We start from the raw sequence: 72,089 nt of genomic DNA, 5'->3' as shown, positions 1-72,089 counted from the left end.
AGTTAGAGTGTCTTGGGATCTTGTTCACAAATTAGGGAAGAATGGAGCAGGGGTTCGACAGCTGATCAATGCAGTCTGATTTCATGAAATTGAAAACTACCCAAAAGATGTACCTCTCAGTGTGAGAAGCTTGGTCATTTGGAAGGGACTCGTTGTCGAGTCACTCCTTCTCCATGTTGACAGGAGCCTGATGAAGATACTCAAGGTGCCTCTTGGAAGCCTGCTTGGTGAATGTTCTGAGCATCCTTTGCTCCCTCGTCAAACACACCTGATATAACTGATCCTGATCGTTTCAGGGCGCGAGGGAACTTTCTGGTGAGCTGATTATGGATGCTTCTTGGGATTTTTTTATGCACCCTTTTTCCTAACGTCATCTCTCTTCACCCAAAAAGTATTTATTGTTGCAAGGTGATAAATGGTTGAATTCCTTGGGCTAATCAAGCGGTGGGATTGGAGCCATGTTGTACCTTTGCAGTCCCAGCAGGAGTGTGTGTGTGTGTGTGTTTTATTTTAAATGCAAACACACAGAAGCACATTTCCTTATTCTACTGGAGAAAATTCTTCTCTGCAATTAGTAAGATCCGTTTTTAATGTATTACTGTACTAACAAACTGGCTCAATATCGGATTCACTGACACACACACGCGCACACGCACACACACACACACACACACACACACACATACACACACATACATGCACACACATACGTCTGCACACAGAGACAAACAAAAGGGATATCTGTCATTGAGGAAACCTTATGAATTGATAGGAAACAACACACCATGAGCATTTCGGCACTTATCCCGGGTCTCTGACGGCAACACGTTCCTGAACCAGGTGCCTTTCCTGTTTACTGGCCTCCTTGTTTGGGTATTTTGTTTAGGTTCCCGAAGTCCGAACAACTTCCTGCGAACCACGCTACACTTTTCTAGTCACGAAGGGAAGTCGGAGACCCCCCTGGACAATGCATTGTTTGGAAGCTGAAATCATATTAGTTTTGACTATTTATAGACTGGACTGATGTATATTCAATCGTATGGACACAAACAACCCAGTTCCTATTGGTTTCCTTTTTCATTTGTGCATGATCCCATTTTCACGTATTGCTTGGGAACTTGTCCTCCTTTTTCAAACTTTAAATGAACCATTTATTGAGGAAGGAAAAACAGATGCACTAAGGACTGTACAGAACAGAAAGAACTCAGAAGACAATCCAGCTATCCATCCCTTTTCTAATCTGCTAATCCTCAACAGGGTCACAGGCGAGATGGATCTTTTCCAATCTGTCTATGGGCGTGACATCAGCCAGTCGCAATTTGGAAGAGAATATAATTACATTTATATTCATCCATTGCATCCTCAAAACCGTAAGAAATGAACCACGGTCATGTACATTGTATATTATTTGTACATTGGTTAGATTCAATAAGTTCCTGTCCACGTAACTGAATTGATTTTGTGATGGTGTTTACATTGAAAATGTGGCAGTAATTAATGGATTGAGATCACCAATTTCACTCCGGCTTGGTGGTGGTACGTCTGTTTTGCTATTCTCTGTAGTTTCATAATGTTTTGAGTGTAGAGTGGTCAGAGCATTGTATAAATTTACTGGGGTCCTAACGCTCAAATTTAAAATGAAAAATCCCAAATTATGCTCTCTTCTGCGTGTACACCTCCTTGATAAGTGAGGCTGCTGGATTGCTCAATGTAGAATGGCATTGATCGGGTGAAAAATAGTCTGTAACATATTCACTGTGCTGACAAAGGAGGAGGGGTCCAAATAAATCCATTTGTCCTGTTACAGGCTGAACAAGACGACACTCCAACGTAGAGGACCGAGTGCAAAAGTGGCGGAACTCATTGTTTTTGAATAATCAAATAGATGTCCACAATTGTAATAAATTGTAGGTTAAGGCTAAATTGGATATTATTATTATTTTCTGAAGCTATTCACTGTGAAGCACTGAGTTACCAGTGAGTAGCACTGAATATGCACTGAATATGTACTAAACCTTTGCGTCTGTGTAAGCTCTCAGTCGTACAGGAGTGGTCCATCGATGAAAAAGTTTCTTCAGCCGTCATCTGTACTTCTATAAAGAAGCCGTCATCTGTACTTCTTTACAGATGATGGCTGAAGAAACCTTTTCACTGATACTAAACCTTTGCTTTGGACTAACATGAGTTTGAGTGTTCTAAATTCCTGGCATAAATTCAATGCATTAATATTGATTTTTTGATGCCACAGTCACAGCATTGCATTGTCATCTTTGTCTCTTAACATGTTGTCAAGCACAGACGAAAGATCCCACACAAGTATACACTCGACATCTGTTTGTGCTCACACAATCACAAAACCGCTTTCATTCCAACATGAGACACTTTGATAACTGGATAGCAGTGGACTATCTCGTGCAGAACTCATCTGCTGACTTTAACTTACACTCACTCCAGACTTTATCAAGCCTTCAGTCACCATGGCCGACCAAACCTCAAGTAGCAAGATTCCTTCAGCCGTTTGGAAGTCAAAAGGCTGCAACAAGTAACCCTGCATGTTAAGTGTCCCTGGCACCATGGTGTTGGGACAAGAGTCTTACTTTACAGCCAGGAGTTACACTGTGCACATCAATGGGCTTTGGGCCAAACATGTTCACTCAAGCAAAGACTGGAAGATCTCATAACTCAAAGATTACTTTATTTAGTGGTGACATGTATGGATATCTGCTAAACGTGACTGAATTTGCTAAAGCTTCGAGAGAACCTATCTTTTCAATTTTTCAACATAACAGACTCTCGTCTCATCTGAGTAGACTGGTGCCTGTGCGCTTTGGACATTTTATTTTCAGGTTTAGTCTACCATTTTTGAGACCTCATTGTGCCTCTGTGGTGTGTGTGAAAAAAACGCGATGTTCATCTAAAGGAATAAAATGCTACGAAGTATTTTAAATTCTCAGTGAGTTATCCCATAGTCTCAAAAGTTTATTCAATGATTGAAGGCAGGAATTGAGGGATTGCAGACTCTTTATTCCACAGAGGCCTCCGCGCCAATGTTTTACAGTATAATGTGATACGGCTGCATTAATCCTGCTGATTGGAGCAATAAGCAATTTGTGTTGGAGTGTGTGAACGCATGCTGATGTACTATGTGCACACATCTGTTTTTGTGTGCATGGGGCATACACAGTGGTAAAGTTGAATTAGAGGAACCACCACGGTTAATATATTGACATGTATTTTATATTTAATTCAAAGTAGTAATTTTCTGGAGCAGTGAGCTCACTAACCCAAATTTCCATGCAAATATAAGTAGGAAAATGCATATGGATTTTTTTTGTAGGTTCTTATTATTATTTCTTATTGTATTGTTATTTTTCTTATAATTTTGGGGAGAGATGCAAATTCCTTGAGAATGTTTGTGTTCCTGCCATTTCTCCCTGTCCTTTCTCCAATGCATGAAGCAGTGATCCTTGTGCCCCAAGTTGCCATGGATACAATATGGATGGTGTGACTCTATCCAAGATTTTTCATTTGATGAATTCACATCACCTGTTAACAGCAAAATTTAATCTGTGGTGTCATTAGGTTTATCTAAATGTTTTTTGTAACTCATTTTAAATGAAACAGCTTACCCTTTTCCCATATAAAATCATTTTTTTCTGTTATTTGTATCCTTGACCTACTGGATAAAAGCTCATGAAATACAGATTTTATTGTGCATTGGAGTTGCTGAACTGTTGCTGAACCTAACCCTGAATTAATAAATGTTGTAATATAAATTACATGACATTATATATAAAATATTAGTAGTAGTAGCAGCAGTCATAGTAGTAGTATTATCCATCCATTATCGGAACTGCTTTATCCTCAGGAGAGTGGTAGGCATGCTGGACCCTTTCCCAGCAGTCTTTGGGTAGTAGGCGTGTTGTCCTCAAACTGGTAGCCAGAGACGAGCAACCATTTGCACTCATAGGCAATTAAGGACAATTTGGAGTGTTCCATTAACCTCCCATGCATGTTTTGCCAAGCTTTGCTTCTTGTCTTTTCTTCAGTGGCACTGTCTCCAGTCCAAACATCATGGCTGGTCTCACCACAGTTATACACCTTTCCTTTCATCCGAGCTGAGACTCTTCTATCACACATCACACCTGACATTTTTCTCCAGCCGTTCCAGCCTGCCTGGACACGCTTCTTCACCTCTTTTCCACACTATCCATTGCTTTGGACAGTTGACCCCAAGTACTTAAAATCCTCTACTTTCTTTATCTTCTCTCCAGAGTCCCTGAGAAAACGCACACTAGCACAGAGAGAACAGGCAAACTCCTCAGAGGACTGCCAGATCCAACCACGGACCTCTGTAATATCAGGGTGACATATTAACCTATTGTGATTATTATGATTATGATGATCAGGACTCTCCAACCTCGGTCCTCAAGGGCCTCTGTGTTGCCTGTTTTCCAGCTCTCCCAGGGACAACACACCTGATTCGAATAATCAAGATCGTTCAAATGCGGCTTCAGAGCTGGTTGATGAGTTGATCACCAGAAACAGGTGTGTTGCAGCTGGAAAACAAGACGGATAGTAGTCCACCACGCCCGGAGTTAGAATTGCCTGATTATGATTATTAATATGACCTGGTGCTCTAGAGAAAATAATAGGACTGACTTGGGATCAGCGTTAAAAAAAAAAAAAAAAAAAAATCACAAAAATGTTTACTTTCATCTCAGATTAAAAAAAAAAGTGTAGTGTGAAAAATTGTTGGCCAGTCTAATCCTTATTATTAGAATGAGAATCAGAATCATCTTTATTGGCACACAACACACAAGAAGTGTGAAGAACACACTGCACTAATAATATCATAAAAAAGACATGACAAATAAGTATGAAGGGCATACTTAGTTAATATTACTTAATAAATTGTCAGCTGGATTTGGTGCACATGGATCAGTAGCGCAAGCTTGAGAGGAGTAGCTGGAAAAGGTCGTGGGCAGCCCTCGTCTTGATTCTTGCAGTGAGCAAGTCCTCAAGAAAGGGTAGGGCGGTGCCAATGATTTTTTCCGCTGTTCAAACTATCCGTTGAAGTTGGATTTTGACCATTTTTGTGGCGGCCCGAACCAAAACGTGATGGAAGAATACAGGATGGATTTGATGACTGCCATGTTGAAATGTCGCAGCACCTCCTGTGGCAGGCCATGCTTCTTCAGCAGCCTCAGGAAGTACATCCTCTGTTGGGCCTTTCTCAGCATGGAGTTGGTGTTAACCTCCCACTTTATGACTTGGGAGACTGTGATTCCAAGGAATTATGGTTTTGGGTGTATATAAATCATTGAATAATGAGTCATTGACATCTGTGAAATGTATTAGGTGGAAAGGCAAATCGGTGCACTTAAAAGCATTTAGTGTGAATGTCAGATAATTTGTTGGTAAAACCGGCCCACCCAGTGATGGCAGTGTGTTAAGTGATTGTGCAGGGTAGGAGTCTAGCATCCATCCCCAGTAATGGCAGTCTTTGTCGCTATCTACCACGCCATCATCCCACACATGCGTGACCTGCCATCAACATCAAAGCTATCGCCGCCATTACTCATTCGTCCTCAGCAGTCACTCAAGATTCCATCATCAACTGCACAAGTCATAATCAATGTTGGCCACATTACCACTTTCAAGTCGATTACTGTCTACCTCCCCCGCAGCCTCATGTTATGCTGAACCTCATTTGTGCTGCTCTCATGTAATGAGATTAAAAAATGCTAACTGACCTCTTTTATTTATTTATTTTTATTTTTTTATCAAGCACCCCTAAATTAAATCTGAAAGTGGATGTTCTTGATCCTGGGTGATTTGCTTTGCATAAAAATTGGATATTAACAATGTACTTGTATTTGTAGACTTGTTGCTGTATCACTCTGAGTTGTTTTCACAAAAATTCCAATATGCTTGAGTTTTAAATCTGATCAATTTCTTTTATTCTTTGGCTCAACATTTCCAGAACGGTTATCAGATATGAAAATTCAATTACAGACTTTTCCAAAAAGTTGTGTTACATCTGCATCATAAAAGTTACAATTAAAGGACAACCGACTTCACTTTTTTGTTTCTTAACTGACATCAGAGAAACGTTTTATACCATCTAAAATACCCAAAACACACAGTATGATATTTTTATTCAAATGCAAAACACCAATAAAAATGACTTAAAATGTCCAAAATCTGAAAAAAAATTGATCTGCGAATTGGGCATTTTCAGAAAGTCCCGCCCCCAGTTCGTGATGTCAGGCCAAGACGTCTTGCATTGCTGGAGAATCAAAACAATGGCTTCAGATTCGGAGAATGTGCTTTCTTGTTACACATCCAGTTATAAATATGATTCAAATAGTTCTGAAGAGGAAAGCATACATGTTTGCAATCGATTAAAGAATTTATTCCGTGCCATTTTGAGGCAAGATTGGGGAGAAATGGATCACCAGAAAAGAGGCACAAAAAGGCGACCTCCTGTGGCCACAGGCTGATAAATTCCTTATATGGAGCTTGGACGCCCTCTTCTGGTGGCTTTTGGGTGCAACATGAGGTTTTCAGACCAAACAAGCATTGACGTGATGGAAGAACTGCTACAGTGTGTCTTTTTTTCGGTCAGGGGCGTTCCTTTAGTGACGTCACGTACGGACTCGTCAACAACTCAAAAACAACACTTCCTGAATATTCAGCGCGAGTCTTAAAACGTAAAATATAGCTATATGCGGTGGAATCTTATTAAAATACGCTCAGTAGAAGTCATTTGAAGCCATTTTACAAATTATTGACACAACTTGTCCGAAGACGTCGGTTGTTCTTTAAATTGCATGAAAATGACGAAAACAGTGAAAATGATCTTTAACTGGCTGAGAGCTCATCATCCTTCAACCTCTGATCCGAGGGCCACCTCCGGATTAGACCGTCACTAATGAGTTTTAGCCAAGTCAAGTCTAAAACTTACTGAAAGGAGTTCTCACAATTCCACTAGAACAAGCAGATAATACATCTGATTGACTTTGACTTTTCATGTGTTATGACTCAAATACCACATTGAAGGAAGGGGGCGTTAACACTCCTAACGACGAAACTTCAACGGTGTGTATGAACTTTTCGCAAGCTGATGTTTGCGAGTGAGCAACCCCTTACTGTTTACTCAGCCGTGCACTATCTAGGAAGGTCACAAAAGCTTTGATACCAGTGTCCATCTGCTCTAAATTAACTCTTTGTTCACACTGATGAACTTTTGACTTTTTTTGGCCGGGTGGGGTTCAGCTTTGCTCTTAATTAGAGGACTCCCATTATTAATATTGTATCTTATTCCGTTATCTGCCTTCTTTTTTGTCAGAAAATGTCAATTTTGGTTTCTCAGTGCCTTTTCTTCCCCTCTGACTGAGTTCTGAGTCATGCGCTCTTGTCGCATGTTGCCACGGCTACCGTTTATTAATATTGATCTTTAACTTTGTGCCTCATCACCCAGTTGCAGTGTGTGCATGACACAAACACTTGCACACGCAAATACTCAACCACGCTCACAAATAGGCACGCGCGCACACACGTTCACAAGCGTACACGCACATACACAAAAACACACAACACACGCAAACGTATACACGCGCACACGCAGGCTCAGAGTTCAGTTGATTGTGAGGTTTCGTGATTTCGTGCTGAAGGTGGAATTATTTTGACAACAGTGAATCCTTGTGGTGACATTGTGTGCTACACATACACACCTACGCGAGAGTTTCAGCGCAAAATAACGTTGTTCGTTGTAATTTTTGTGCATACTAAATATCATATAATAAAATAATTATGATAGTATTTTCAATGTAACTTATTTACGATTTTATGACAATAAATAAGTTGTATTACAGTGTACAACAATAAAAAATAATATATATGATTGTTATTATAATTGTTATATTAATAACAGGTTTGCAGTTAAACACTTAGGTTTTATTTAACACATGTGTGTAAATGCATGCACTCACGAGTAAGAATAGGAATCATATTTTGTTCAGTAATGTGAAAGTGGGGAAAAATTAAAATGATAATAATAAATTGTAATTTGGCAATCCAGTGTGTAATCTGAATTCACTTCAATAAATGAAATAAATTTACTGAAATAAATTTGGTGGCAATGCACAATTGTATGACAAGAGTTGCATAATAATTTAAAGAATAAATAGAACAGTCTGGTCTATCACAGGAATAATAAAAATTATTTAAGTGTCCGTCCTATTCCATTGTTATCGGTAGATTATGCTTACTGCACAAATTTTAAAGCCTGTTTAACTGGATAGCATCAAAACATTATCTCGTCTGAGATGCGAGCCCAAATAAAAGCAATGGCTTGACAGCAGCTTGATATGAGTTCATTGGTAATTTGCCACCATTAATTGTGCAAATAATCATCATGGTTACGTAATATATTTTCTCGGGAAATTGATGATGGACATGATTCATATGGATAGTTGTGGCCACATTGTGGCACTAAATCATCCGACATTTTGGGGAAAGCACCAAGACGATGGGCTAATTTAATGTACACGCATTTGCTAATTTGGTGAGAAGTCCACAAACCCATACAAAAAAAAAATGTTTTGTATTGCAACCAATATTACCTTCTTTATATAAATGCAGGAGGATTATCCTTACCAGCACAGTATATGTCATGTAAAATAATACAACTGTATGAATACAAATGACATATGTAGCATGATGGCACTGATGAAGAACATATATTTTATATAAAAAACCAGTTACGTGTAAATTATTGATACAGTAAATCCAGTACCATATCTTAGAAAAATTCAAAATGTAACAGAATTCAGTTAGCTCATTTGCAGCACCTGGTGGTCATTAGTTTTGTGTCCTTGAGTGGTTTCGGTTCCATTTGACTGACATAACATTTTGTGTTGGTCTTCGTTTTTCTGAGTCAAAAACTTTACCACTGTCGTATGGGGTTCCACTGGGTTTAATTCTGGGGCCTCTGCTGTTTTCATTGCACTTGCTCCCATTAGTTTTTATTTCAAAGAAACATGGTGATTCCTTCCACTGTTATTCAGATGACTGTATGGCCCACTGAGTAACATAAAAAACACTTTCTCTTTAATCGATGAGAAGGTTTCTTCAGCCGTCATCTGTACTTTTTTGAAGGTGTCGGACATTTCGCCTCCTATCCAAGAGGCTTCGTCAGCAAACTAAAGTGTTACTGGTCGTATCGGCCCTATTTATATATCCCTAATGTCTAGACATGGCGGCGCCGGACACAACTATGATAGGTCCCTACTCTCAGGTTGGGGGGAGCAGAGGAACACTCCCTGTGGCCCCACTGATTGTTCCTACATTCCTGACTAACGACTGGCCTGTTTTCCCCCCTCTCTCCGGTATCACCTCATCAGCATTACGAATGTTGTCTAACCTGTTTTGCCTAAGCAGGCTATTGTATGAACGATCCAAATTGAACCTCACCCCACCAGACCGGTTTAATGAAGGATTTTGTTGTTTTATGAGAATCGCTTCTTTTACTCCCATTTCAAACCATCTATGTTCTTTCGCTAAGATTTTAACCTCATTGTCGTCAAATGAGTGGTTTCTAGCTTTTAGGTGCAAATGTACTGCCGATTGAGGCCCACTCGTATCATCCCTGCGATTTTGATAAAGTATTTTTTTGAGAATTTGTTGAGTCTCCCCAATGTACTGCTCCTTACAATTTTCATTCTTACAATGTATTGAATAAACTACATTACTTTGTTTTTTATTTGGCAACCTATCTTTTGGATGCACAAATTTTTGCCTTAACGTTTAGCGGTTTGAAATAAGTAGGAATTTTGTGTTGCCAAAGGGCTCTTTGTACTTTTGTAGCAACTAAAAAGGGACTCTTCCAATAGATACAAAAAAGAAATGAAAAACTGTCTCCAAAAGTTAGAGAAAGGAAAACATATAGACAAACAGATGTATTTTAGATTATACCCGGGAGAGGCCACGTCATGTATCTATGGCCTGCCAAAAATACATAAAGAAGGGTTCCCCCTCAGACCCATTGTTTGTAGCATTGACTCCTCTACATACAATGTAGCCAAATATTTAAAAACTATCTTAGTTCTGTTGGTTGGTAACACATAATATCACGTAGAGAACACCACATTGTTTGTAGAGAGGATCAAAGACCTATTAGAACCTGAGGAAACTTTGGCATCTTACGATGTGACTTCTCTCTTTACATCTGTCCCAACACCAGCAGCAGTCTCAGTGGTGAGGACGAGACTGCTGTCGGACGATTCTCTGCATGAAAGAACCAAACTTAAACCGGATCACATCTGCCAATTATTGGAAATCTGCCTTAATACTACGTATTTTCAATTAAGGGAGAAATTTTACAAACAAATTCATGGTTGTGCTATGGGCTCACCAGTTTCACCCATAGTGGGTAATCTGTACATGGAAGAGATGGAGAAACAGGCCCTCACATCCTTCCCGGGGACAAAACCTAGACACTGGTTTAGATATGTGGACGTATTTTGTCATAATTAAAAAACAAGAAATTCAATCCTTCACAGATCACCACAACTCTGTAGACATCAACATTAAATTTACTCGTGAGGACATTCAAGAGAACCAACTAGCCTTCTTGGATTGTAAAGTAATTATAAAAGAGGACAGAGCGCTAAAAACAGAAGTCTTTAGGAAGGCTACGCACACTGACCAATACTTACTTTTTGATTCTAACCACCCTTTACAACATAAACTAGGAGTTATCAGAACCCTCCAGCATAGGGCTAAACTAATACCAACAAGCATTGAAGGTAGAGAAAAGGAGTCAAAACATATCAGGAGAGCACTCACTAACTGTGGGTACCCTCAGTGGTCATTCAACAAATGTCAGAAAGAAAGAATAGGGAATGAAAGCAAAAATTCTCAAGATACAAAAAGGAGAGGAGTAGCAGTACCGTACATTTCAGGAGTTTCTGAAAAACGACAAAGAGTCCTTTGGCAATGCAAAATTGCTACTTATTTCAAACCGATAAATGTTCTTTCTCTATTTGTGTCCTACAATTGACTGGCAACCAGCTCAGAGAATAACCCACTGACTGCACAAAGCCAGCCGGGAGAGGCATCTCATGAGGATAATCGACTCAGGTAATGGATGGATGGAAGACAAATTAGTGAATCAGTCACATACAAAAGAGGCGAATATACTGTACATTATGAATGTTAAAGATTGATCGACTTGTTTTTTAAACACGTCTTTTTAATATGAAAGAAAAGAATAATCCATCAAACCAGTACTGAACGTTCACAGCAAGTATACAAGCCAAGCAACTGAATAAATTTAAAAAGGCATGATGGTGGTGTCGCACATTCAATGACTATATGTTAGTAAAGAAAGCACCAATAAAAGGGGGGGGGAGATCACATGATTGCTGTCACAGAACACGTGTGTCGAGACAGGAGGACGAGGAGGAGTAGGAAGGGACGTGGGTGAGATAAGCAGAGAGAGAGGGAGAGGGAACGAGGGGGAAGACGCAAAGAATCGGCAGGCTAGACCTCTACCACAAACCCACATTGACTGAATGCTCAACGGTGCACCTACTCCAGTCACGCCAGACCTACCTTGGTACACTTGGTGTGTAGATGTGCTTCTGGGGCAATATGTTCTCCACTATGGCTCTGGTTCTATTGATCCTGACAGGTAAATATGAAAAAAAGTTATTGTATTTTCTCAAAGATGTGCTTTTGCTTGTTTTGGCTTACATTTAAGACACAATCGCAAGTGTTGCATACGCCTGAAAGTTGAAACCTGTTCTGTTACCTACATTTAAAATCTCTTTTATAACATTGTGTTCAGTTTTCCGTTCAGAAAGCTCATCCTGCAAAGTAGGATTTATCATATGCTCTTTGACTGCATAAAAATATGTCAACGGTGGTGCATTATTGAATTAGATGTCACATTGTGATTTATTGGCTTAGATTGGTCTGGCGGTGTTTATGCCCAAGGAGAAACCAACTTTGTGCTCAACAAAAACTACTGCGTCACTGTTCAAGGACTCTTCTGATTTCAGGAAATGTCAGCGGTATTGCTTTGTTTGAGCCCACTGAGAGAAACTGTTCCCTGTCTCCACCGGTGAGCTCTGCATGATGTAGTATGTTGAAGGAACTTTGGTCATTGCGCACACAAACTTTATGTTGAAAACCAAAATGCACAAGGCACTGGTTTTTAAGACATCTGTTTTATAATTTGAGAGTTGAGCGTTCAAATGCAGGGTTCCAGTCTTCCTACGTAGTTATATAAAAATATTGAAAGATCCTAAATTAAATACTTGCATCTGAAATTTGCACACATCTTAAAGTAATAGCCTATGTCTATGAATGTAACATGTCTGTTCTGAAGTATGTGGCCTTCTTTTGTGACACAAGGCACAATAGCTTTGGTTAATACACACAGTTAATGATTACACTCAGAGATACAGGAAAGTATCTCTGAGTGTAATCAGCAATTTTTCATGTGATTAAACTTGTCTTTCACTTTTAACTCATTCACTGCCATTCACAAATTTATTTGGGAATTGAAAATATGACATAGAGCGTTGTTTTTTCTTGCTCGAGTGCCGATAAAGCGCTGGCCAGACCTGTGGCATTTTTCCCCTTCAACAAGTGGACAGTATTTCCCTTTTTTCCATGTTAGTACTTTGTTCCAGCTTCAGCTGTTGTTAAAGTGCTATACAGTATAAACCAATATCTATTGTATTGCATTGTATTTTGGACAGTCACCCTCATTTCAAGCTCATATAACTCCATACCCCTATAATTTAGGAATTAACCTTTTTTTCTGATGAAAGAAGAGTTGAAGTTTTGTTACGCTGCATTGAATGTTTATGTTGTGCACACCAGTACCTCCCCAGCACAGCTGCGAACAGCAGTCTGCGTTTGCAGGAGTTGCGTGAACGAATGCACTTCTCCAATATCTCCGCCTACATTATTCCAGGCACTGACGCCCACCTGGTACGACAGCCGTCAACCATCATAAAATGCATTTCATGTTTGTGTTTGAGTGATGATTAATGGTATCGCTTTGTGCCAGAGTGAATATATCGCACCACGTGATGCAAGGATGGCCTTCATGACGGGCTTTACAGGGTCTGCAGGTAATGTCGTTTTCCTTCAATTTTCTTCCAATTTCCTTTGACTATACATCCCCCATCTGAGATGCTTTTATCCTCCTTTTGATGAACTCCCCATCATTAATTCCAAAATTATGATTTACCCAGGATTAATTGTCCCGCAGCTATGGCAAATTCACACCATTTTTCCATATGAAATGGTGAGATAAAAGGTAGCAGAGTGTAGACTGATAATTGGATTCCTCCAACCTTCCCATGTCCCCTTTTGCATATATTAGCCAAGATTAGCTGGACTGCCGAGCAATCATTGGGATCTGTAATTCAATGCTCCCGCCTGTGCGCAGGCACAGCCGTGGTCACGCCAGGCAAAGCGGCTCTGTGGACAGACAGTCGCTACTGGGTCCAAGCGGAGAGACAGATGGACTGCAACTGGGAGCTGCAAAAAGATGGTGGGTTTGAACACAATGTCACTGGAGTACCCCCCGATCTGTAACTGAGACCAAGATGTACTTTAGACGCCAGTGATAACTGATGGCATGTCTGCATGAAAGTCATCCTGAGCCAGATTTAACAAAATGGGATATAACCGTGTCTGAAACTCATGACAAAAAGTTACCGGACACCAGGGTAGACAACACTGAAAAGTTGCCTGCCCGGCCATAAAGTTGCCTGCCCCATTTTTTCACAACTTGAATCACAACACGACTAATCGCAAAAAAAAAAACATTGTTGCAAACTAATAAGGATTGTTTTTATTAAGGATGTACCTACCACTAATGCTCCCTCGCTTTATTTATCGTAAATATCCCTTGCTGATGATTTTGTTCCAGTTGGTCGTTTGTCCATACACTTCATCATTTTCCACAATGCAATGTTTGCGTTGCGTCGTCTGCTACTAGCCACGTGAATTCTTCTTTCCACGATGCATTTAATGTGCGTTCAATTTCTAAGCGCCTTTCAAAACTCTCAAGTACACATTACAGTCACGAGATAATGTACGTTTACGTTTTGTAGCGTCTTAAATTTTGTTAGCTTCTTTTGAATATTTCTTCTGGGACTGAGGGTCTGTGCATCTACTTTGGAGAATGATATGCAAATGCACGCCCTTATAATGCTCGGGAAAGACAGAAGCACAAAGCAGGTTTCAGATTGGCTGCCGTGCCGAGTATGCAAATTGCCAAAAGAACCAAAATTCAGAAATTTCCAAACCGAATTAAGATTTCTAAATCGGAATAATTTATTCTGATTTCGAAATCTTTTTTCAACCGTTTGCTTTATTAAATAAAGCAAATGTTTGATAAAAAAAAAAATAAACATTTCTTGAAGAAGTTGTCGGCCACCCGGGCGGAGACGTTTTGTAAGTTGGACCCCCGGTGGAATAGTTGCACGCCCCGGGCGTCTGGGCTGACGCTGACACTGGATATAACAAAAAACTAGTTTACTGGCCTTTTGTTCAAAATACCTTAGTAGTCTTGATGTTTTGCTTTACCCTACCCTTCTTAAATACTTTGTTCTTAATGTAGCAAAACAGCCCTACCCCCAGAATGTCACAGAGACAAAGATTTCTGACAACATGCAGTATATTTTGCTCTAGAATGCTTTGAGAGGCTGAAGGTTCAATTTTACTCCGTACATAATGATGATAACCATAGTCAGGTGGAGCACAGCAGCCCCAGAACATGTGTAACCCACATCAAACTTTCTTCTATCAAGAAGTAAATTTTGCTCTTGAATTCCGATGCAGTCTCAAGGGTTTATGATACCCTGCACAAGTTCAAGCTACCATGAACCCAGCGTTGCAAAGCAACCTCAAAATTACTTTATTATTTTTCCTCCTCTTTCTCCCTCCTCTGTAATGATGATGAAGACTTCCAAAAAAGCTTTGGTTTGCTCTTATTTGTCCAAAGGCGATTCTCTCAAAATGAGGACCATGAGGACATTTTGGCACAATTTAGACGCATCCATCTCAATTCATTTCAACAGTGTCTTCTTTCTTTAATTTAAGAATACTAACAATTACAATGCAAAGAACATGGTACCATTCAGTTATCATCTAGTGCTGCTTTGCTTCATCCAGGAAATGGTGTTTTATCCCTATCATGAAATCTTCAGAATCTAGAGGTGTCCTGAAGCAGAATTTCTGCAATGTCAGACAGCTAGATCTTAGTCATGGCTTGAGGTTGCTTTTCTACTGGCATAGCATCTCATGATTATTAAGGCATTTGGGTAAAAAATATACTCCTTTGTGTTTGTCCCAGACATAGGTCATGGGTCCTGCACGTGAACATTGATTGTATTTCTTGTGTTTATTATCACAGTTCCTGAAAACAAACTCGTCTTTTCTGACTGCCCTAATCCCCATTTAATGCCGAAAAACAGTGTGTTTGTCACTTAGATTATCATGGGACATTTGGCAGATCAGATGGAAGGGATAGCTTTGTGCATGGATATTAATGTAGCACACCAATTTCCATGGAAACCTAGATGTGTTACAGTCATATCTAGTACAACCCAAATATATGGTATACAGTCTAGAGCAGACCTAATCGTGCTAACTCATCTTTGTCATTTCACAGTGTCCATAAACAGCATAGCAGATTGGCTCATTTCAGAGGTGCCTCATGGTGGCAAGATTGGCTTTGATCCATTCCTCTTCTCTCTCAGTAAGTATTTATCACCGCCCGTCAGTCCTCATTAACATCATTGAAAGCTACAGATGCCACATTGACAGAATGATAGCTCCCCCGTGATTGATTGGCCTCGGGGTGCTTATTCGTCTGCCATTCCATCTATTAGAAACGCAGGAAGACTACAAAATGAGTCTGGAGTCGAGCAATTGGAGCCTCCATTCAATGCCTAGCAACCTGGTGGACCAAGTGTGGAAGGAGAGACCTGCCATCTCGCCTGATAGCCTCATCCGCCTGCCGGACAGAATCATACGTGCGTTTTGCTTCCTGTACCGCGGTGCTGATAAATACGAGCAATGATGCGGTGTAGCCATTAACAGCCTGATGATGTTTTTATGGTTGACAGATTTAATGCTGACTGTGGGGGGGAACGGACATGGAAGGAAGTTATTGTGGCATCCACTGATCTTATTGCATCATTAGCCTTTAGGGTCACACAGTAGGCAAATGGAACAAATGGAGAGCACCGTACATCAAATGTTTGTATGCATTTGCACAGGATGAGGGTACTCAATCAAAGCTATTACATGTCATTTGCTGGGATTTATTAACTGTGTAAAAGTACACATATCAAAGAAGCCTCATGTGGTTTAGGCAAACTTCACTGCCTTTGTAAAGCAGTTCTGTTGGCCACTCTGCGTTGATTGCCTCGACAGGTCATTTTGCCATTTTGTTTTGGTACCATTGCTCTACATGGCCATTGAAAGTGCACCAGCAGATGTATGGGTGGAATGATTACAATTCATTTTGCCTCGTGGTGATGAGCTACATTGAAATAGCTGTTGTGGTTTACTGTAGTTGAGATAGTTGTACGTTGCAATAACCACAGATAATGTATTTTTTTTATTACAGTAAGTGTGTAATCACTCCTGTCGTGAAAAAATAATGACTCCAAAATCACAATTTTGACAAAAACTAATCTGCATTGTCACAAAGCCTTCATAATTGGGCAGCAATACATTGAGGGACAATTAAACTGTCTCATTTACAACCGTCTTGTAGCATGCTGAGAATACATTCAGGAGGGTGGGGAAATACAAAACGTGATTCTTAGAATGTTAGCATGCAGTTACTTTGTGTGCTTATGCCTATTTTGTTCATTGAAGATTCCATTGTCAATTAATGTGTATGTTTGTTAATGTACTTTGTGGCATCTAGGCTAGCATTGTTGCATGAATTCCACTTTAGAAGCTGGCGATGCTCATCGACATTTTAATAGGCGACTCATGTAAGATCACATCGTTCACAGAAAGATCCTGGCAGATGAAAGTGGAGCAAATCCGAAATCAAATGAAGGAGAATCCTTATAAGCCCACAGCTCTCCTGCTTTCCGCACTCGACGAGACAGCCTGTAAGTCCTTTTTAAATGTATAGAATCTACATCACATTTCATACTTACGACAATCATTTACGTACATAATGTGTATTTCTCATTTTCGAGGGCTATTTAATATGCGTGGGAATGACATCCCATACAACCCGTTTTTCTACTCATACACACTGCTGACCATGGATGAGATCTGGTACTTTTTTTTTGATCCCCAGTAGATGCCGTCACAGACTTAATTCAGGATTACCTCCAATAACAAAAGAAATACTCTCAACAGCACATGCAAACTTTGTGCCAAAATTTCAGTTGTAAATGTGAGGGAGATTTTGTGATCTGTACAACAGCAATTCACTTTTTCAATTTCAGGGACATGTAACTGTTTCCCTAATGTGTGTGAGAGGTAACCTGGAATAATGCCTCTGATGGCCTCTCATAATTTACAATGTGTGGAAGTACATAATTGCTTTGATCAGCATTTTTTACTCATCACGTCTGTCAGGCTCTTTTTGCACACAGAAAGGGTGACGGAAGAGATGAGAGTGTACCTGAACACATCATGCGGTGGGCCACTTTGCGTGCGGCTGAAAAGCTATGACGCCATCTTGGATCACCTCAAGGAATATGTGGGCAGCCAGAATGGGGTCAAAGTGTGGATCGGCACTGAGTACACCAACTATGCGCTCTTTGAGGTCATAAAACCAGAGGTATGCCACTTATATAACTGCATTTGCAGTGAATACAGTTTATATATATATATATATATATATATATATATATATATATATATATATATATATATATATATATATATATATATATATATATATATATATAGCTCAACCATTGTCGAACAGCGATGTACAGTGAACCCTCGTTTATCAGAATCAGAATCAGAATCAGAATACCTTTATTCGTCCCGCAATGGGGAAATTTGCAGTCCACAGCAGCAATTGAAGAGGGATGGGGTTGGGGTGGGAGTGAAAGGATAGAAAACAAGATATTCTAAGCATAACAAAATAAAAATGTCAACTGTATACTGTGCAAATGTAGATGTGCAAAAACCGTTCTATAAACAAGACTGTACATAGTGCAGAATCAAGAAATGCATTTAGATATATTGCAACAACCCATATTTACAGGTGTCCAGTTTTTTTTTTGTTTTTTTTTCACATGTGATCATTGGGAATTGTGAAGCCTGACAGCAGTCGGTAGGAACGCTGTCAGGCTTCACAATCGCGGGAGATACGTTCCAAAAATAGCCCGCGATAGGTGAAATCCGCGAATTACAATGTAGTCAGCTTCTTTTTTATTTTGCAGAATAAAACAAAAAAATAAACATTATCGGTAGTTGTTGGCACTCTTCCCTTTTTTGTCTTTCTTTTTTTTGAGAATAGAGAAGTTTGAAAAAAAATCAGTGATGCACTGAAGCCGCGATATGTGAACCGCGAAGTAGCAAGGGATCACTGTATTCTCTCAAGACTGATGAATGTTGTTCGTTTTGCAACAAATTCATTCTTGATTTTAGGGATGCTTCCCACTTTCACTACTGACTTTAACTGATATTTCGTGTTACCATGAGCTGAGCCACTTTTTTCTTGACTTCCTTGTCTGATTTCAATTGTCTAAATGCATTTGTACTGACTTGCATCCTGTAGGACAAACTAATGAGCAGCTCCTATTCTCCTGTGCTGACCACCAAGGCTGTGAAAGATGATACTGAGCAGCGCATCTTGAGGGATGCTCACGTATGTCAAACTTTGAGGTTAAGCAGATCCAACCAAAACGCACATGCACATGCGCGCACACGCGCACACGCACACACACACACACACACAAATGATTGACTGTTTTATTATAATTATTATTATTATTATTATTACTATTATTATTGTTGTTGTTGTTATTATTGTTATTTTTATTATTATTATTACTATGCCCTGTTGGCATTTATTGCAAATAATGAATTATTGCACTGATATATTATTATATTCATGAAACTGTATTCTCGTAAATTTACAGTCACTATATAAATAGTCAAAGTAGGAGGAGTAATAGTAGTAGTAGTAGTAATAGTAGTACTGTATATTATTCACTCAATTTTGCATTTTATTTCCAATTTTTTACATCAAATAAATTGTATACATTCATAGTTAAGAATCGTTAATTATTATTAGTCATCATCAAGATTAATATTACAATTATCGTCATTATCGGCATAATAATTGGATTGGATTGGATTGGGATTGGATTGGATTTGCCTTTATTAGTCTCGCAGTGGTGATATAAATTGTTGGTGGTGGGAATGGTAGTGTTATGCGAATTAGCAATTTTTTAAATGCTATATTCATTTAAAAAAAGGAAACTATTATCTAACTATTTGTAGTAGCGATAGAACTAGTAGTAGTCGTAGTCATAGTAGGACAACTGGTACAGAAGTACTGAAAAAATTACATTAAATGCAAAATAACATTTCACTAAATATTTAAATCAACAAAGTTATTACTTTTCAGGGAAAAATCTGAATTTCGAGCAAATTGGTCAAATGGCCAATGTTATATTCATTGAAATAAGTCAATGTGGTCCTCGATCTCATTTGTTGTTTTCCACCTATTATTCTTAATTTCATTTTTTATCATCATATTATGATACCTCAAAAACTTATTGCGGCTTGATTCCAGGTGAGGGATGCTGTGGCTGTCATGCAGCTTCTCATGTGGTTGGAAAAGATGGTGCCAGAGGGAAAACAGACGGAGCTAAGCGCATCTGCGTATGTCAATTTCTGTCGAAGGTCAGAGTCCAGTCCTCTAAGTACAAATTACAATAGAATCTGAAGGCAGCAATATATGAAAAGAAAAAAAAATATTTTTAGCAAGCAGAAGGACAACAAAGGCCTGAGTTTTGAGACCATATCTGCAAGTGGACCTAATGCTGCACTGGCACATTACAGGTAAATGTCCTACGGTAATTGATATATGAATTTAGCTTCTTTTTTATTGTTACGTGCTCACTGCCTGATAACATCTGTGTAAATTCATTATAATTCTGGAAAATGTGGAGTTTTTCTTTCTTTCCACTTACTGAACCTCTTCAACATTTGGGAATACCCACACAAGCTTACAAAAAAGGAAATTTGGATTTGAATTTGGACCAATCCACACACAGGAAGAAACAAACGAATTATGGGCCAGGAATGGATTATAGTCACTAAACGCTAAAATTGGGTTAATTTTTTTTCGTTATTGGTTTGTTATCTCCTGATGATTTTCCTGCCGTAGCCCAACAGCAGAAAGCAACAGGAAGCTAAAAGTGGATGACATGTACCTGGTTGACTCTGGTGGCCAGTACTTGTGAGTAAGAACACACACGTGCACATTCCCATGAAGAGACACATCATTTGTGTTTGCTTTGTTGTCATGACTTCTCTACACCGTCAGAGATGGGACCACCGACATCACACGGACAGTCCATTGGGGGACCCCCACTCCTATGCAAAAAGTAAAAGTTTGAATCTGATATATAGTCATCGTAATACAGTGTTAGCTTGAGATACGTCTGGAATTGAAAAGTCAAAACGATCATAATGTATCTTACTCAAAATGAAAGAAAATTCAATGAATCAGTTTCACCCCCCAAAACCAAAGGGGATATGGATGTTTTTCAAAGTAAAAAAAACACTTTATAATAATGTACTTAATGACAAAATAAATACACTGGCGAGCCATGCATTTCACCCCTAGGCCTTCAATAGTGCTACATCTGAATCAATCCAACTCTAAATAACTATTTTATGACTATAAAACCTTTACTGCAGGTACAGCTGCTACTGCGACTCATTAAAAATGTGGTGTGATTAATTACAAGCCCACTAGAGAGTATCGTTAGCCAGAAAATAAGGCCTACGAGAAGGCCTTGGTGTAAAGCAACAGTTTTATCAACACTTATGTTATGCTACAGGGCCCGCAGAACTGATTGTGAAGGCGTACAGGTAGATTTTTTACCCTGGTAATGATAATGGCTGAAATGTGATTGGTTAAATGCTTAAATACAAAAACACACAAATGGAAGCAGCACAACAGGGGAAAATCAATGAAAGGAAGCTGAAAGATAATGTGGAATTATTTAATAATTCATGGACAAAATATCATGAACATCAGTCCGTGATTCAGATATTTTTAGGCCAGCAGAGAAGGCCTTGCAGGGCCTGACGGTCCACCACTGCATAAATGTAAAACATGATTGCATAGAATGCGAATAATGAAACTGTTTCTGCATCACTGTTTGTAGCGATATTGGCCACAGGGAGGCAGTACTGTAAACTATAATCATACAGACATTTAAAAGGGTATGGTATTTGTTCAACTACAAGTCTGAGTAAATCAGTTAAAATATTGCTAATTAATAATATTATTATTATTATTGTCATTCTTCATAAAGGGTGAAGAGTATGTGCCTATGTTATATTATCTGTCTACATGTGTTGTGTCACCATTTGCACGATCAATTGCTTCTATGAATGCTAAATATTAGCATGCCAATTGTTTGTATTAAGCTAAGCTAACTTTCCTAGCAAAACTATGTAGTTGATTTGGATACAAATGGTGCATTTCTCTTTGATGTTTATTTGGACAGCAAACTTCAGCTCGGAGTGGCAATAAGCAATTTGAAGAATGATTGCTTTTTTTGAAGTGAGTAGAATTGTGCTCACTGCCACCATGAAGCGCAAATGACAGCATGTGACTTGCAAAACTTCAAGTCAATCATTCACTCATATCACAAGGCACGATGTATGGGAAATCACTTTCCATTCTGACACTTTCGCAGTCTGAAATCAACTGACATTGATATACCCGTGTTGTTGAATAGGAGGCCTACACCAGAGTTCTTATGGGGAACATAGAAATATCTCGAACCGTATTTCCTTCAGGAACGAGAGGTGGGAAATTTCACTCATTAGCATCTAAAGTCTGAATGTAACCACTAGATCAGGGGTCGGGAACCTTTTTGACTAAGAGACCCATAAAAGTAAAATATTTTGAAATGTTTTTCAGTGAGAGCCACACACACACACACACACGCCCCCTCGCCACTTTTCAACAAAATGTCAGAATGTATTATTTAAAATAACTTTGTGACAGTACTCACCGTTAACATGAATGGTTTTCCGTTCCTCATGATTGGTAAAAATCCAGCCAAACGATAGGAATGAAAGTCAACTTGCCGGGTCTACAGGCGAAGTTACTGCTAGCTAGCCTGCACACGGCTCATTAGCTTCCACACTTGCTATCTGCAATATACTTCTCGCAGAAGTATATTGATGCTAACGTTAACATGGGGCGTGTTAAAATATCACTAACATTCGACTGTTTCATCGACGTTATTGTGTAATTGTAAAGTAGAATCGCGAAATGCATTCAAGCTGGAGTCTACTCGTCATTTTTTTACTAGTTGGGCTCATTTAAAGGAGCGTTTACCTGTTTCAACATGACGGCCAGTATCATCCAATCAAAATTGCGCTTTCCGCCAACCCAGGTCAGTGTCATCCAATCAAAATTGCGCTTTTCGCCAACTGCAGCCCCAAGAGGAAATGAACGGCGAAAAAGCGAGAATATGTATTTAATTTTATCGGCGAGCCATACGCAATCATCAAGAGCCATATATGGCTCGCGAGCCAAAGGTTCCCGACCCCTGCACTAGATGGTAATATTGGACTATTCCTGTTATTGCAGCAGGCTGTCTTTAGTGTGTAAGCTTGTGGTCCTTCCCCAGGTGTAAACATGGATATGCTGGCCCGAAGAGCTTTGTGGGAAGTGGGCCTCAACTACGGCCATGGCACAGGACATGGCGTCGGAAATTATTTCGGGGTTCATGAGTGTACGTAATCTTCTTGTCTCGTACCTACTATGGCAGAATATCTTTATTTTTGAGTGGTTTTCGATTTTTTTAACACCAAATACACACACAAAAAACAGCTCTACAAATAGAATCACCACAACCTGCATTTATATATATATATATATATATATATATATATATATATATATATATATATATATATATATATATATATATATATATATATATATATATATATATCATGAAGCCCGTTAGTCTCGTGGTTAGTGCGCTCACCTCACAGTGCAGAAGTCAACGCTCGAATCTGGCTCTGGTGCATGTGTGTGGAATTTGCATGTTTTCCTCGCTCCGGCGTGAGTTTTCTCCGGGTCCGGTTTCCTCCCACATTACAAAAACATGCATGCCAGGCTAAATTGTCCCTCGGTGTGAATGTGAGAGTGGATGGTTGATTATCTCTGTGGCAACCAGTTCAAGGTGTCCCACCTGAAGACATCTGGGATAGGCTTCAGCACCCACCGTGACCTTTGTGGAGAGAAAACATGATTTAAAAAATACTCCAAAATATTAACATGCTATTTTTCTATTTTCACATTTTGTAGTTTTGTTATTTTATTCCACTCATTGATTTAATTTTCTACATTTTTAAAAAGCACAATGCATTGAATAAAATAATTTATTCTACTATTTGTTTTTTAGGGCCCGTCGGTTTTCAGAGTAAGAACATTCCATTTAGAGAAGGAATGTTCACATCTATAGGTGAGACTTTTTTTCATGACAATTACGTTTATATGAGGCCATTTGTGAGAATTCACCGGATTTTTTTTTCATAGAACCCGGATATTACAAGGATAACGACTTTGGCATTCGCATTGAAGACGTTGCAGTGGTTGTGCCCGCCCCTACAAAGGTATATTAACAGATCATTCAAGCATTTATTTTTCATAAGCTGTGTCTGGTAATTGAGCCCATTCATCTCTTACAGTATGGCCATAACTACTTGACGTTTGAGACTGTGTCTTTGGTTCCATATGACAGGAAGTTGATTGACGTCTCTCTTCTGAGCCCAGTCCAGGTAATTGTATGAGAATAATGAAAACAATGTATTTAAATCCGAGAATATATGCGAGTTCTCATCGTCTTGATATATGGGAAGTTTTTTTGGTTTGTTTTTATTCTAGATCTGATCAGGTTCCTGTTGCAAAGGTGTAAACAAAATGAAATGTGGTTTCAGATCTGACATGTTTTCATTTCCCTGCTGTAAGAGTGCTGGTTCCTCTCAAACTACACCCTCAGTTCTTGTCCCTCCAAGTAAAGATGAAAGTATTATTCACAAAAGCAAAAGTGACAATTTCTAGTGTCATTTTGGAAGAAAATTACGTTGCGTAAATTACAAACATGGGCACACCAAACTACAGTATGCGTAGCAGCATAACATCTAAAATCATGTGTCAGCTTCCAAGATCCTTGCTTTTATGTACAGTATATTCTGTATAGTGGTAACAATAAGAAAAAAAAGACTTGATAATGGGATTAGGCTAACCTGAATAATTTTAATGCAGCCATTGTGGTGTTTTTAGCACAAGTAGTCCACTCTATTCTGTGTACTACATGTATTGAAAAGGTTCTGAACAAATATTCACACAGAGCAAAAGTAGTACTCGTTCACATCTCCATAAAACACCAGATGATATTTCAGCAGTAGTGAATCACTGCTTTCGAAAATGCTCTTTCTACTCTCACTGCAGCTGCGCTGGTTGAACCTATATTATGAGACCATCCGGAAGGTGATGGCTCTTGAGCTGGACCGTCAGGGCCTCCAGGAGGAGAAGAGCTGGATGCTGAGACACACTGAACCCCTCGCGGAGTTCAAATCTTCTTCTACCATCCGCTCCCCTTCGCCCACCCTTGCCACTTTGGCTCTGGCTCTGTTGTGTCTATTCTACCCATAGTATGTACAGTATCAGGGGGACACAGAAACCGAGGAATTTGGATACTGACCTTTTTGTTCCAAACATAAAAATAATCTTGCAATCATAATCATGATTTTGATGCTTTTTCAACTATTTATGTAATTCCACTGCGTAATGTATTTGTGTTTTTTATCATGTTCTAAGTATACCGTTGCTGAGGTAACTCAAATGCACCCCTTTTTGTCAAACGTCGAACATTATTACTGTACTCTACTTTGTTCTGTTCACCTGAAACTGCAGATCCTTCAAATAAAGTAGAAAATGTGCCACTTGCAATTGGATGTATTCTTACTGATTCTATTGACCACAAGTATAGTTGTGCCTAACAATTGACCCGCCGTGGGACTTGTCCTATATTCGAGGGTACCGGTAATTAGCTGTGACTTCTGAGATGGAATACAACAGCTGGAGTTTGTTTTTTACACAAGTACAATCAGAATACCACTTTTAGACTCTTGGGGCTATATACATAATATTTTCAAGAATATTTTTGATACTTGACTTACCGTATGATAAAAGAATATATTTCTGACAGTTTTTATGAAAACAAAGCATTGATATGATAAAAGGCAAACATCACACTTAAGTGTCGTAACTCCTTATGTAGTGCAGGTGTACTGACTCCACTCGGGTTGCTAGTGTTGATGTTGTGTTTAGCGATTAAAAAGGTTTAGCTTTGGCTGTTAAATGACGTGTCAGCAAAATGTGACAACCGAGTGTAGAGCGAGCTGAGGTAGCGTGAGCGGAAGCTGAAATTGGGCATTGTATATTTATAGTTTTGCAAGAGTACAAAAATAAATAAAAAACAGACCTGGTTTACACTACACTTCCCTTTTCCCTTTTACTATCTGCTGTATGTCTGCCACAAAATATAGAAACAATATCTGAAATTTGGACGTTTCAGTCTCCCCCAATTACTATAATTTCCTTCCACATTCAAAAAGCCTGCGTGGTAGGTTGCTTGAACGCTCTAAAGTGGCCCAAGATGTGATTGTAAGGATGAATGGTTGTTGGTCTGTGTGCACTGTGATTGGCTGGCAACCGGTTCAGGGTGTACCCGTCCCCCGCGTACTGCCCGATCGGCTCCAACACGCCGACATCCCTGGAGAGGATAAGTGGATGAGAAAAAGGATGGATGGATGGTTGATGACTTGAAAATTGTACGGACATCCTTTCCATTTACAAATTGGGAAAATCAGAGACAAAATAATAATTTGGAATGAAGTCTAATTGTCCTTGTTTGTTTTTGGAGTTACGCAGTGGTTTATGTGAAAAGTGGAATGAATAGTCACAACTGAGGAAAATATCAGAATCAGAATCAGAATCAGAATCAGAATCAGAATCATCTTTATTGCCATGTATGTAGAACACACAAGGAATTTGTTTCCGGTAGAACACGCTGCACTAGTATCGTTGTCAAAAAAAAAAACTGCTAAGTGGCACTATACAGTTCCATTTTGCTGATGAATCACAGTGCGGACACATGAGCAACAGCTTTAAAGAGCGTGAGCGTGATTCACATTGTGGTGAATAAGGAAAAGGTGCATCATGAGATGCACCTTACTGAATAATACTCAATCCCTTCATGTTGTTGATGTGCAAACAATGACTTGTGATGCCTTAATTGTGATACCAAATACCCTACTTTTGGTTTTTTCGAGACATGAGCCATCAATTGGCCCAACTCAGGATTAGGGTGCTGCGTGGTGGCAAATTGCTCAATACCCATCGCAGAAAATCGCATTTTGGAAGATACAACATATGTAACTGTATGTATTGATGCAACACAACGAACATGCTTATACGCTTTGTCCTCAGACACACACACCAGAAATCTATTTCATTCTTGAAATTATTTTTCAATTGATTAAATTATATTGTGACAGTGTATTTTTAGAACACATTACAAAAGTTTTAATTGACTGCTTTCTGATGCTAGAACAGATGAATGACATGACCGTCCTTTTTAATGGGAGATATTATGATGAGGGTTTTGTGTTATGAGCACGGTCAAGGAACAAACGGAACTTGTATCTCAAAGTGCGTGGCACCAAATGCAAAAGCATTTAGCAATGGTGGTAAACTGTTTAGTCGTGTATTAAAGCGCTGACTGCAGGAGTGAAGTGTGCAGTCCTGGGTTTGTTTCCATGCGGTTATGCGACTTCCCCTTAGTGTGTGCTCTGCTTTCAGCAGAGTCTCTGCCTCATCTATTTTCACATTTGTCCTGTTACTCTAAAGACAGGAACAGAAACCTTCACCCACCTTCTTGTTTACTTCCAAGTCGCCTGCCCGCCGACGACAAATAAATGTTGAGGCGAAAGTCTTCCAATGCTTTGGAGAAGGAGCAGGTGCAGAAGAAAAAGGTGAGGGAAGTTTTTGATTGTTCGAGTGTATTTAAATGTGGGGACGGTGGGGCACGAGCAGAGGCATTTTGTTACCTAAATACATGACTATACTAGTAATAAACTGTACGAACAAATTTGATATTGAAACAGAGGATTTTTTTTCTTCCAAGGAAATTTGTGCAATACAGTAGAACAAACCTTGTGGTTCAGCTGATCTAACTCACACACACACACACACACACACACACACACACACACACATACACACGTACACACACACACACACACACACACATACACGCACACGCACGCACGCACACACACACAAAGACACAGACACATAGTCTAACTGCTTGAAGTTGTTAACGTGTGAGAAAAAAAAGATTTAGTTCCTCTATTCTGGTAAACTGCATGTGAATCATGGCTGCAGAAGTAGTTTTAATTAAAGATAACAAATAAAATAAACAACAACATTTCAGTTTTACCCCTCGTCACTGGGGACCTTAATAATAATTTTGTCTTTCTTATTTTTTTATTCACAATTCTGCGGTGTGATTTTCCACATTATGGCATTTTCCCCAAGTTATTATTTTGTTACTACATTATGATCATGTGTAACATAATTTAATGCTGCCACCCAATTTATTGTGCTGAGCCATCCGCCGTGCTTGCCTTTGTTGCTGTGTAATTAATGCCTTCACATGTATGCAAGCAAAGACAAATTGATTGAACCTCTTCCACAACTGTTATGTTAAATTAGTCAGTAAAACATTGTACTGTAATTATTAGTCTTTGTACGTAGAGCTGTGAATATTTTTATGTTATATACCAACAGTACATGCATTTGAGTTCAAATCAATTGCTTCAAGTCATGCCTAGTCGTTGCTAACATGTCGATGCAAACTTGTAACATGTCAATTGAATTTTGAATCATTTTTTCATATTTAGCGGACAAATCTGTGTGGTTGCTTTAAATACACGACATGTAATTGTCTCAAATCGAGCTCACTGCCACCATAAAGTGCACTTATCTCGAAATGCCATGGTACTTACTATAATGCCCTCTAAAATGGGAAAGGCGAGTCAATTTTGCCAACGCACCTCGCACCTTTGAGCCAGCAGTACAGTAAGCCCCATATACATATACAGAGACATACAGTGCACGAGGTTTTCCCGACACTTTCTGCTTCCACATTTTGTGCTCAAATACATTTCCCATTGCTGTGAAAGTGTTTTCAAGTTAAATGTGCGTCAAGTGTATTCAACTATTTCATGGTGCCTCTGTTTGACCTCTTGAGCAGGAAAAGGTAGAGAAGGATAAAGTCACATTCAAGTCATGTCTTCACACGTTTTGGGAGATGAAGAAATATGCATGTGCGTTTGTGTGCATGCGTGCATCTGTGTGAAATGAAATGAATCGCAGCAAATCTTTTCTGATGGTGTTCCGATTGGTGATGTAGGTTTAAAGAAATATATTTTTGCAGCTCACTCTGCAGAGGTCAAGCAGCTTTAAGGACTTCATGAAACCCAAAGTGACCTCACCCGTCACACCGGACAAGGAGTTCGGCCTTGATCAGACTGTGAGTCATCCAGTCACCCATTCGGAAGAGATGGTGTGGGTTTTTTTTTTGTGGCATTGTTCTTTGTTTAGTTTTGGTTCTTGTTGTTTTAAGTTTTTATGAAGTGAGGATTTTACGAAAGTTAGATTAAATCATACTGTTCTTGTGGATTCATAAAAGCAGGACAGGTGGTGGGAAAAATGTTCATAGGCCATATTTGAATTAAGGAAGAAAAGAAGGTAAAATTTGTCAGGTGTCATGTTATAAATATATTTTTTTCAAATGGTGTTATAATTCACAGTTATAATAAAAATATTGATAGTCTTCAAAAATATTCAAGATCTTTGTTATCACATTTATTGTACCAGCCTACTTTGTTATTATTATATGATTTTAATGATTTTGTGGATTTTACAGATGCACTGACAGTGACCCCTCCATGAGTCGTCACCTTACCGTGGTGGAGGGGTTTGTGTGTCCCAATGATCCTAGGAGCTAGGTTGTCTGGGGCTTCATGCCCCTGGTAGGGTCACCCATGGCAAACAGGTCCTGGGTGAGGGACCAGACAAAGTACGACTCAGAAGACCCCGTATGATGAGAAAGACAAATGGATCTAGTTTTCCCTTGCCCGGACGCGGGTCACCGGGGCCTCTCTCTGGAGCCAGGCCTGGAGATGGGGCTCGTTGGCGAGCGCCTGGTGGCCGGGCCTACACCCATGGGGCCCGGTCGGGCTCAGCCCGAAGAGGAAACGTGGGTCCCCCTTCTCAAGGGCTCACCACCCATGGGAGGGGCCAGAGGGGTCGGGTGCAATGTGAGCTAGGCAGCAGCCAAAGGCGGGGACCCTGGCGGTCCGACCCTCGACTGCAGAAGCTAGCTCTGGGGACGTGGAATGTCACCTCTCTTACAGGGAAGGAGCCTGAGCTGGTGCACGAGGTTGAAAAGTTCCGACTAGACATAGTTGGGCTTGCCTCCACACACAGCCTGGGTTCCGGTACCAGCCCTCTCGAGAGGGGTTGGACTCTCTTCCACTCTGGAGTTGCCCACGGTGAGAGGCGTAGAGCAGGTGTCGGCATACTTATTGCCCCCCGACTCGCCGCCTGTACATTGGGATTCACCCCAGTAGACGAAAGGGTTGCTTCCCTCCGCCTTCAGGTGGGGGGACGGGTTCTGACTGTTGTCTGTGCATATGCACCAAACAGCAGTTCAGTGTACCCATCCTTTTTGGAGACCTTAGGGGGTGTGCTGGAGAGCGCTCCCCCTGGGGACTCCCTTGTTCTGCTGGGCGATTTCAATGCTCATGTGGGCAATGACAGTGGGACCTGGAAGGGCGTGATTGGGAGGAATGGCCCCCCCGATCAGAACAGGAGTGGTGTCTTGTTATTAGACTTCTGTGCTCAACACGGATTGTCTATAACAAACACTTTATTCAAACATAAGGGTATCCATATGTGCACGTGGCACCAGGACACCCTTGGTCGCGGTTCGATGATTGACTTTATAGTTGTATCATCGGATTTGCGGCCTCATGTTTTGGACACTCGAGTGAAGAGAGGGGTGGAGCTGTCAACTGATCACCACCTGGTGGTGAGTAGGCTCCGTTGGTGGGGGAAGATGCCAGTCCGACCTGGAAGACCCAAACGTGTTGTGAGGGTTTGTTGGGAACGTCTGGCAGAATCCCCTGTCAGAAGGAGTTTCAACTCCCACCTCCGGCAGAACTATACACATGTCCCGGGGGAGGTGGGGGACATTGAGTCCGAATGGACCATGTTCCGTACCTCCCTTGCTAAGGCGGCAAATCAGAGTTGCGGCCGTAAGGTGGTTGGTGCCTGTCGTGGAGGCAATCCCCGTACTCGCTGGTGGACACCAGTAGTAAGGGATGCCGTAAAGCTGAAGAAGGAGTCCTACAGGGCTTATATAGCCTGTGGGACTCCTGAGACAGCTGACACGTATCGACTAGCCAAGCGGAATGCAGCCTCTGTGGTCGCCGAGGCAAAAACACGGGCATGGGAAGAGTTCGGTGAGGCCATGGAAGCCGACTTCCGGAACGCTTCGAGGAAATTCTGGTCCACCATCCGGCGTCTCGGGAGGGGAAAGCAGTGCACCACTAACACTGTGTACAGTGGGGGTGGGGCGCTGCTGACTTCGACTCGAGACGTCGTGAACCGGTGGGCAGAGTACTTCGAAGACCTCCTCAACTCCACCAACACGCCTTCCTTGGAGGAAGCAGTGTCTGGGGACTCCGAGGTGGGCCCTCCGATCCTTGTGACTCAAGTCACCGAGGTGGTTAAAAAGCTCCTCGGTGGCAAGGCCCCGGGGGTGGATGAGATCCGACCGGAGTTCCTAAAGGCTCTGGATGTTGTGGGGCTGTCCTGGCTGACACGCCTCTGCAACATTGCGTGGTCATCGGGGAGAGTGCCTCTGGATTGGCAGACCGGGGTGGTGGTCCCCCTTTTTAAAAAGGGGGACCGGAGGGTGTGTTCCAACTACAGAGGGATCACACTCCTCAGCCTCCCTGGAAAGGTCTATTCAGGGGTCCTAGAGGGGCGGGTCCGTCGGAAAGTCGAGCCTCAGATTGAGGAGGAACAGTGTGGTTTTCGTCCCAGCCGCGGAACAGTGGACCAGCTCTACACCCTTAGCAGGGTCCTCGAGGGCGCATGGGAATTCGCCCAACCACTCTACATGTGTTTTGTGGACTTGGAGAAAGCGTTTGACCGTGTCCCTCGTGGAGTTCTGTGGAGGGTACTTCGGGAGTATGGGGTACAGGAGCGGCTGATACGGGCCGTTCGGTCCCTATATGACCGATGTCAGAGTCTGGTTCGCATTGCCGGCAGTAAGTCGGAATCGTTTCCAGTGAGGGTTGGGCTCCGCCAAGGCTGCCCTTTGTCACCGATTCTGTTCATAACCTTTATGGACATAATTTCTAGGCGCAGCCGAAGCGTTGAACGTTTCCGTTTTGGTAGCCTCAGTATAGCATCTCTGCTTTTTGCAGATGATGTTGTACTGTTGGGGCCTTCAAGTGGAGCTCTCCAACTCTCGCTGGAGCGTTTCGCAGCCGAATGTGAAGCGGCTGGGATGAGAATCAGCACCTCCAAATCTGAGACAATGGTTCTCAGTCGGAAAAGGGTGGAGTGCCCTCTCCGGGTCGGGGAGGAGTTTTTGCCTCAAGTGGAGGAGTTTAAGTATCTGGGTGTCTTGTTCACGAGTGAGGGTGAAAGGGATCGAGAGGTCGACAGGCGGATCGGTGCGGCGTCTGCCGTGATGCGGACTTTGTACCGATCTGTCGTGGTGAAGAAGGAGTTGAGCCAAAAAGCAAAGCTCTCAATCTACCGGTCGATCTACGTCCCAACCCTCATCTATGGTCACGAGCTATGGGTTGTGTCCGAAAGAACGAGATCCCGGATGCAAGCGGCCGAAATGAGCTTTCTCCGTCGGGTGTCCGGGCTCTCCCTTAGAGATAAGGTGAGAAGCTCGGTCATCCGGGAGGGGCTCAAAGTCGAGCCGCTTCTCCTCCACATCGAGAGGAGCCAGATGAGGTGGCTCGGGCATCTGATTAGGATGCTCCCGGGACGTCTCCCTCGCGAGGTGTTCCGGGCATGCCCCACTGGCAGGAGACCCCGGGGACGACCCAGAACACGCTGGAGAGACTATGTCTCCCAGCTGGCATGGGAACGCCTCGGGATCCGCCAGGACGAGCTGGAAGAAGTGGCTGGGGAGAGGGAAGTCTGGGCTTCCCTACTGAAGCTGCTGCCCCCGCGACCCGACCCCGGATAAGCGGCAGAAGATGGATGGATGGAAATTCAAAATGTTTTAGTAGGCTTTGTCTGACATTTTTGTTTTGTGCTAGCTCTGACAAGCAATGTTTTCGAAATCTTCCCTCCAGCTAGTCTATGACTGGATGGACTGACAGTGACGTAGACACACTCTTCACTGCTTCAGTGAAAAGTATAACTGTTGGTATTTCTCCAAACACATAATACTACCCTTAATGTGGGTCAAAAACAAGTGTTGCAGAAGTGCAGAACTTCCTGATTCCGCACACCGCAGTTTACTGGAAGCAGATATGAATGCATTTTGTGCGGTCAAGTGCTTCTGAGCATATAGTGCAGACAGGATGTCCTTTGCATGACGACAGGCAGAAAGCCGCAACAGTCGAGCTGACAACCAGTCTACAGACATTTCACTTCATTTTTCTTGAAAAGCAGAGATATTCACGATGTTCACTCTGGGTTGTGCGTTCGTGCAAATAAACAATTTGAACCAGTCACAATTACAATGGGCCAATGTGATCAACGTATTCTGTATATTCAGCACGTTTCAAGACCAAAATGTGACCAGGTGATGAAAAACACAAAAACTTAAGAGCAAATTACCAGAAGAAGCAATTACTGTGATTTAGAGTTATAGCACCCACTGTAGTTGTCAGTTGCTAATTTGGGCATATGAAAAAATAGATAAGGTTGTAATCAACATGAATAATTCTGAATCAGGAAGAAACACAAACAAATGTAGAAAGGGGACGAAGCTGTGAAACGATTGTGTGCCCTTCTCAGGTGGAAGACGCAGGGAAAAGCGGCGGCAAATTGAGCAAGAAGTGGCGTTACGTCATCTCCCGTACGATAAACTGCAGGAACTCCAAGATGGTGCAGAAGGTTCTGTCTGAGGTGGGGGTAAATATGATACGAAACATTGCACACTTAAAGCAGTTAACTGTAAATAATAGTCATACAAAAATGATTACAAAAACTTGACGCATATTGGTTTTAGCCTCTTCAAGGGGAGAGAAGTGAGGAAGTCGTGTCCCCCAAGTGGGGAGGCCAGAGGATGTCAACATCCTCCATGGGCTCAGAAGATATTCCTGTCACCTGTCCTTTGTCTGGCAGTAAGACGTCCTCAAACAATGACTCTCTTTGCCGTCAAGTATTTTGGTCCATATGTGTCCTTCCTCTTCAGATAGCGACAGACAGAGTCTGGACAGCGGTTATTGTCAGAGGGACAGCATGAAATTGGAAGAGAATGCCGTCTCCTTTGACGGACCCTTCTGTGGCCGCGCCGTGGTGCACACCGACTTCATTCCCAGTCCCTACGATGTGGAGTCCCTGAAACTTCAGGCGAGTCTACCAGTCTACCAAGAATAGTGAACATTGGTAGTTTGGAGGCATACCTGGATGAAGAAAGGCAGAGCAACAGTCAATCATGCAACAGGGATTAAAGTCTGTAACTGTCATGGAAAGTAGACTCGGACAGTTTCCATGGAAACAAAACACCACTTTTACTATCGCAGAAGTCGCGCCCATATTTCACAGAAAGGATCATGCATGGGAGCAATAAGGTGGAAACGTTAGATTACATCTCAAAATTGTGCTTCCTTCCTCCTCCAGAGAGGAGACATCATCCACATTATGGAGAAGCCTGCCGTGGGCACCTGGACAGGAAAACTCCACAACAAGGTGGGCTCCTTTAAATTCATATACGTCAATCTCCTCCCCAACGAGAGCCCCCCTGCCAGGCGAAGACGTTGTGACAGCAAGACCAACAGAAACAAGTCAAAACCATCCACCCTGGAGGAGGTCCTAGACTGCATTGGGATGATGGTATGATCTCTTACTAGTCTTTCTTTTATCCCTTTATGGTAAATCCGACAGGCCTATTAATTGATCACAATCAAGAGCTACAAGTCGGTTGTTCAAAACGACAGTACATCTCTATGTGAATGGCCAGTTAGTGAAAGTGGAAGACTTTCAATTGCACAAATGACCTCCCCCCATTTTCCAGGAGTTGTCTTCCTTGCTGTCCATGCATGGATTTCAGAACCTGGAAGACTTCAGGTGTTTGAGGGAGTCTGACCTCAATGAGCTGAACATCACAGACCCGGATCAACGTGCCAAGATCCTGAGCGTTGCTGATCTGCTCAGAGATTGTAGGTTTAGTAATCCTTCTTCATGTCTTTCTATTCAACTGGTTTAAAACCACAATTAAAAGGAAACCTATGCATATTTTTCATCACCAGTTACTTTAGGGCCCTTATTATGAAATCAGTGAAAATTCAAAAGTGATAGCGTTGCAGCACATTTGATATTCATTTTTCCTTCCCACTATAGTTCAAATGACGGCATTTTGAGGGTCACGTCAATGCAGAAAGCAACAGCATTTCGACAAAGCCAGAGGCTACACTCAATATTGACAACTTCCTCCTTGTTTTCAGTAACTTCTCTGACCCTCTCGCAACTATTTTTTTCCAAAAAGCTACAGGCAGCAAATCGAGTGCCTTTTCATTATGTTATTGATGACTCCGAGACACCCTCCAAAGCACGAGATGAATACCGACTGCAAATGAATGGTGAAAGCGCTAATTTGATGATTGTGAAGACTCACTTTAACTTGTTCACTGCCAGACGATGTGCAAAAATGCGTCCACTCCAGTGCCAAGGTTTTTGTCATTTTCACTCAAATTTGAGTGAGAATATTGAGTTTTGGGACTACATAAACATTCAATGCATCGTAAGAAACCTTAGACTCTCTTCTTTTGTAAAAAAAAAAAACGTTAATTCCCAAGTTATATGAATCTGGAGTAAAATGAGGTGCAAGTGGGGGGCAACTGCACAAAAGGCACATGCTGCTCCCTCGTGGAAGGGAAAAACATTGACAGAGGTCTGACCAGCGCTTTATCGGAAGAAAAACCAAAACCCGAACAAATTCGGGTAGTGCGCTCCACGTCATGCTTTTCAATTGCTGAATAAATTTGGGAATGGCAGTGAATGACTTAATTACTGTACTTGGTCATTTTTATATCTTCTCTGGTGTGTGAAAATTTACGTAAAAAATTAATATTCCTTTTACAAGGATTGTAAAACATATTAAAAGTCAATTTCCTATCATATATTTAAGAAAGTCTGCACTGTCCGTCAGAAATTTATCTCGTATTCATTCTGAAATTCCCGACAGATTCCTGTCGGGAATCTTTTATGCCACCATCCTACTTCTTGGTCTCAGCCACGTAACGACAAACTTTGTACTTATGCAGCCTTATACTCACTCTCGGGTTCAATCTTTTGCAAGATATCTTGACATTCGAGCTCATCTCGCTTCCACACAATTTCTTTTTAATTTCCTCCGTCCTAACTCTGCGGTAGGTGTGAAATGAAATGAATTGCAGAAACGCTTTGCGACCACCTAAGAAAACAACAACAAAAACCACACACACACGCGCACACACACACACACACACACATACAGATACAGATTTAAATATCCTGTCCTAAACATATCAATGATTTGGCAGCTGAGGATGAATCCAGTCCACAGGAGGAGGATGGGGAAGAGGAGGAGGTGGAAACAAGACCGAAGGAGCCGAGGGATTCAGGCTGTTTTGAGAGCTCAGAGAAGCTGGATGTGAAGCCTGAAGAGGCCCGGCCGGAAAGGGAGCTTCAGGATGGCTGGTCAGATACCAGCAAAGAGATGGAAAAAAAGGTGATAGATGATGTCCAACGATGCCTGCAAGAACTGAGTGTGTAAGAAGCATGTTGAAAACTGCAAATTGAGTCATGTGAATAATCTCACTGGGGTTTTGAAGTTTGTTTGTTTTTGTTTTTTTGCTATATATATATATATATATATATATATCTCCGCCCTGAAAAACTATAATGGTTTATCTGTAATTTCCAACCCAAATTTTCCAGGTAACGTTCGGTCTTCAACGCGAACACTTTCCACCTGGTTTGGTGGTCTTTTATTTTTCACTTGGATGATTCTTATTTTTTCGCTTTATTTTGAAAATGTTATCATTTTTGTACATGTACAGGACTGTGTTCTGTGGCTGTTTCTTTTTCTTTTGCTTTAAGAATAAAGCTGAGTTGAGTTTCCAAATGCCCACTTCGAAAAGACATTGTTAATACAATATGGTTTATTTAACCAACATATTGATCATGTAAAAAGAAGTGGAGTAACTGGAATAAAATACAGGGAATCACAGTGTTAAGACCAAACAAAGTGGACATAAATAAAGAGTACTGTATCTGTATACGTGATGTCATATATATTGTATATCAGAGCATTCTGGTCTGATCATGGCAAATTTATCAACAAAACAAAAACCAAACAAAAATCCTCCAATTGAAAATAAATAATCAGCCTGGATATTATGATATATATAACTTGCATACATTCACCCATTTCCAAACGACTTCTTTTGTCCTCAAAGAGAGAGAGAAAAAAAACATATTAAACGGCTTTAATGTCCATCATCCTTTCTTCATGCATCATCACATCACAAAGAAAAAAAGCTGCCAGGAATGACTAAATCTCTCAATTTTCTAAATCATTGTCTTTTTTGGCTATAATAAAAAATGAAATCATCGACATGACTACTATATGAGAATTTGTCACTTTTAACCACATCTGTTGGCAGCGTCCAATACTTAGCACTTCTACACACATATAGTGAACTAACACTTGTTCTCTCTCACGCATATGACACAAGAGCACACAATCACAAACTTGCAAACATTTTCAACACCAAAAATGAGCTTGACTTTCCTCACATTTTTTGTCCTCCTGTCACTCACACACCCTTGCCTACTTCCGTTTTTATTTCCTGCATTTAAAGCAGCCACTAGGCCAACCTCCACCTGAATGATGCAAATTAAAAGATGTGAAACTGAGTTGCCTTTCTTTCTTAGGAAGGGAGCCGGAGAAAGAAAGTGGACATCCGTGGGGTGATTGATTGGTTGGAGTGTGATTTTGCAGCGTACCTCTTGCCTCTTTCTACATCCAGATATGTACAGTACAATTCAACAATGGCTTTGCTTGTCGATTATATATGTTTTTATATATAACCTATATTATTGAATACCCAATTATAAAGAATGTGCATCATGATTCAATGTTGCAATGAACTTCACTGTGCCACCGGGTCTGGTGTACTTGCGTAACTCGTAGTTCCAGTGTATCACTAACTTTTTCTGAGTATGTATGCCTTCTAAAGTTTTAATGTCGGCATTTGGGATTTAACTCGGGTCTTTCTCGGCCGACGTCTGTTGCGTCCATTATAAGGCACAATTGCTACCAGGGTCGAACAGCCTCTAAAGCACAGGTGTCAAAGTCAAGGCCCGCTGGCCAAATCCGGCCCGCCACATAATTTTTTTTCGGCCCGCGAAAGCAAATCAAACTTGTTAAATTCCATGATGATTGCTAAAATCTGAGCCAAAATGTCATATTTTTGGATGTCAACCACAATAAAAGTCATTATTCTTGACTTCAGATTTGAAAACGAGTTATTCATTAATTTGCTGTGTGCTCTATATGTAATATTTGAAGGGATTTAAACATTCTAATGGGTTCCCCAAATTCATAACGGCCCTCGAGAGGAAACCATAACTACAATGTGGCCCGCGGCAAAAAATGACTTTGACACCCCTGCTCTAAAGCCACGCAGGCCTACTGTACATACACATGCAGACACATATGCGCGCGCACACACATACGTGCACACACAGAAATGGCGGAATGCCTGCAGGTGAAGTTATTTCGTGTGTGTGAAGCAAGTGTTATATTATTCACACCTTGAACAATTAAGGATATAAAAATAGGAAGGAAGGAAGGAAGGAAGGAAGGAAGGAAGGAAGGAAGGAAGGAAGGAAGGAAGGAAGGAAGGAAGGAAGGAAGGAAGGACGGGCGTTTCCATTGCTATAGTAACAGTACTGAATGCAGCAGTTCACAGAATATAAGGTAGATGTTTGACTTGTCTGTATGGAACCAATAAAGTATGTCAGCTACACCACTTTCCCAGTCTTGCCGAATTGCATAGAGCATGTAATGTGTGCACAACGGAAAAGGGGGCCTGTAATGAATGACAATTTACACACGAAGAGGAGCAAGAATGTCTTTGCCGCTTGGTTGGTGTACATTTAAAGTTAATACAAGGTTTGGAAGAAGAAGAGTCAGCCGATCCGAACTCCTTTGTCATGCACACAATGTCTTTACTCCCTCAGAGACACTTGTTTGGGAGACGGGAAGATACTGACGTTCCATTAAATCACTGCTCTCCCTAAAAGGGGGAGAGAAGTCACTCACGTGGGAGAAGGAGAGAAAGTGAGTCACCAGCGCACAGTCGGGGTGCAATGAGAGTTGCTGACCGGACAGGACTCGGAAGAAAGCGGTTAGTGGCTCTTGTCCTTGGCAACGGAGGCCTCGGCGTCTGTCTCGGGGGAAGCCAAAGGCGGAATGAAGGAAGGAGGGAGATCTGCAGGCGCGCAGCTCTGCTCTGGCGAGATGCCGATGTGGGGCTTGGCATCATCGGGTGTGTGCTCATTTGGGATGAGCGGCGCCGTGGTTTTCTGAAAGCAGAATACGTCCAGTCATCGTTGATACAACATCATCATACCTTAAATGACCCACGTGTCGGTGTCGATGCACACAACTTTGAAAAGCTAAGCTAAATTCAGCTCCTCCTCCACAGACAAATTCTTTCAATCGAAATGTAACACTTCAACATACCGTCATGCAAAAAAAACTATTAGACCATCTTCATTTATTTGGTTTCTTTCTTGGTCAATTTATACTCTATACAATGATGACCCATAGACCGAAGAAGAGGAGGTTTATGGATGTGCTCAAAGAGGACATGAAGGTAGCTGGTGTGAGAGAAGAGGATGCACAAAACCGGGATAGATGGAGGACATTGATTCGCTGTCGCGACCCCTGAAGGGAAAATCCGAAAGGAAAAGAAGAAGACAATGATGACAACAAAAATAGGTCACAAGGGTTTAATTTAATGTTATCGTTAGAGCCGGCCGTTATCCCATCGTGATTTTGTGATAACAGGCTTTATAATGAACACGGAACTGAAGAAAGGGGGTCCAATGCTTTTTGTCATGCTGGTACTTTCTTGATTTTCATTAGCATTCTACTTTACCGCAGGTCAAATTTCAACTTATTTCACTGCATGACTTTTTGACTTGTGAGCAAACAGACGTTCTAAGTATAGTGCAATGGTTCAGTCAACATTGCAGGAGCAATATGCAAATGAGAAAGGACAAAATGGCTGCTGCACATGCTGCAAAATGTGTATTAGCGGGTCACGTCTTTCTCTCATCTGTACATTTTATCATTATGGCTTTAGATTGTGTTTCACATTGCATTCTCTATTCGGGCACTGAGGGAGCTGTGTAAGTAGGGGGAGGGCTAACGTGTGTGCATATGTTATGCTCACAGTGGTTGGTGGCGCTGGCTTGCTGCTGTTGGAAAAGGATAAAGAGGAGGAGGAGGGTGCAGCAGATGATGCAGAAACAGGCGATTCTTCGTGCATCAGGCCCCTCCTGTCCAAGACACTAAGGAGCAACACACAACAATGAGTCAGTCGACGGAAGCTGGGTGTGTAACCGAGTGGAACTGAAACTGATGCTTCTTCTCAGAATTGCATGTTTGTGTAGGATATAAAAATGTATTCAAAATGTCTTGATCCAAAATACAGTGAGATAGATACAAGTGATATTTGTTTTGATCTGAGATTGAAGCATGGTATGGTGACGATCAAACTCAATTGGACTGACTTAACAATAGTACCATTTGGAAATACAGAGCAATCCAAGACACTTACAGTTTACTGTCAAACTCAACATAAAACTACAGGAACGAAACATAGTGTCTTTAAAACGACTATAACTACTTTACCCTACAGATCGTTAGCTTAATGCAAAGAAACAATGCAAAAGTTTGCTGACCTGCACCACTAATTGCAGTTTTAGAAGCATATGAAGCAAAATGAAGACATGTTGACCAATGTCACCATTAGTAGTTAGCAGACAAACTCCTCTGAGTCTCCGCGGTGCGCACATGTGCCGCCACAAGTCTACCAAATAAGGCGCATAAAACCTGCTTAGCCACAGGCATTATTTTAGTAAGAAAGCCTTCAATTCGTCCTAACTTGAACATGAACAATGTGAGGCAGTAAGCATCGTCTTGGGCCATACCTCGGGTATGTAGGCCCACACAGCACCTCACAGCAGTTTTTAAAGATGTTCTTATGACTGTAGGGGTTCTGCACTCGGTTCTTCCCCGACCAGGATCCTTTAATCTATCGGAAGATATACAAACATCAAAGAAATACAGTATTAGGCCCGCATTATTTTGTAGCTCCTTCTTCATACCATCATTAGGTAGTGCAGAGCTCTGCGTGAAAATAATATTTAACACCTATTCCCCGTTCACATGCGAGACTTTGTAACACCTCAGGCATCAGATGACAGGAAGCGAAAATGGGCTACTTCGGCCTAATTTGGGCAGTGTGTACTCAGTTTTGTTGCCGATGGTTTAGATATTAACGGCTGTGTGTTGAGTTACTTTGAGGCAACCATTTACACTATGATAAAAGCTGCAAACCGACTATTTCACATTGTATGGCCAAGTGTCATGTGCTCACTTGCGTTTCAAGTAAAGATACTAAAAGCATTTGAAAAAAGTGACAAGGTGTAATTACGTTTGGAAAATACTGTATGCCTGAGAGCATAGTGGTGTCTTGAGATGCTAATGACCCAACTCATGGGACTGGCAAGATAACGAGCCGTCATTCAGCTAATTTTGGAATGAAAATGGTAATTGCCATGCAAATGATTAGCACAGTTGGAATTTTGTAACCCTCTTTAAAGGGCAACCGACGTCACTTTTTTATTTTTTAACTGACACCAGAAAAACGTTTTATAGCATCTAAAATACCCAAAATATGCAGTATGATATTTTTAGTCAAAGGCAAAACACCAATAAAAATGACTTAAAGTGTCCAAAATCTGCAAAAAATTGAGCTGCGAATTGGGCATTTTCAGAAAGTCCCGCCCCCCCCTTTCGTGACGTCACGCCAAGACGTCTTGCATTGCTTGTGAATCAAAACAATGGCTTCAGATTCGGAGAATATGCTTTCTTGTTACACATCCAGTTATGAATATGATTCAATTAGTTCTGAAGAGCAAAGCATACATGTTTGCAATCTATTAAAGAATTTATTTGGGCCATTTTGAGGCAACATTGAGGGACAATCTCTCACAAAAAAAAAAAGGCACAAAATGGCGACATCCTGTGGCCACCTCCGTTTCCACAGGCTGATAAATTCTTAAATGGCGCTTGGACGCCCTCGGGCGGCTTTTGGGTGCAACACGAGGTCCCCAGACCAAACAACTACAGTAAAATACGTGATGGAAGGACAATGCGAGAATGCGTCCTTTTCACGGTCAGTGGGTGGTCCTTTCGTGACGTCACATACGGACTCGTCACCAACTCAAAAACAAGACTTCCTGAATATTCAGCATGAGTCTTAAAACGTAAAATATAGCTATATGCGGTGGAATCTTATTAAAATACGCTCAGTAGAAGTCATTTGAAGTGATTTTACAAATTATGGACACAACTTGTCTGGGGACGTCGGTTGTCCTTTAAGAGACGGATAGTTGAACACAAACGATGGAGCAACATATGCAGACAGACATTAACATAATATTCATGTAGATTCATTCATATCATTGCAGTTCATTGAAATAACTTGGAAATGTGACAATGTAGAAACAGACAAAAAACATCTACCAAAACATTCATTTACAATACAATCTATAACTCAATGCTAGTGACACTCAGAAATTCATTTGGAAACGCTTTCAATAATTCAAAAGTAGAGCTCTATTTTTAGATATTATTCCCAGAGGTGAGGCTTTGACCTACATAAAAGGATCTTGTCTAGGATTTAATGACTCCTGCTATAATGCTGCAACACTTGCAAAATAAAACATACAAGCCAATGTAATAATTAATTGAGAGGTTTGAGACAGTGTTGTCCAGCAAAAAGGGAGACAGACCTCCAGTGAGAGTGACAATAAACTGCTTGAAGCCTTACGTCTGTGTAAGCTCTCAGTCGTACAGGAGTGGTAAGTACAGATGACGGCTGAAGAAACCTTCTCATCGATGCTTGAAGCCTTGTTTTGGAGATTTTGTCACTATATGCCAAACTGCTGCTTCTGGTGAAGTCACCATACAGCAATCAGAGAGTATCTAGTTTCATTTATCGCCTTTCAAAACTCTCAAGGATGAGTTTTTCTGCGGGCATGCCTCTACAACATTTGTGTCAACACCAAGTAGAGTGCCAGGGGCGATTGACTGTCTTTTTAAAAAGGATGTGTTCCAACTAACTACAACGGGATCACATTCCTCAACCTGTCTGGTAAGGTCTGTTCAGGGGTGCTCAAGAGTAGGGTCCTTTGAAAAGTCCAGAGGAGCAATGTGGTTTTTGTCTCAGCCTTGGAATAGTGGAGCAAGGCAACACCGGCAACAGGGTTCTTGGGGATGCATGGGAGTTTACTCAATAAGTCTTCATGTGTTTTGTGGACTTTTGTGGAGAAGCCATTTGACCATGTCACTAAGGAAGCTCTGTGGGGTACCAAACCCACTAATAATACAGGCTGTTCAGTCCCTGTACAACTGGTGTCAGATTTTAATACGCACTGCAATGGGGGTTGGACCATGCCAAGGGTACCTTTTTTCACAGATTCTGTTCATAATCTTTATGGTCAGACTTTCTGCAGGCGGCAGATGAAGTATTAAATGAACCCATTTTGGCAGTGTCAGTATTGCCCCTCTGCTTTTGCGCATTGTGGCATTGATGGCTTCTTCAAGTTGCGAGCGACAACTCTAACTCGATCGGTTTGCAGCTGAATGTGAAGACCTTTGGGTGGAAAATCAGCACCTCCACACCTGAGACCATCGTCCTCAATCAGAATGGAGTGCCCTCCTTGGGCTCGGGAGGATATATCTTGCCCAAAGTGGAATGAATACAACCTTCCACTTTTCTGGATTGCAGCATTTGTCAAGGTTGAGGTTATTAAGAACAGTTTGAAATTGCAGCCTTTGCACAAAAACCTTTAGGCGTCTGCTAAGAAAAGAAATGGCAGGAAAAGCTTTCTAGAATCACTTTTACACGTTTATTTGCAGTGGAGGTGGTGAGCTGATTTTCATTTAGTATGAGTTTGAATGGTATAAATTCTGAATAAAAACGAGTGTGCATATTTTCCGCCTCAAAAATTGAGGCCAAAATAATGTTATATAAAATGTGTCATTCATTGTGGGGGAAAATTGAGTGATTTTTTTTAGATCAGAAAAACCCAACACCTCATCATGACTGTGTAGGTGGACTGACTTGTTCCATTCACTGTGAATTTAGCTCACGTGAAATTAATCACTTAGAAACACATAACTGCAAACAATGGTAAAATAATGCACGACGCATTAACTCTACTTTATTGGAAGCTCAGCACCCCAAAGATTTATGAGTTGCAACACCCATAAAAAAAACTTTTTTTGCACATTTAACTGCAGTCTATCAAAAATTGATAACAAGACACACTTTTTAGCTGTATTGATTATTTGTCCCACCCATACTCCATCAATCAATAAATCTCCACATTTTCTCCTCGTAGGCTTTTTCTACATGTGGTAATCAAGGAGGCTGTCTGTTATAGTCATCACATCAGTTCAGCTCTACTTTAGCAAGAGCACTGATGTTTATATCGGCAGTTTGTGTCTGGCCACTCTTTCAGGCTGTTTTTAGCTTTCAAAGTGCTTTGCAGCCAATTTGTCACTTGACTCGGCTGGTCTATTGGCAATCGCTCTTGTGAAGACGTTCATGGTCTCCATGAGTGGAGTGGTCAGGGTGGGGCAAATTAAATTTAAAGGGGCTTACAAAAAGAGCTACTAAAGTGAACATGGTTGCTTTATTCATGGTGATAAATGTAGTGGGAAACACAAGATGCAAATCCAAACAAAACATCTTTCAGTAATATTAATCATACTCATCATCATCCAAGTGAAGTGAGATTTTCATTATTATTGATTGATGTCTAACAAGCTACACTTTGCTGACCCTTTGTCCTTCTCCTGAGAAAGAAAGAGACAGTCCTGTTGTCATGGTAACAAGTGCAGTGGCCTTTATTATGGCTGTGTTTATGCTGCAGCAGTGTTTATCCTTCCAGGCATGTGAAGCCACACACACACACACACACACACACACACACACACACACACACACACACACACACACACACACACACACACACACACACACACACACACACACACACACACACACACGATCTAGTCAAAATAGAAATAAAAAAACAACAACAAAATACAGTTGTTTCTTATTTTGACATAGCTATTTTACGTTTAGATTAACTAGTAATGCATGGTGATAAATGACCAAAAAGGTCACCAGTCAGTACTCAAATGCACAACATAAGTCATTCAGGTTGCAGTATGGTCAACACACAGTCTAAAAAGTATTATTATTATTAGTAGTAGTTGAGGTATTACTATTATTTTAATAATAATAATAATAATAATAATAATAATAATAATAATAATAATAATTTAAAAGCGCTTTTCATCATACTCAAAATTGATTAAGAATTGTGGAGAATTAAAAGTTATTGATACTGTTACTCACATTCCAAATTTGAATGAGTTGCACAAGACTATTTTTTTCCAAATATGGAAATGAGAATATGTGGAGTTTAAAGGTATGTTGCATTTATGCAATCCGTATGGGTTTCGAATAGGGGTGCATTGCGTTATTTTTTTTAAAATAAAGCTGCACACACCAGCACACAGCCCTACGCCGTACAAATGAGCTCAGCACTTGATGTTCCAATGTCAATGTGTGAACAAACATATGAGTAACGACAGAACATAATCACGCGAAGTAAAATGGACCAAGAAGCACACCACGTGTAATTTGCACATGCTTCGCATGAAATATAAATAAAGGTCCAAAGTACCATGTGTAGTCAAAGGTGGTTTGACTGTGGTGGAAATAACAGTTTGATGGGGCAATATCTTTTTCAGACTTACATCCTCATTGGTGGTCTGGTTGAGCGAGATCAGGTAGGTGTGGAAGCCGGTCAGGCCGACCACTGACCATAGCGTGAAGAAACACACCAGCACCTCCAGCACGGTGAGAACTTTGAGTCAAGGATAAGTGAACAAATGTCGTGTCCCTGACTGCTCAAACAGCATGTGCAGCCAGGGACAACAAAATGCCTGATAGTTGCGTAAGATGATTAAAAGCAGCAACGGTCAACAAAACCAAGATAATTGGGGCAAAGCTTGCTCCCGTGGACAAATGGCTCTTAGTCCTGACATATCCAGATGGTGTGGCACTAAATGAAAAGATAGCTCTTTTCCAGGATGTATCAAATGACCCTACGCCGTACAAATGAGCTCAGCAGTTGCCGTTCCAATGTCAGTGTGTGAACAACCATTTGAGAAACTACAGTACGTAATCACGATAATTAAAATGGACCGAGAAGCACACAGCGTCTATATGCAAACAACAGTAAATAAATGAAGACAATAAAGTGGTGTACATTATGAACAGATACTGCAGTTAGATAATTGTGAAAAATAATAATTTAAACAGTCACTTCAATGGCCATTGCAGTGCTTGTGAAACTGGGAGCTACAATGAATAGCTTGAAGCCTCTTTTGCTAAATTTTTCACTCCGGCCCCTACAAAAGAAAAATATTGTCTATTGCAATAAACTGGATGATATCATGCAACACATGAAGTAATATACGTATTTTCATCTATGGGATTTTGTTTTTATATTTTAGAATATATATATATATATATATATATATATATATATATATATATATATATATATATATATATATATATATATATATATATATATATATATATATATATATATATATATATATATATATATATATATATATATATATAGACAATTATGTGTATATATTGATAAATGCATTTTAGTGTAGAAATTGAGACCAAAATGGGGCTATGTATTTTTCACACATAATAGTCTATCTTTATTTTGTACAACATATTGCAATATATATAATCATATATATAATTTTACAATTCTTCAGATACATGAATCTGAAGAATTTTCAGTTTTTACCAAAAAGCTGCCGAGGGTTAAGTGAGTTGAGGGAGCTTACGGCGACCTTACAGCATTTGTATATCGGTCAAAGCACCAGTTAAAGCAAAAACAAACAAACAAAAAAAGTAACTCCGAATTTGAGGAACTCATGTCTCAAGGCACCAGGGTATTTTGGATGTAATTTATCATTTTGTTTTGGCAACAAATGAACACTGTGTGTGCACATTTTTACACCCAAAATTAAAATATGCTACCATTGTCAGGTTTTCAGCCCAGCACTATATCCACTTCACAAAAAAAGGATATGTTCCGGGTGTTTCCTTCAAAGCACTCAAAAACCCATCCTCCACTGAACCTGTGAACAGAGCAACACACCTAAGTGAAACTTTAGACATTAACTCATTCACTGCCATTCCCGATTTTATCCGGGAATTGGACCAGGACATGGAGCGCCATTCCCTAAATTGCTTGGGTTTAGATTTTTCTCGCCAGGGGAGGTGCCGATAAAGACGCTGGTCATTTGCCATTTGTACAGCCACCCCCACTTGCACCTCATATTACTCCAAACCTACTCTTAACTCATAGAATACTTTTATAATTAAGTCTTTTTTTGATGAAAGAAGAGAGTCTAAAGTTTCATTCGCTAAATTGATTCTTTATGTTGTCCGAAAACTCAATATTTTGTGCGTCCTGGAATTTGAGTGAAAATGCCAAAAACCCTGGGACTGGAGTGGACACATTTTTGCACATCGTCTGGCAGTGAATGAGTTCAACAGTGCTGATTTTATACGGTAGAATGAAACTATAAAAAGAGGAAAAAAACATTCTCATATATCATTAATGTGGGCTAAAAAAATAAATAAATAAAAAGAAGTAGCAATTGTGGAAAATCTGTCACAGGCACATCATGCTATGCTTCAGGCCCAGCCTCAGTTGCTCTTTTTTAGGTCATAACGCATGTGTTTGTCAGTAAAGCTGGCCGTTCTCGTCTTGTCACATTCCTTCCTACTTCGATACGCCTACTGCTCCTCTCCTCTCCCCTGCCCTTCCTCCTATGCGACGTCAGGATACTCACGCATGACCACGTGGACGATGTCAAAAGTGAAGATGTAAATGGTGAGGAGCGAGAGCGAGAGTGTGAACAAGTAGAAGTAGCGGTAGTTCCTCTTGCCCACGCAGTTGCCCACCCACGGACAGTGGTGATCAAAACGGTCTGAAGGGACATAGATCAAAACAACGATAAAAATGTGGAATGTGTATCAACCAGTTTTTGAGCAATCAAAGGATATAGTGGTTAAAAATACATCCAATCAGGTGCTCCTTCAAAAGATAGGCTTTGCAGTGCTTTCCTGGAACAGGCCGGCGATATCAACTGTTCCTTTCATTTCCCTTCTCCTCTACTCTTCCATGATTATGCGATTGTGTTGCTACTGCTGGTCTCCAAGTTATGATTTCTTTACACCACGTGTCAAGCTCAAGGCCAGTACAATTCATGTGGCCCGCGAAAGCAAGTCACAGATGTCAACTTGCTGAGATCTGTAGCAAAATGTCAAATTGTCATGTGTAATAAATAACGGTAAAGTTTTTCAATAATTTTGTTTCCCGGTTCACCCTCACTCAAATCATAATTGAAGAAACTATTTTAAATCGACTTGACTGATCAGAATCAGAATCATCTTTATTGCCAAGTATATAGAACACACAAGGAATTTGTTTCAGGTGCACTCGTATCATCATCAAAAAATTGCAGAGGCACTATACAGTTCTATATATAAAATCTAGTAATCTATTTGTTGTGTACAAGTAAGGATGTTGTGGTTTCACTGTCATAACGACCCTCCAAGGAAAGATGACTTGCCCGCAGCTAAAATGAGTTAGAGTTGTTAAAAGAGTGTAACATAAATATGACGTTTTGCATTGTATTTTAGCATTAAGTTAGAATACTTTCATCAACACAGTCATTTAGTTTATCTTAAAATGATCTTTGTTGAATGCTTCGTGTGACAATTACTGGAACTGGGAAAGGCATCGTTCGTTTGATTTCGCTGGCACCATACAATGGATGGATGTCCACCAAAAATGTTTTTTTATGCCTCGGTTTACAATTGAAATTCGCTTCTCGACCAAACTGAGCGCATAAATGTGTTTGTTTAAATCAAACAACACACGTGTTTAGCCGAAATCTCTGCAAATCGGACCTTAGCCTAATGTGGGTCGACATACTTGTATTGTTCAATCACAAATAAAAAAAGCAAACATTGATTACATTGATTATTATAGGCAACATTTCGGTTTCCGAACAAACGGGTTTTCGAACGAAGTTTCTCGAACGGATTATGGTTGAAAACAGAGGTTTGACTGTAAAATCATTAAAGCAATTTCTCAAACGGCAACAATCGTAAGTCAAACCATAAACCTTGGATTGTTCAATGCCCAAACATTCCTGTCAAAATAATGTCTGTAAAACAATTTGATGGCACAACACAGAGGCAAATGGTGCACCAGTGCTCTGGAGCAAGATTAGTGGAGCAAAGAGACGGTACCAGGCGCTGCGGTTTGTTGGCGATAAGCGTCATTTACAAACGCTCAGGTTTCAGCGGGTGTTGACAATCATGGTGGCTTTATAGAACAGGATGAGTAGCCATTGATGTCTCTGCCAAGAAGGCTTTTATTGCAGCAAAGCTGTAAGTCTGACTAAAATGAAACTCCATGACTGGGTACTGAAAAGTGGATGATAAAGACGACAATTAACCTCATTTTTACTCATACTGACTGGAAAGGCCAATTTGTGTTGTTAGCAATGTTGGTGTGTATTTAATTATGGAAATTAAAAAAAACTGGACACTTGTAAATATCGGTTGATGCAATATATAAATATGCTTTTCTTGATACTTGCACTATGTACAGTTTTTTTATGAAACGGTTTTGCACATTTACATTTGTACAGTATACAGTTGACATTTTTATTTTGTTATGCTTAGAATATCTTGTTTTCTGTCCTTTCACCCTCCCACACCCATCCCATCCCCTTTCAAATTGCTGCTGTGGACTGCAAATTTCCCCATTGTGGGACGAATAAAGGTTTTCTGATTCTGATTCTGAAATACTTTTGCATTAATGTAAAAACTGGAGCTTTCAGCTGATGTTGTACTAATTGTCAAGATTGGATTGGATTGGATTGGATTTGCCTTTATTAGTCTCGCAGTGGAGAAATTTACATTTCACAGCAGCAAAGTTATGAAAGAAATGAAAGTAGAAAACCAAAACATAGGAGCTGCTGGAAAGGCAGCCACTCTCGCATTCATTCTTAAGCACTTCCTGTTTTTGTTACATAAAGCAGTTCCAGATGAGGAGAGAACCAAAGCGTCTCTTCACCAGTGGATCAGGGACATCATGGTGGAATGTGCACGTCGACTACAAGCTAAATGTTGAAAGCAAACACGCACCTGTAGCATCCATTGACGAAAAGATCGATGCCTTTTAATGAAAGTTTTGAACTTCCGTCATGCCACAGAAGCAGCATTTTATGCTTTTTCTTAGGTTTTTAAATAGCTGCGGCATCAGTCGTTCAGAACCTTTAAACTCATGGGTTTGATATTAATATACTGGGTAGAAACAGCTCTGTGAAAATCATAAAAAGGTGCAAATGATTTCATCCCAAAATGCCAGATTTGCGTCTTCCTTTAAACCAGGGGCTAAATTTACGGTAGAATTACTTCTTACCAAATTATGCGTGATTGGCTGAAAAAAAGTTGGAGATGATGATGAATTTTGTGCTCATGTACTGCAAATGTACTGCACGTTTTGTATAGACTTCTGTAAATCTCTGAAATTGATTGGTCTGTGCTCATCAAACTAAGAATTCATACCCCCACCCAAAAATGTAACTCATGTAAAAGAATAGAAAAAACAACAACAACAGAATGCACACTAAAACGGGCATGATATAAAAATTATGATTGGTTAGCCTTGGATACAATAACCGTCATTGTCGACTGTGTATTTGTATGTTTACAAGAGGCACTCATGATTTAAGAAAGAAACAGAAGCCCAATTTCGAGCGTTTGTATGAATGATAGTGTCAGTTTGTGCTTTTTGCAGATCTATTTATAAAGCTGTCATTTGAAAGCAGCACCGTGAAAGCAAAACGAATGCAGAGATCACTGCCGGCTATTTTTTCGCCACACTAAAGTAAAAATCAATGAGTTCCACGTCAATCTTTTTAACAGCAAAAATAAACCACTTCAATGAAGCGGATCAGCTGACGCTTACCAACGCAGTTGTCGCAGATGCTGCAGTGAGACGCTCGCGGCGGCCGGAAGATCTTGCATGTGTAGCAGTACTTGAGCTTGACGATCTGATTGTTGATCTCGATGTTGCGAATTCGAGGAGGTGGACGCTGGCCGCTGGGGACATTGCCGTTGGCAGCCTCTGCCGAAATATGTCTTCAGTTAATACTGATACGTGGTACGTTTGCATTACATCGACGGTGGTACATGTACTTACGAGACAGATTTGTTCAGAATCAGAAAACCTTTATTCGTTCCCTAACTCAATTTACTTTTATATCAAATCCATTGTCTAATGATTTGAAATTATTTAATTTTAACAAAGCAAACAAACCAAAAAGTTATCCTGAGAGGTCACTGTGAAAAAAGCCCTCCCAATGGAACTGACAAAACTAATTGTGATTTTTATGTGAAGCAGGGTTGTCGGCATTTGCTCGACATAACTAACAAAGTAACTTCCAATGGTAGTCACATTTAAAATGAAGTGATCAAATCAGGTCATCAGCAAAGTAACTAAGTTACTTTTTTCAATGTAACTGCGGCAAAAATTGAGTGACACACTTTTTTTTTTACATTACATTATGCATGTGCACCCAATATCGTGGCCATTCTGTTTCCTTTTTTTTTTTTGTTCTATGTTTTATATTTTCATCAAATGCATCCTTCACCCCCAGAGCAGATAAATGGAGGCAATTATAAACCTTAAGATTTATTGCAGTGGTGTAGCATCGTATTAGAGTCAAGAACATATAAAATGGTTGAGTCACAAGAAATGTGCCACTCCCTTGAGGCAGAAAAGCTCAGTCTGCAAGCGCCTGTGGCATTGCGTATTCCAAGAGGATGCTACTTCCACCCATACCCATCCTCCAGATTAGCCTTCACCCTGGGGGCCATGTGCTATCGCTAACAAATCACCACGGCTGGAGATTTACCAGCAGTTCAGATAGTGTGGCTACCAGCACTCTTATGAATTGAAAGACAAATTTTAATGTGTTGACGGGTGTGTTGTGTGACAGAAATTGGTACACTGATTAAGGTTTTGCATGAAGGACATTTAACCATTTTAATGAACAGCCAATATATCTTAGTAAAGAGGTTAAAAAGAAAATAATGATCGATACAGGTCGACATTAATTATCCATACCATGAAGGAAGCGTAAAGGGAGGACACATAAAATGGTTGAGTTTAATCATCCGTTTTAACACTGAAAACATGCAGCCTGTTTTATAATTGGAAAAAACATCAAAATAGTGGTGTTTTTTTCTAGTTACATTTTTTAATACCAGATTTAATTCCTTCAGAGGAAATTAGGAAAAGAAACAAAGAGCTTTCGTGAAATAAATTGCCAATATGATCACTTCATGATCTACTCTACCTTTTAAAATGGCTGAAAATGCAGGAGCTTATAATGATAATTAAACTGAATTTTTCTTCTTGCTTTTCCATGTGGCGAGCTAAATGAGTCACTGCGCTGATGAAGAAGGAGCGGCGGTTGCCAGCTGCCCCCCCTCAGAGGAGCGATTGGCTCAGCTTTGCCTTTAACAGCCACCGCCTATCACAAATCTCCACCCACGGCCGCTTTTGTGAAGCGAGATTGCTGCTGTAGGAAGCTGTGAATCTTTAACACAGAAAAGACCGAGTAACCTCGCGTGCAAGGGTTTGGGGAAATTACAGAAATATTGCACTGTGGTTTTCTTCTATGGTCATAAAAGACAGTCAGGGGACTGAGCAACAGAATTGCTTAGTGAGATGAGGATTAGGGCATTTGTTGCTATTACGAGGCCTGTAGCAAAAAAACATTTTTGAAGATGGCATATTTTCCGAGAGCGGCCCGGTAGTCGAGTGGTTAGCACACCGGCTTCACAGTGCAGAGGTCGCCGGTTCGCGTCCCGGTCCGGCCTCCCTGTGTTGAGTTTGCATGTTCTCCCTGAGCCCACGTGGGTTTTCTCCGGGTCCTCCGGTTTCCTCCCACACTCCAAAAAACATGAATGCAGGCAGATTGACCACTCCAAAATTGTCCCTCGGTGTGAGTGTGAGAGTGATTGTTGTATGTCTTTGTGTGCCCTGCGATTGGCTGGCAACCAATTCAGGGTGTCCCCCGCCTCGTGCCCGAAGACAGCTGAGATAGGCTTCAGCACCCCCCGCGACCCTAATGAGGAATAAGTGGTACGGCAAATGAATGGACGGATGGATATTTCACTAGAATCCATCACAATGATTTTTGTCCTTTTTTTATCCCAACAAAAACGATATGAGAGCATAATAATTCAAATCCAAATATTTTTTCAGTATCGGTAACTTTATTTTCAAGAATATTTTAATTGTAATTGAAATGTAATCAATCAAGAAAATACCTTAGATCTAAAACAAATTAAGAGTTCAGTTCACAAAAAGGGCACATAACGCATCCAGGGACATTTCTGTTGCGGCTATGTGCAAAAAATGTCATTTTGCAAAATGTCGTTTTTTTGTTCTTTTGACTTCAAGACGGCGCCGCGAGAGTGGCTGCCTTTCCAGCAGCTCATCTATTTCGTTTTTCTACTTTCATTCCTTTCATCACTTTGTAAATTGTAAATTTGTAAACTTTGTAAATTGTAAATTTCTCCACTGTGAGACTAATAAAGGCATATCCAATCCAATCCAATCAAAAATGTCAAAATGTCCACTTACACCAATGTAGAATGCCGGAATGACTATCAGAGAACGTATACTCCCGATCAAGTCTGCAGCATTCTTTAGCTCCATCTCTTGTGCTACAAAGCTGCCAATGACAGTCATGCCAACTGTGACTGTGGGCCAATTTTCGCTGTCACATTTTGCATTGTTTGCAAAGGCATTTTTACATGCAAGCCATTAGGATATGGACTTTGAGAATTGTGTTCAGACTTTCGACACACGGCTGTTGGTCGGCGGAAGCGAGCAAACTGCTTTAATCTAATATTCCATTGATGATGTTCAACTTTGTTCTTGAACAAAAATAGCAGACAGTAATATCTAAGTATGCTAACCGTCTCTGCTTCAACATTGTTCATGTTGTTTTTTGGGGGTTGTGTGAGTTTCACCTCTCACGCAGGTGATTAAATTGACTGACAGGAGGTGAAGTGAAGCTGCGCGACCGAACAGGCTTTTGCTGGTTTGTGGAAAAAATGCAATTGATTAATGAGGCCTCAATTCAATTGTATAAGTCTTATTCCAATCTTAAAATGAAGTCCAAGATGGAGCTCGACGAGGCAGCCGCGAGCAAGAGCTCTCACGAGCCGTGCTTTTTTGTTGTTTTTGTGTTTTCTTTTGTCACTTTGTGTTGTTGTGCGTCGTGTGGAAGGGATGTGGATTGTTTTCCAGCTTTTTTGGCCATCACATTCATCAAGGAGGAGACTGTGCTAAGTGGTTGTGTCTTTTCGGCAGCATGAATATGCCAGCACTGTTTTTGATTGGGAGGAATGTCGGTGCCATTTGACTGTCATCGCTGGACAGATCTGGGGGCGATTGTGCTTTTTTGTGCCTGTCATGGGCAGCATTTTCACAGCCCCGCTTTTTTCATCGAAAAGGTCGGTGCTGTTGGATAGTCTGCATGGCTTGAGGAGCCCCGATGAAAAGAAAGGAGTGTCAGCGCAGAGCGCCGATGCATATGTGTAACTGACATTGTTTGGAATTGAAGCGGATTTACGTGGGACAGGAGATGTGAGACAATCGCTTTCGTCAATGGATGCTACAACTTCGGGTTTGCTTTCAACATTTGGATTGTAGCAGATGTGCAGATCCCACCATGATGTTTGTGATTCCCTGGCGAAAAGGATGCTTTGATTCTGTCCTCTTTAACCTAGAACTGCTTCATACAACAAAGAGGGTGCATAAAGTGCTTAAGATTGTGCCTTTGTATTGTTATATTGTTTATTGTTTGTTTTGTTCTTTTAACTTCAAGATAGCACCACGAGAGTGGCTGTAAATAAATGTAATTTTCTCCACTGCGACATTAATAAAGGCTAATCTAATCCAATCCCATTCTTATTGTTATTATAATTTGCAAATAGGCTAACATGTAGTGTTTAAAACCCAAATGACCTCACCAATCTCCATCTCAATAAATGTGGCCTCCTCTGGGAGAGCGCGAGGAAGGACACCGGGGTCACTGAAGCTGGTCCTCAGTAGCATGGCTAAGACAAAGAGGAAAAGAACAGCGGCGAAGACTGGGATGGCAGCGGACAGGTGGACAGCCAGGTAAGGACACCTACAAGAAAAAAAAAGAGCAGGAGCGGTGTATAAGACCTTTTTCCTGACATCCATAAATATGGACTATAAAAAGGCAGCACGTCAACACACCATGCATATGGTCAACTGCTGTTCTGGTCATGAGGTCATAAAACGGAACATGTTAATGTCAGAGTTGGGAATAAATAACATCATGTCACACTGCCCTCACAGTCTGGAGGACTGGAAGAAAAAAATCCTCTCTGAATCAATACAAACTTCCCCAGGACCCTGGGCACCTATTGAGCATTCTAACAAAAATGTCAAATAAGGTAAATGGCTCTTATTGCACAGACAAAAGAACAATGAAACAGTCTTACAGAGGACCTATTGTGGAAAATGTAATTTTTAATATATTCCGTAGAAATTGTTATATCTCGGAAGGACCTGCTATTATAGCAAAGCGAAAAGGTAAGCAGAGCTGCATTGCTATTTGATGGTTGAACTGATTATCGTTCAATTGTGACAAGCAAAGCTCATTTGGGGATTTTAATAACACAGAAATTTTATTAAAACAAGTAAGAACTGTTTAAAAAAGTGTCCCCTAACAAGAAAGCCAAAGAAAAATTAAAACACACACAGAGTTGATTGCAATTGCGGTGGGAAGTCCACATTCTGGGAGCAAATTGTTTTGATGGTGTATGTGGAGTTTAATTAGTTACAGTAAAGTCTCGTTATATCGATATTCTCGGGAGTCGGAAAAAATATCGATATAACCAGACTATCGATATATCCGATCCTGCGGCATGTAAATTTTCTCCTTGCGTTCATAGAAATGGTATCGTAATAAGCAGTACTATCGATATAACCGATATCGATATAACGAGACTTTATTGTATTCTACTTTTAGCAGTAATGATCACATATTGTATTAGTACTTTGCTACTTTCATTACCAGCATTTACTTCAAATGTTCTAACATCAATAGGTACAGTGCAAAGAACTGTGATTACATCCCAAGTACCTAGAACAGGCATGGGCAAACTACGGCCCGCGGGCCACATACGGCTTTTCATACGGCCACGTTAGGCTTTTTAATCCGGCCCGCCGAACCTGCCCAAATTATAGTAAAAACAGCATCTGAAACTCATGACAAAAAGTTAGCGGACAACAGGGCAGATAACTGAAAAGTTGCCTGCCCCATCTTTCACAACCTGAAGCACAATGAGACAACTAATCACATTAAAAAACATTGTCAACATCGTACCTACTACAAATGCTACCTTGCTTAATTTATGGTAAATGTGCTGATTTTGCTGCAGTAGTTGATTGTCATTGTGGTGCACAAGGCAACGTTTGCATTGCTTCCTATGAGCCACTCAGCCCCTTTCATGAGTCTCACGTACACTTTACAGTCACGGTTTAATGTAAAATTACGTTTTGTAGCGTCACATATGTTGTTAGCTTCTATTGAATCTTTCTTCTGGGCTGAGGTTCTGTGCATCTATTTTGGAAAATGATATGCAATTGCACAACTTTATAACGCTTGCGAAAGTCCGGAAGAAAGCAGTATGTTTCTGATTGGCTGCCGTGCCGAGTATGCAAATTTCACTGCAGGTTGCCTATGTCTGTGTGCTCGGCGACGGTACACGTGTATTGTTTGCGCGTGAAGGCGAGGGCATCAGTGAAGAGTTTGTTGAGCGCGCGGTCAGGACAAACCATCTATGATTTGGCGGAATTTAACACAAGTAGGTATTATTGAGCTTGAATATTTCGTTGTGGAATAATATGTTTTGAATGTTGAAAGTGATTCCATTTTTCAATAAATGTTGATTTCTTTAACTTTGCCCCTTCAATGAAAACCTATTAAAAACAATCTTGATGAATCACAGTGCATATGTTATTTTAATCTATTTCTATTTCCTCCTCCAAGTATCTGCGAAATAGTATGTAAACGCCATATTCCTTGAGACAAATTTATTAACTGATCAGGGATATTTTTCACATTTGAAAGACAGTTAATAAATTGGGTTCTTACTGTGCTATGAGGTTTGTACACACTAAATTTAAAGGACAACCGGCACCATTTTTTTGTGTTTCCCACTGACATTATAAAAACGTTTTATAGCATCTATAATACCCAAAACAGGCAGGCTGATATTTTTAGTTAAATGAAAAACACCAATAAAAATGACTTCAAAATGAATCCGGAAATGGCCAGTTTCAGAAGGTCCCACCCCTTTGTTCGTGACGTCACGCCATGACGTCTTGCCTTGCTCGAGAATCAAAACAATGGCTTCAGATTCGGAGAAGATGTTTTCTTGTTAGTCATCCAGTTATGAATATGATTCAAATAGTTCTGAAGAGGAAAGCATAAATGTTTGCAATTGATTCAAGGAGTCCTCCCATATCAATTCGAGCCGCCAATGACAGCAATGTAGCACCCAGAAAATGCAGAAGATTGCGCCCAAGCTCCGTTGGGAATGGGCTGATTTGTCAGCTGGGAATTTGTGTCAGCGAATATCAAATAGTTGTTTTGGTGCAACACACAACCATGGCGTTATTTATGTGTTTTCCTTCTAATTTCGCTATCAACACGAAGTTTTCAGACCAAACAAAGTACCCAAAATGCATTGTGTGTCGCTTTCTCGGTCAGGGGCGGTCCAAACGTGACGTCACATGGGGATCGTCATCAACTCGAAAACAAGACTTAGTGAATATTCAGCGCAAGTCTTAGAACGTAAACTATAGCTATATGCTGTGGAATCTTTGTAAAATACGCTCAGTCAAAGTCATTTGAAGTGATTTTATAAATTATGGACATAACTTGTCGGGAGGCGTCGGTTGTCCTTTAATGCTTTAGGTTTAGTATTTCCGGCCCAAACACTCCCTCCCAATGCTCCTGGCCCGGCCCTTCTGTCAAATTTTAGAACCCAATGCGGCCCGCGAGTCAAAAAGTTTGCCCACCCCTGACCTAGAATCATTCAGCCATTATGTCACATTATTACTTCATTTCAAGCTATTGCACCTCATCCTGCAGAAGTTGCACTGTGGAGGCTAATTAAAGAGCTTAATATTGCATGCTAGTGACAACTTTGGGAAAATAATATGCAAGGACTTTAACGGTCACACAAATGAATACTATTGAGCATGGAAAAATTCCAGAAAATTCTCCTTGCGACATAAGAAGATGCTCCGCAATCCACAATATCATTTTGAGGTGTCTTGAAATGGAAAACTAGACCACATACATTTTTCATCTTACTTTATCTTGAGTTATTCTGTCCATCCAATTCCCAGAGCCTATCACCAGTCAGTCACAGAGCTGAGAATTGTTTTATATACCCATATTCATACTGCGTAAAGACAGGATAGGACCGTTATGTTCCAGTCTGAAATATAGGAGAATACATGAGATTGAAATAAACGTTGTCTTCTTTTACTCCGGCTAATATGTTTAAGATTTGTTTTGTGTTTTGTTTCTCAATGTATGATCAGATTAGAAACAAAAGCTTTGTTTTCATTCATTCCTATTTCCAACTATCTACCATTCTGATATTAAGTCTTCGAAACCTCAACATGTAGTCATAGACTAGCTGGAGGGAGGATTTCGAAAACATTGCTTGTCAGAGCTAGCACAAAACAAAAATGTCAGACAAAGCCTACTAAAACATTTTGAATTTCCATCCATCCATCTTCTGCCGCTTATCCGGGGTCGGGTCGCGGGGGCAGCAGCTTCAGTAGGGAAGCCCAGACTTCCCTCTCCCCAGCCACTTCTTCTAGCTTGTCCTGGCGGATCCCGAGGCGTTCCCATGCCAGCTGGGAGACATAGTCTCTCCAGCGTGTTCTGGGTCGTCCCCGGGGTCTCCTGCCAGTGGGGCATGCCCGGAACACCTCACGAGGGAGACGTCCCGGGGGCATCCTAATCAGATGCCCGAGCCACCTCATCTGGCTCCTCTCGATGTGGAGGAGACATTTTGAATTTATTAGGGTTAATCAAGGGCACTTTAAAAGGAACAGAAACAATCCCTCTTGAATTTTGTGCCAAATCCTACGTCATCTATGGTGAGACTAAAAAAAGTTCTCAATTGAGTAGTGCTGTTTAAAGTTCACGTTACAGGTGTAGAAAAAAAAGATGTGAAATTATTTATTTTATTTTCGTTCTTTTAAACCTCATAAACCTGACATTTCAACAAGGTTGTGTACATTTTCTTAAATCATATCGCAGATTTTCACCAATTCCATGTGGGCCTGGAATGTATCCCTGCAATAAACACTGGTTGACTGTAAATAAATAAAAGGGTGCGAAACAAGCTGAAGGTCAGTAAACCACAACCAAAAAGCAAAGTCCACCAGTTTGTGCTGGCATACAGTACACACACCTGCAGAACTGGTCTGATGTGTCTCTATTTTCCCACAATAGGAAACAAGAAGTGGAGCTCAAGTCATTTCCTCTGGAGCGTAATGCCCATTGTTGACTGGTGGCCATTTGAGTCATATATTGTCATCGATTCCCATCAAGACCGCAATTCCCGCGTGGTTGCGAGTGCTTACTGGGCAGCCGAGGAGCAGGCTGATGATGCTATGGTGACACTGTGAGGTCATCTCTCACTGGATGAGCAGAGAAAAAAAATGAACTTAATCGCCCGATCAATACCTGAGGGGGAATGATTTCATCTGCATGGCCTATTGATCTGATCACCAGTGAATCTTCTTCCTGACTCACCTTACTTGGGCTTTGTGGCTCTTGCGCAAAGTTGGATGTATTTGACCAATTTATGCAAGTGCAATTCAAACAATTGTCTCCACTCTCAACTGCCATTGGGCGTGTCCGCTGAATACACCAAAACCACATAATGCTCAACAGTCAACTAAATAGCATTTCTACATCCGAGGAAAATGGATGCCATTTTGCTCAACGTACTTGTCATGCCCCCTGATGACTTTTGAATGGAATATAACAACGAGGCTCCCTAAAGACTGCATGAGGGCCCAATTTGTCACACTCAAACAGGAAAACCTTATCCAAACCAAAGGACTGATGTTTCTTGCAACCAATTACTATCTAAAAGTATAACATGTATGTGTCACACTGCTTTGACTTGCTACTTATGTTGTGCACACACAGACGGAGCTAGTGTTGCTTATTTGAAACTTTGGTGGAGGAGCTATTCTCCATATCTCTATGGCTACCATATAGTGTTGGAGTCACGTTTTGAACTTTGCACACGGTCCACATGACGTTATAATATATTGTTAGGTAGTGGACAACATTTTTTGTATCAGCTGTGTGTATTGCAGCCAATAAAGCTATCATGGGCACATTAATGCTCCTTCCTTTCATGTGTTTGTCTGATTGTGGTAAGGATGTATCCAATCACACGATTCTCCTTACAAATAAGACAAAAAAGAAAGAAAAAAAACACTCAAAATAAGCGAAGACATCAGTAAATAAGACCACTCTCTGAAGCAAGGTTTAAAACAAATTGCGATACAGCAGTGACTCATAAACCTTTATTACTACTTCACCATTACAAGCTGTGCCTACCGTGCCTAATCATGCAACGTGATACATAATGTAACTGGCTATGCCCAGACATACACAGCGGGGCCGCCAGTTTGACAGAACATCATCACATAAACAGTTTTATACTGTCCGCTTCTTTTCCAGGGCAGAGGCTGGAATAAAACAGGAAGGGGGGGGGGGGGGTATTTTGTCCTGCTCTTTTGCGAATGCACCTTGGTAGATATGTCATGAGAGTGGAGCTTTGCGTACTCACAGCAGCTCAAATCTCACAAAACCTCTGTTATTCCATTTGAACATCCCCTTCAAAACTACAAATAGCTATTATGAAGCACAATTGAATGTCCGTGGTTTGTTAGCTTGAACCCTTGAAATGCCGCTCTGCTGAATAAAAACATGCAACATCCCTGTAACTTTATACAACAAATTTATCTCCAACAAATATATACAAATATATTGGAACAATGAAACTCCATGAATGTCACTTTAACATACTTCCTTCACACCAATTACTACATTTCTATTTCTCGGGTCTTTGGTGGCATGATGTGACATCTGAAGGGGTTTTCAGTCGAGGAGAGGTTCCACAGAAAACCAACTGCAAATAGGCAGTGTTTCACTGTGTTGCATGTAGAAAAGTAGAGAATAAGAAGATACATTAAAATATAATGTATTGCCTTGATTGTTAATTGAATTGTTGAAGCTAGAATGGCCACAGCTGAAGTCATAGTTGTTCTATTGGCCAGCAGTCGCAACCATTTTTTTTTCTATCACCTTCTAAAACTATTAGACTTGCAATCATTATCTGGTGGGATACTGATGGACATTCCCAATTTCAAAACATGCTCCTCTCCAATGCTGATTTTATGTATTTATTTTTAATCTAGGTAGCCCGGTGCCAAGTGGTCCCTGGCTTGTTACAGCTGTTTTAAAGGACAACCGACATCACTTTTTTGTTTCCTAACTGACATCAGAAAAACGTTTCATAGCATCTAAAATACCCAAAACACGCAGACTGATATTTTTAGTCAAATGCAAAACACCAATAAAAATGACTTAAAGTTCAATAGTTGTATTAAGTTCATCCTGTCTACTTGATATCTAATTTAAAACAGATTTTTTTCTTTTTTGGAAGGTGGAAGTATACGCCGATACATGTCAGGTATTTGAACACCTACAATACACTCTCTGTAAAAAAAGAATCTGTTTTAAATTAAAATATGACTTAAAGTGTCCAAAAACTACTTCAAATTGAACCCGGAAGTGGCCCGTTTCAGAAGGTCCCGCCCCCTTGTTCGTGGTGTTACCCCAAGACGTCTTGCCTTTCTGGAGAATCAAAACAATGGCTTCAGATTCGGAAAAGATGCTTTCTTGTTACTCATCTAGTTATGAATATGATTCAAATAGTTCTGAAGAGGAAAGCATACATGTTTGCAATCAATTAAATTTATTTCGGTCATTTTGATGCATCTGGAGAGAAATGTAGTGACAAACTCTTTAGTATTCACAGTACCCAAAAAAGGCAAAAGAGGGAGACAAAGCTCCATGTAAATTGTTTCTTGGGACGTTTTGTAAGCGAATATCAAATACACTGTAGAATTCTTAGCGCAACACACAACGATTCACCATCGCGTTATTTATGTGTTTTCCTTCTAATTTCGCCATCAATACGGATCAACACGCACTTTTCAGACCAAACAAAGTTCCGCAAAATGCATTGAGGTGATGCAAGGTATGTCCTTTCTCGGTGAGGGGCGTTCCTTCAGTGACGTAGGGTGAGGACTCGTCGCCAACTCAAAAACAAGAATATTCAGCGCGAGTCTTAAAACGTAAAATATAGCTATGTGCAGTGGAATCTTTGTAAAATACGCTCAGTAGAAGTCATTTGAAGCGATTTTACAAATTATGGACACAACTTGTCCGGAGACGTCGGTTGTCTTTTAAGGTTACTGCAATCCAAGTGACCTCAAAAAATAATTAATTAGCATCCATTTCCCCCAAATAATCAGAATTGATGACTGTATGCATCCATCTTGTAAAACTGCAGCACCCAAAAACCCAGCATTAAGTTGGGGAAACATACGGCAGGCATTTGTTGTATTTAATCGCAAAAGATATGGGCTGAATAAAGGTTGCTTTGTTCATGGCTCTTTGGAAATATTCAAAGACTGCGAATACTCGCATAAAAGTGGGAAGGCTTCTGAAACGATAAGACTGTTTTTATCTTTATCAGAGTAGTAACCAGGTTTTTTGTGAGCTCAGGTGTGAAAATAGCGCAAGCAATGAGGTATGAACCAATCGTGAACTTCAACCTGGCAGTTCATCCTTGTCGTAACTATCTTGGTTTGGAGGTGCCCTTAAAAACTCTTTGAAAATCTAATCCAAAGGATGTAAAAGCGTGCAGTTTTATACTAGAGAGGATACAATCTGTTCTGTGGGTTTAAATCCATCCTGCTGGTTACGCAACGTTTAAATACCATATGGGAGTGAAAATACATGTGATGTAGTGTCACTGGTATTTTTCTATGATTAAATAAAGGATTAGAGTGATTGCATCAAAAGGACATTGATCAGTTAACACAAGGGTCGGGAACCTTTTTGACTAAGGGAGCCATAAAACTAAAATATACACGCACGCGCACACACACACGGGGGTGCGCACACACACATACAAACGCGTGCGCACGCACATACAAACGCAAACACGCACGCATGCGCGATCACTTTTCAACAAAATATCAGAATGTATTATTTAAAATAACTTTGTGATAGTACTCACAGTTAACATGAATACTTTTCCGTTCCTCATGATTGGTAAAAATCCAGGCTAGCCTGCACACGGCTCATAAACTTCCACACTTGCTATCTGCAATATACTTCTCCCAGAAGTATGTTGATACTAACGTTAACATGGGGCTTATTAAAATGTCACTGACATTCGACTATTTCATCGATGGTATTGTTTCATTGCAAATTATCAGAACATTTTCTCTCCTCAAACGCTAATGCTCCGGTGCATTCAAGCTGAAGTGCACTCGTTGGGCTCATTTAAAGGGGCGTTTACCTGTTTCAACTGACGGCCAGTATCATCCAATCAAAATGGCGCTTTCAGCCAACCTAGGTCAGTGTCATCCAATCAAAATTGCGCTTTCCGCCAACTGCAGCCCCAACGGGAAATGAACGGCGAAAAAACGAAAAAATGTATTTAGTTTTATCGGGGAGCCATATGCAATCGTCATAAGAGCCATATATGGCTCGTGAGCAATAGGTTCCCGACCCCTGAGTTAACAGGACAAACATTGGGGAAAAAAAGGTTTATGTTCATTTGTGTACAAAAAGCTGCTCCATTTATCTGGCATCCCTTGAAGAAAAAAAGTCGATACAAATGTACTGGAAAAAAATTACAAATGAAACCTCGAAAAAGAAACCTATGACAACGCCTGCAAATGTGTCAGATAAATGGAGCATGGACTCAAAAGGAGACATTAATCAAATTATTGCGACATTAGCTAAACCCAGCCACCATTTATGAGACAGGGTGGGGCTGGATGCTGAGGGAGGCTCCTATGTCTGTTACAGGATCCGCAGTCGCTCTGCAGGCTAGCTCTAAATGCCACCTTCTCTCTCTCCTCCTCTTCTTATTCCTCATACAACACACCCTGAGCTGACAGCCGGACACCATGAGAGTTTCCGCTCGGTGACATGAGTATCCTCCAAAATGCTTTGATATCCTGGGGCGAACAGACATATGACACTGTCCTCATGGTATGTTGCTTGATCTTTCTGCCAAGAGCTATAATGTGGTCATCAATATGCTTTATACACACACACACACACACACACACACACACACACACACACACACACACACACACACACACACACACACACACACACACAAGTGCGCGCGTGCGGGCATTAATGTCATGAGGATCAAGTAAGCATTCATTTGACAAAAAAATAACTAACACAATAATCATCATCATCAGTATTGTCAGATTTTTCCTGCAACAGCTAAATAATGCAAACACATATAGAAATAGTGCTTCATGTGCGAATACTGAACTACATTTTATAATGTGATTAAGGACTTGGCTCAACATAAGTAATTACAAGACTCAAATTGCTTGAAATTTAATGGGGACTCAAATTGAATTGACTAATTTTGGATAGGCTTGAAAGTTCCTGATTTGTGAGGTATGCCGAACACAGAAAGGTGTTGGTGCTTTGCTTGGACACATTATACAGTATTATGATAAGTAATGTGGGGTTCAATGGAAGTCACTTAAGGGCTTACGGTTTATTCATCTGGCTATTGTTGTTTTGGGTATGTGCACAAGAGACTACCATTTTCTTAATAAAAAAACTTGTGAAAATGTTTATGCTGAAGTTGCCAAAGTGGAAATAAAAGTAGGTGTTTTCAGCATAGTAAAATTGTGTCATTTGAATGACAAATTAGTACAAATGACATTTTATTTACGTCAAAGATCTTAAATTTGAAATAGTCACAGTTTCTTGGAACACAACATCAGAAATATTCAAAAGAGAAGAATCGACATAATGCCAGAGGGCACAAAACTAACAGTTTAAGACCACAAGAGCTGCAAAGAAATCAATCCATCCCAGAAAGCAAACAAACAACCTAGACATACATTCTCGTCTTGTGTATCTGTGGCAAATAGCTCAATTCATCTTTTATACCTAGTCTTCTGTTTCCACAATTTAACACCGATTAACAATTCTTCACACATCACCTCAACTGAGTAGACATCAACATTAAATTTACTCGCGAGGACATTAAAGAACCAATTAGCCTTTTTGGATTGTTAAGTAATTATAAAAGAGGACAGGCACTAAAACAGAAGTCTTTAGGAAGGCCACTCACACTGACCAATACTTACTTTTCGATTCTAACCACCCTCTACAACACGAACTCAGAGTTATCAGGACCCTCCAGCTTAGGGCTAAACTAATACCAACAAGCGTCAAAGGTAGAGAAAAGGAGTCAAAACATATCAGGAGAGCAGTCACAAACTCTGGTTACCCTCAGTGGTCTTTTAACAAATGTTATCATGAAAGAATAGGGAATGAAACCAACAATTCTGAAGATACTAAAAGGAGAGGAGTAGCAGTACCTTCCATTGCAGGAGTTTCTGAAAAACTACAGGGTCCTTTGGCAACACAACATTCCTACTTATTTCAAACCGATAAACACTTTCAGGCAAAAATTAGTGCACCCAAAAGATAGGCTGCCCAATGAAAAACAAAGTAATGTAGTTTATTCAATACATTGTAAAAATGATAATTGTAAAGAGCAATACATTGGGGAGACCAAACAAATTCTCCAAAAAAGACTATCAACATCGCAGGGATAATATTAGTGGGCCTCAATCGGCAGTACATATGCACCTAAAAGCTAGCAACCACTCATTTCTACGCCGTAGCCTTCGTAAAGACTTCTGTTTTTAGTGTTCTGTCCTCTTTTATAATTACATACGTACTTTACAATCCAAAAAGGGTAGTTGGTTCTCTTTAATGTCCTCGCGTGTAAATTTAATGTTGATGTCTACCGAGTTGAGGTGATCTGTGAAGGATTGAATTTCTTGTTTTTTAATTATGACAAAAGTATCGTCCACATATCTAAACCAGTGTCTCGGTTTTGTCCCCGGGAAGGATGTGAGGGCCTGTTTCTCCGTCTCTTCCATGTACAGATTAGCCACTTTGGGTGAAACTGGTGAGCCCATAGCACAACCATGAATTTGTAAAATGTATCCCTAAATTGAAAATACGTAGTATTAAGGCAGATTTCCAATAATTGGCAGATGTGGTCTGGTTTAAGTTTGGTTCTTTCATGCAGAGAAACGTCCAGCAGTCTTTCATGCAGAGAAACGTCCAGCAGTCTCGTCCTCACCACTGAGACTGCTGCTGGGGTTGGGACAGATGTAAAGAGATAAGTCACATCGTAAGATGCCAATGTTTCCTCAGGTTCCAATATAAGTCTTTGATCCTCTCTACAAACCCTGTGGTGTTCTCTACGTGATATTCTGTGTTACCAACCAACGGAGCTAAGATAGTTTTTAAATATTTGGCTACATTGTATGTAGAGGAGTCAATGCTACAAACAATGGGTCTGAGGGGGAACCCTTCTTTATGTATTTTTGGCAGGCCATAGATACATGGCGTGGCCTCTCCCGGGTATAATCTAAAATACATCTGTTTGTCTATGTTTTCCTTTCTCTAACTTTTGGAGACAGTCTATCATTTCTTTTTTGTATCTATTGGAAGGGTCCCTTTTTAGTTGCTCATACGTGTAAGAATCACTGATTAACCTATTCATTTTGTTTGCTGACGAAGTTTTTTGGATAAGAAGCGAAACGTCCGACACCTTCAAAGAAGTACAGATGACAGCTGAAGAAACCTTTTCATCAATTTTAGCGAAAGAAAATAGATGGTTCGAAAGTCGAGTAAAAGAAGCTATTTTCATAAAATGGCAAAATCCTTCCCTTAACCGTAATGGTGGGGTGAGATTTAATTTGGATCGTTCATACAATAGACTGCTTAGGCAACATAGGCTTAGTTATGCTGATGAGGTGATACCAGGGCAAATTGAGCAATCAGGCCAGTCGTCAGTCAGGACAATAGAAGCAATCAGTGGAGCCGCAGCGATTAGTCCTCTGCTCCCCCCAACCTGAGAGCAGGGACCAATCAAAGCAGAGTCCGGCACCACCACGTCTGGACAGTAGGGATATATATAGGGCTGAAACTACCAGTAAGACTTTAGTTTGCTGACAAAGCTTCTTGGATAAGAGGCGAAACGTCCTACACCTTCAAAGAAGTACAGATGACAGCTGAAGAAACATTTTCATCGATAACTAATGAAGGGATAAAGGTAGGTTCCATTAAAAAAAACAGTGCCCAACAGCTGCTACAAAAGAGAGACGTCACATCGCCTGAATTTTAATCAAAACAAGTGAGGGGGATACTGTCTGCTCTGTTCTTCTGTCCTTGGCCCCGTGGTGCTCGAGGCTCAATTTTACACACAATATGTTGATTTGTTGAACTCTATGACATGAAAAGAAAGAATTTAAACATGACATAACATTCAACGGGGCAGCCCGGTAGTCGAGTGGTTAGCACACCGGCTTCACAGTGCAGAGGTCGCCGGTTCGCGTCCCGGTCCGGCCTCCCTGTGTGGAGTTTGCATGTTCTCCCCGGACCTGTGTGGGTTTTCTCCGGGTCCTCCGGTTTCCTCCCACACTCCAAAAACATGCATGGCAGGCAGATTGACCATTCCAAATTGTCCCTAGGTGTGAGAGTGACTGTTGTATGTCTTTGTGTGTCCTGCGATTGGCTGGCAACCAATTCGGGGTGTCCCCCGCCTCGTGCCCGAAGACAGCTGAGATAGGCTCCAGCAACCCCCGCGACCCTAATGAGGAATAAGCGGTACGGAAAATGAGAGAGAGATAATATTCAACATAAATATGATGGTGACCATACTATGCAGTATTTTTGAGATACGACCCATCATTCAACTAATATTTTTGAGTTAACTCGTGAGATAATGCCCACTTAATGATAATGCTAACATGGAATAGTATCAACAATCGCCATGTGACAAAAACCTTCTTTTCATTTTTTTTCATTATGCCATGACTGTTAAGCCAAACTGTCATGATCTGGTTGGCGACCAACGGGGGGCGCTGTCGGCCCCGCCTGCACCTGCACAGGTGCTGGTCGTCCCGATCAGATTGGCGACCAACGGGTAGCGACGTCAGCCCTGCCGGCAGCCTCGCAGGTGCTGGTCGTTATAATCACTCACTTAAAAGGACACCCGGCATGACCATCCGTTGTCGGTTCATTGTTTGCTGCATGCATTGTGTATGTGTTTGTTTAACCTTGGCGGACTTTTACTTTTGGTCTTCTTTTGCTACTTTGTATTTCTTCCATTCAGATGATTTTGATGTTTCACATTTTGTTCCAGCTGACTTTATTTTAATACAATTTGTCAAACAACCTCCTGCTCCCTCCTGCCTGCTTTTTGGGATCCGCACCCGCCATCACAACCGGATCTCATTTCTTGAGGCACGAATGTGAGCTGTTTTGCTGACACGTTCAGCCTCGGGGTATTTTTTTTCAAATATGTTTGTGTCGACTGATGACTTTTGTAATTAGACCCGGGTCACAGCTTTAATATGTATCCCTCCATCACAGATAATTAAGATGGGGTATAATATGAATGTGGCACACTAACAACCCTCCAGCCATTAGTCTTGGCCAAGCCTTGCCCAGAATGAGTGTTTCTTTGCACATAACAGATCCTTATGCCCACACGGAAAAAAAAAGGGCAATGGGCCACTCAAGAACTGAGAAGAATGAGATAGGTGGGTCCCAAACACGCAAACAAACATTCTCTGAAAGACCCAATAGATCATGTTGTAGTATAGAAAAGTCCATCTGTAACATACCTCTTGTGTTAAAAAAAGCAAAAATAAAAAAACATACCTGAAGGGGTTCATGTTTCCAAGCGGAAGAGGCCCCATTGGCAAATTTGGTCGAATCTCTGGATTCATTTAAGAATTTCATCTTTTTCATGATCAATGCGAGACTGTGAGACTTTCTTGTACTGTGTTTAAACCAATCAGTAAAATATAATACTGCACGGTATTCCTGTTTTAACATTGTTCTTCCCAAATGATCCAACAAGTGAACTGAATTATTTACAGCCTAAGAATCCAGCTGAGACAATGGTCTTCTTTTGAAATACCTCAGAACAGATTAATATTCGTTTACAGAATACAATACAACAATGCAGTTGGGCTAATGGTCTGGTTTTCAAAGACACATTGACTGGCCCTTCATTTACACTTAGTTTCATCTAAAAAAGATAACATTAATCTTTCTTCTAAAGATAAATAAATAGATAAATAAATAAAATTGGGCAATGAGTTTACATGTTTTGTCTCGTTCTTTTTCTCAATGTAAATCAAATGAATACCCCGCTCATCTTTTTTAAAAGGAACACAACTGTTTTCATTTGGCCATGTTTGAAGAATAGATGGTTCCACCGTCTTGGGAGGAAGAGAAAACATTAAAATAAAGGCCAGACTTTCTGTCTCACAGGAAAGCGATTAAATATTTATCAACTCAAAGAGACTGGTCAGGCATGAACCTTCAGAGACTGAATGTGGTCGACATGCACAACAAATCTACTGCTAAATCATCAATGTTGTTGATTAAAAATGAATAACCCAATAATGACTGCAAATTAAGAGAATAGCATCTTGTGGACAATTGATGGTCAAGGCATTTCATGGAGAAAAAATGTGGATAACACACCCAACCTTGCAGGTGCATATTATTTCGATAAGAATAAACATTTCGTGTATAAACATACATATATGATTCTTGGCCCAGATAGTTTTTCAAGCAGATGACATATTCATTGGTAGCACACACGACATGAAAGCCATCCAGAGACATGCATCTTGATTAAAATGCTAAAAATTGGCCTAATTGTCAGTTTGTGTGGATCCTGCGTTCAGTGTTCTCGGATCAGACAAACCGGTGCAAAAATGATGGTCTTCTGTGGCATAAATATGGCTGGCATTGGCTTATCTCAGTGAAGCCTATAATTGCTTGTTTGTGTATGAGGCCAAATCAAATCACTTTGGTGTTGTCAGATAAATTGAGACAGAAGTAAACCGATTAACCACTGATGTGTCTTCTGTCTGGAATTTGTGGGTTGGGAGGAGTAGTAAAATGGGTTTCTCAGAACATTAAACTTTGAATTCCTTTCAATTCACCATGGACTGGAACATTGTAAATGTTTGGGGAATGTTCGTGCCAATAAACAAGTGTAGGGTGGTTATGAAAATGACATCGACTTACTCGAAGGCGAAGAAGAGGGCGCAGGTACCGACGATGAGGAAGAGGGTCAGGTAAAAGACTCCCTTCTGCCGGGCCATCATCACTCGTCCATCGCAGCAGAAAGTGTTCTTGCCTGGCAGCTTCTCCCATTTCCGCACCTTCTTGCTTATCATCACAGCCGACATGATGATCACGCTTCAGCTATTTTTAATTTTTTTAATCAAGATGTTATTCACTGAGCAGCGTGACACATCTCTGCATGTTCTCGAGTAAAAAAAACGTGGGAGCGAGAGAGAAGCGTTGCAGTCACATTGTCATCAGCAGTCTTTATTTTCTCTTTGCTCTCCTGTTCTGCGGCAACTCATTCCCACGACGACGCGAAGAACAATCGCGCTTTCTTCACGCCCTTGCTGGAAGAAATTACACATTCACCCACGGGCACTCGCTGCAGACGTTTCCCCCGTCGCTCCACAAATAAATCCACCCGTGGAGGAGCGAACCTTGACCCAGCTCAATGATCAACGCTTGGCCAGGCAAGCGACTTCCCATCGATAAAATAAAATAAATAAAACGTGAAAAGAGCCGCAATCACCAATAAACTATCACTATTTTCTAATAAAAATATGAGATTGAATACTTAAAATGTACCCATAAAGAGGCTGAAAATAGCTGCTTTCGTGTAAACTTCTTCAATCGCAGGATGCCAGATTCCCCGTTTCAGTCAATGGCAGCAAGGAACACGCCTAGATTCAAGTGTCTCCCCTTAAAGGGCCAGCATAACACATACGCCGTATGTGTACGGTATACTGTACAGTTTTTGCTGCGCCACCTTAATGGGTCACATGCACCAATTAGTGTTCTGCAACGTGAACACCTAAACCAGGGGTCTAAAACTCGCGGCCCGCGGGCCAACTACGGCCCCCGAAAGAATATTGTGCGGCCCGCCTTGATATGAAAGATTAATGTTAGTGTGGCCCGCATGATTGATATGAAGAAACTTGTGTGTGGAGCTGAACATACCGCTGAACAACCATGGAACAAACCACCATTTTGGAGCTACAGAGGAAATTTAATCACAGATTTGCAGACTTCAAGACGCACAAAGCCACATTTCAAATTTTTGTGGCCCCATTGTCTTTAGATGTGCAAGATGCCCCTCCTGTGTTCCAAATGGACCTACAGTGCAACTCTGCACTCAAAGCCAAGTTCAGGGATGTGAATGGAGAAGCAGACAAGCTTGGGCAATTTTTGAGAGAGTTAACCCCCAGCTTCCCTGAACTTTCCCGAACGTTCAAGCGGACCATGTGTCTTTTTGGGAGCACATACATATGTGAAAAGCTCTTCTCCACCTTGAACTTCAATAAGTCCAAGTACAGGTGCAGACTTACTGATGAGCATCTTCCA

At 40.7% G+C, this 72,089-nt stretch overlaps 3 protein-coding genes across 12 annotated transcripts; 2 read left to right on the top strand and 1 right to left on the bottom strand.

Annotated features, from left to right (window-relative positions):
- Positions 1 to 11,507: 11,507 nt before the first annotated feature.
- xpnpep2 (X-prolyl aminopeptidase (aminopeptidase P) 2, membrane-bound) lies at positions 11,508 to 25,246 on the top strand. Of its 3 annotated transcripts, none has more exons than XM_088989472.1 (21): positions 11,508 to 11,701; positions 11,980 to 12,133; positions 12,901 to 13,011; positions 13,091 to 13,154; positions 13,475 to 13,579; positions 15,707 to 15,793; positions 15,927 to 16,070; positions 17,067 to 17,168; positions 17,259 to 17,340; positions 17,647 to 17,851; positions 18,803 to 18,892; positions 19,826 to 19,935; positions 20,017 to 20,094; positions 20,423 to 20,494; positions 20,582 to 20,642; positions 22,011 to 22,080; positions 22,914 to 23,018; positions 23,697 to 23,756; positions 23,831 to 23,907; positions 23,983 to 24,072; positions 24,179 to 24,739. In XM_088989472.1, the coding sequence occupies exons 1-21, from the start codon at positions 11,583 to 11,585 to the stop codon at positions 24,182 to 24,184; spliced, it is 1,992 nt and encodes a 663-aa protein (XP_088845598.1). In that variant the 5' UTR covers positions 11,508 to 11,582; the 3' UTR covers positions 24,185 to 24,739. The 3 variants fall into 3 exon arrangements, with proteins under 3 accessions (XP_088845598.1, XP_088845596.1, XP_088845597.1); XM_088989470.1 differs by lacking the exon at positions 24,179 to 24,739 and adding an exon at positions 24,746 to 25,246 and having other exon boundaries at positions 11,509 to 11,701; XM_088989471.1 differs by lacking the exon at positions 24,179 to 24,739 and adding an exon at positions 24,746 to 25,246 and having other exon boundaries at positions 11,518 to 11,701; positions 12,072 to 12,133.
- Positions 25,247 to 26,336: 1,090 nt separating this feature from the next.
- On the top strand, positions 26,337 to 37,708 carry sash3 (SAM and SH3 domain containing 3). Of its 7 annotated transcripts, none has more exons than XM_088989467.1 (9): positions 26,337 to 27,333; positions 28,800 to 28,928; positions 33,425 to 33,535; positions 33,639 to 33,753; positions 33,825 to 33,982; positions 34,253 to 34,321; positions 34,683 to 34,791; positions 36,154 to 36,341; positions 37,550 to 37,708. In XM_088989467.1, exons 1-9 carry the CDS (start codon positions 27,277 to 27,279, stop codon positions 37,703 to 37,705), a joined length of 1,092 nt encoding a protein of 363 aa, XP_088845593.1. In that variant the 5' UTR covers positions 26,337 to 27,276; the 3' UTR covers positions 37,706 to 37,708. The 7 variants fall into 7 exon arrangements, with proteins under 7 accessions (XP_088845593.1, XP_088845587.1, XP_088845591.1 ...); XM_088989461.1 differs by having other exon boundaries at positions 26,340 to 27,333; positions 34,253 to 34,465; positions 34,647 to 34,791; XM_088989462.1 differs by having other exon boundaries at positions 26,341 to 27,333; positions 28,800 to 28,895; positions 34,253 to 34,465; positions 34,647 to 34,791.
- A 1,071-nt stretch (positions 37,709 to 38,779) lies between these two features.
- On the bottom strand, positions 38,780 to 71,433 carry zdhhc9 (zDHHC palmitoyltransferase 9). 2 transcript variants are annotated; one of them, XM_088989469.1, is made up of 10 exons: positions 70,707 to 71,433; positions 55,174 to 55,334; positions 51,089 to 51,247; positions 47,892 to 48,029; positions 47,125 to 47,171; positions 45,753 to 45,857; positions 40,841 to 40,944; positions 40,081 to 40,198; positions 39,005 to 39,205; positions 38,780 to 38,916 (listed from the first exon to the last, which is right to left on the bottom strand). In XM_088989469.1, exons 1-9 carry the CDS (start codon positions 70,868 to 70,870, stop codon positions 39,029 to 39,031), a joined length of 1,173 nt encoding a protein of 390 aa, XP_088845595.1. In that variant the 5' UTR covers positions 70,871 to 71,433; the 3' UTR covers positions 38,780 to 38,916; positions 39,005 to 39,028. The 2 variants fall into 2 exon arrangements, with proteins under 2 accessions (XP_088845595.1, XP_088845594.1); XM_088989468.1 differs by having other exon boundaries at positions 38,846 to 39,205; positions 70,707 to 71,432.
- Between the last annotated feature and the right edge of the window lie 656 nt (positions 71,434 to 72,089).

The sequence above is a fragment of the Hippocampus bargibanti genome, linkage group LG02 (assembly GCF_051943395.1).
Source record: "Hippocampus bargibanti isolate YZ-2025 linkage group LG02, ASM5194339v1, whole genome shotgun sequence".
Classification (NCBI taxonomy): Eukaryota; Metazoa; Chordata; class Actinopteri; order Syngnathiformes; family Syngnathidae; genus Hippocampus; species Hippocampus bargibanti.
The sequence above is the reverse complement of the archived record's forward strand: the minus strand, read 5'-3'. Positions and strand labels throughout refer to the sequence as shown.

Excerpts from the sequence above, each read along its gene's own strand:
- sash3 (XM_088989460.1), top strand. The coding sequence starts at position 29,466 with ATGATGAGAAAGACAAATGGATCTAGTTTTCCCTTGCCCGGACGCGGG.
- xpnpep2 (XM_088989470.1), top strand. The coding sequence starts at position 11,583 with ATGCTCAACGGTGCACCTACTCCAGTCACGCCAGACCTACCTTGGTAC. Across the intron at positions 13,012-13,090 it reads CAGGCACTGACGCCCACCTG|AGTGAATATATCGCACCACG; the intron begins GTACGACAGCCG and ends GCTTTGTGCCAG. Across the intron at positions 18,893-19,825 it reads GCATCTTGAGGGATGCTCAC|GTGAGGGATGCTGTGGCTGT; the intron begins GTATGTCAAACT and ends GCTTGATTCCAG.
- zdhhc9 (XM_088989469.1), bottom strand. The coding sequence starts at position 70,870 with ATGTCGGCTGTGATGATAAGCAAGAAGGTGCGGAAATGGGAGAAGCTG. Across the intron at positions 47,172-47,891 it reads CATCGTCCACGTGGTCATGC|GTTCAGTGGAGGATGGGTTT; the intron begins GTGAGTATCCTG and ends CTCTGTTCACAG. Across the intron at positions 40,199-40,840 it reads TGTGGGCCTACATACCCGAG|TGTCTTGGACAGGAGGGGCC; the intron begins GTATGGCCCAAG and ends GTTGCTCCTTAG.